Here is a 72,089-nt window from a genome sequence, read left to right on the forward strand (position 1 = left end):
CTATCCCTCCACTGTGTTTTATTTTTATTTTATTTTATTGTATATTTTATAAAGGGACTGTTTTAAAGAAGAATTTGTTAGAATGGTGAATTTTATTATTATTATTGTATTATGGTCAGCTTCACTTTGGTTGGATTCTTTCATTTTTATTTAAATGAAAGACTGTGGCTTGTTCTTTGCTATGTTTGCAAATGTATCCCTCAAACAACCTTGTCTAAAGCCTAGAACAATACCCTACAGCCTGCACGCATAGTCCATAATGTCAGACAATAAGATAATTAAGAAGATGGCCAAGTAACAGATGCCCTAGCACTGCTAATGACTAAAAGCCGTCTCTAGACTCTGGGTCAACGCGAAGCGACGCATTGTGTGCTTGTAGACCATTCACAAGTTTGGATCCCGGGCAAAAGTCTAATCTCTCTTTTGGGTCTCGACCTGAAAGGTTTGGGAACCAGTGGTCTAGACTAGAGACTGCAGCAGGGACGTGCTGGGCCCCTGATTCAGCCCGGGAATAAGAGTTGGAGAGGCCCTCATTGCGCGCTATAGAGAGTGATCTCTCTCCATAGCGCTGCTGCTACTCAAAGATTTGCCATTTCAGATCATGACAAGTGACAAGCCAGTGGGCCAATTACATGATTTATATTTCGTCGTTGTCGGGTGGAAACCTTGTATGTCCAAAACCGTTTGTTTTGTATTTATCATTTAAAAAATGAGTTAAAGTAGTGAAAACAGCTGTTTTCACTACTTTTGTGCGACGGCCATGTATGATGAAGCAGGGCTTTGCTTTGAGAAAAAATGTACACATTTGAAACTTGGAGATACAAGGTTTCTGCCAGACAGTGATGATTTACTTTGTTGGCCGCCCAGCCCCCAAAATGTAACGAAGGCCGTCATTTTATTTTAAATCTTTTCCTAATGGCCGGCCTGGACCGGCCGGGAATGAACCGGCCGTTCAGGAGTTGGCCCGCTTTTCCCAAATGGCCAGCACGTCCCTGGACTGCAGCACCTCAAGGCTCTGGTCAGTGACTCCCTGCCTTTACCTCTTATGCATAGTCTACAGCAAAAAAAACTAAGAAAAAACAATAAAAATGTGTTGTGGATGATGCCATCATATACTGTACCTGCTCCACAGAGCCTTGAAAGGCTGAGCAGGGCAAAGCAAGGCTAGGCTAGTCTACAAGTATTATATTTCAACAACAAAGGTAATTCAAAGTGATTTAAATAAAACAATAAGCATTATGACAGAGCAATAAGAAAAAACTAACAAAAAAAATACAGCATTGAGAGTCATGTCCTCCAGTGCCAATAAAACCATCCATGCACACCAGGCTTGTATATTGTTTGTGGCCGATATGACTAGGCCTACAATCTGGGAACACAAACAACATTACTTCTTCATTCAGTGCAAGAGAACAGAGCAGGACAAGTATCAGTTGTATAATAGATACATGTTCTGTGTTTGATCATTATGTTTCTAACACAGAAATTCCAATAGGCCTAGGTTCAGAATCCCCCCAGTAATGTTTATTTTTGCCTGTCTCTACCCCTAGAGGTCACTACTTGCTTACCATAAATATCTCCAACACAATTAGCAAGTGAATGAGTTCTCAGTACCATGCTCAAAATGTATGTTTGGCAACTTCTCATAACTCTCACATCGCATCATACTGTAAGTTTACGATGGTGTTTAATTTACTGCGCAGGTTCCTGACTTTAGGCTGCATTTGGAAACTGTTTGACTCCGCGTGAGTGATGAAGACCACCGTAGGAAGCAACTCTTTCTACACCTACATGTTTACCTTTCCTGTCAGCTTGTCTTCACAAACGCAGGCGTCGCTGGGTAAAGACCCCGGCTGTTCTGTTGACCTTTTGAGAAACCTCAGCTGGGGGAGGTGTTGATCTGTGGAATGGGAAGGGAAGGGACGAGCCCTCCCTTCATTCTTACCTCAACACCTCCCTCTGTGAAGTGTGAGGCGACCAGGGGTGGAAGAGTCAGGGGGGGGGGGGGGGGTTCTGCAAGGACATCCAGCAGCTGCATTCAACCCCCCCCCCCCCCCCCCCCCATTCATTGTGGAAAAGAGAGAGACACCTTGAGACACCTCTTCTTTGTAAGGAAATTAAAAAGTTAATCTATCTTCTCATTTGCAGGAGTTTCTTTTTTCCCCCCGGCTCAGAGAAAGGAGACATTGGCCAGGTATCTCATGCATGCTTGCACCCCCCACCCCCCCCGAACACAGAGCACAAGCTCACAGAGGCCATGCATCACTGGTTACCAAACAATGGGTCCGGATGGAGGAATGGGAGAGGTAAGAAGAGGAGGGCAAGGTAGCAAAGGGAGTTTTTGGTGGAAAAATGGCAAAGCGGAGTGCGGGGCACCACCAGGGCCCCTGGGGTTGTTCTCTCGGTCGGTGCTGTGAATCTACCCCCTGCTTTCCACACATAAAACACTGAGGAGATCTTTTGTCTGTCACCCACCCTGCCCCCATTCCAGAGAGCCCCCCCCCCTTTATTCTCACTTTATATACTTTTCACCAATGTGAACAAGAGAAGGGAAAGCTGATGCTTAAATAGCATGTTTATGTATTTGGGAGTGCTGGATAGTGATACCAGGGAGTCCAATTCTCCATGACAAGATTGATAACACATTTTCTGATGCTATCTCCTTTCCTTTCAAGGCCTGCTCACAAGCCATTGTATCCACTTTGTTAACTTCCCCTTGTGAATTCTAAATGAGTCACCTATTAACGGTACATTGTTTTCAGCAATCACCTCTTAGCACAAAACTTACCCGGGTGTTATGTGGCTTAATGTTTGCCTTAAGTGTTCTTTGAAATGCTAATATAATGACCCTGTACAGTTTGTAATTACACAGGCAGACGCAGTGGTTTAACTGCAGTTGTATCAATGGTAGTAGAAATATCTCCCCTGACATTAATGGATTTGCACTCTCATAATATTCATTAACTAAGGTCAGTAACTAAAGATTCTAAAGCTAACCTCTTTACCTTTTTGCATTTTCAACGGTGATCACCTTGTTCTGTTTCTAGTCGTAATATGAATAAAAATCACACCTAGTGTGAAGTGAGTGGTGCTATTTTCATTAAGCACCCCGCAAAGCTTGACCAATATGACCCTAGCCTGGGCGTACAACAAACTTTGAGGGCTTTGTGCAAAGATGTAGGCCAGATGTAGGCCAAGCTTCGCGTGCCGCGATGTGACGCTGGGTGTACAAACGGACAAAGACAGATGTAGGAGCTTGGCTCCTTCCTCCAGGAGCACCACTCAGAAATTGAGGAATCCCATCAAATTATATATAGAGGTACATTGTTTTTGAAATCTTAAAATATATTGTCCTTTATACAAAAAATCGCACCAGTGCGAAGTGAGCGGTGCAAACTAATTCCTGCGCAAATCAGTGTTGATAGGCATGCATGGCAATATTCTTTTTGTTGTGTATGATGTCAGTCTAGAGGTCTGCTCAGACTATATAAGTCTTTATCGTCATTTCTCATCAGTTAGTTGACCAAGCTACGGATTGTAGCTTGTAAGAGTGTCATAGTGTAATGATAAGTGACCTTATTTACCTCCAGAGAGGCCTCCAGAGAGGCGAGAAGAGGCCAGAAGATGAATATTTTAGTTTTTCAAAGTCTGTTCATTTGTATTTTAAACTTGTATTACCTGCCTATCATTTATAACCTGTAAGATTATATACATTATAATTGTCCTATATCGCTTATAAGTGATATTCATCTAATATAATTTTGAAATTCAAGGTTAGCACCGCTCAATAACTTTTTATGACGTATTTTACGCGGCCTAAACGCGTTATGACGTATTTTACGCAGCCTAAACGCATTCTAAATCAGGGTGAACCAATCGAGTGCCTCTGTGACTATGACATCATGGACAGATCAACAGAATCGAAGTGCTTCATTGGTCTAGCGAACTCATGTCATCATCATTTGTGACATCATAGTTTTGGTAAAAAAGCGGTCTATAGGAGCGGTTAGCACCGCTCAAAAAATCACACCTGTGTGATGTGAGAGGTGCTGATGATGACAGACCCACATGACGTCACATGTGGGGGGTCGAATATCAGTATTTGGTGCAACAGAAAAACACATGTAGGGGGGGGTCAAATATCACTATTTTGTACAATGGAAAACCACTTGGATATGTGACGATTGATACCATGGAAAAACACTTTGGAAAAACACATGGCAATGATGGTCATATACACACTAAGCCACACATTGGAGTGGTTAGCAACACTCACAAATGTAGTTGTTTTAGTTACACAGGTATTTCTGATTTATTGCAGAGTGTAGAGAGAGACAGGACTTTAGATTGGGTTTAGGTTTTAGAAGTTACATTATATCCATGGCCTGCCATGGAAAAGCCATCTGCTACTAACTGAAGTGTCCTTAAGCATGATACCGAACCCCTACCTGCTCAGTCATTGGGTGTGAATGTCATCTAAATGCTTAAATTAGTCCTGCTCAACTCGGCATCAAGAGAACAAGTGAATAGTCAAGTCTGACACAGCAACACAGTGGTGGAGGTGATGGAAGGTGGAGGTGATGGAACCTTGGCGTTGATGAATTAAACATGCTGATTTTTACACATTCAACCACCCCCGCTGTAGGTTGAACTGGGGGTGGGGGGCTCAAATTGTTGAAACAGCTGGTGTTTCTTTATCACTGTTTGTGGGTGCACCGCTGATTCCTAGCGAGGGTGGGTTCCTGATGTTGCAAGCTTTCTGTTTCTGCAGGGAGGTCATCCAACTTGACTTTCAGAGGCTGCCTTGTGTGGCAAAGCACAGCAGGAGAAATGTTATCCACATACCACCACAGATCCTCTTGGTCGAATCCTTTAGGTTAATGTGTTTCTTTTTCTCATAAAAGGAATAATTCCTCACAAATGTTTAATGTCTCTTCTGTAGAAGTTCAGAAGAGACATCTCGGGTCCGAATGTTGTACTTTTACTCCACTGCAGTTATTTGAGAGCTTTAGTTATTAGTTACTTTGCAGCTAAAAAGGCCGTAACTCGGCCACCAAGCGTATACATGTGACCTGACAGTCGCTTATCTCCCGATTAGGGAGTCTTACTGGTAATATTATAAAACACACATAAACAACTTTAGCCCTATTTTATACATTGGCTATTTGATAATAGACGATCTACAAGCTCACAACGTGTCGCATCGCAACACGACGTGAGCTTGTAGATCTTCTATTTTCAAACATTTTGTACTTTTACTTTTGGTACCTTAAGTACATTTTGATGCCAACACTTTCGTACTTTTACTCAAGTACATTTTGAATTCCAGACATTTACTTCTATTTCTATATTGCAGTATTGATACTTTTACGTTTAAGTAAAACATTTCATTACTTTTTCCATAACTGATCTTAGACCTTGCTCCTGTTATTCATGTTGACCATCTAGAAAAAAATCACACTTGTGTGAACTGAGCGGTGGAGGCTGCGCGTGTGTGTGCGTGCGTGTGTGTGTGTGTGTGTGTGTGTGTGTGTGTGTGTGTGTGTGTGTGTGTGTGTGTGTGTGTGTGTGTGTGTGTGTGTGTGTGTGTGCCTGGCCTGGCCTGAACAACAGCGCCCCTCCCTTAACATGTGTGGTCAGAGAAGGTACTGCAGGCTACATACAGACAGACAGACACGCACGCACGCACGCATGCACGCATACACACACGGCCACGTATAGGAGACGGTGTAACCCCCGCTCAAAAATACTGCCAATCGAATAAATGCAGCCGCGCATGGGGAAATATAAAATGCATGCAATGCATACCCTAACAGGAGTCAGTGAACGTCAATGTATTGTGAGGATAATTAAGCAGAACACCTAAGTATGTCACTCAAGCAGAATGGGTTAATGGAAAGGGATAATTAGTGATTGAAATTGGAGTATTTAATTTGATTCGGCGTACAGGAAGGGCCTGTCCTGGCTGCGTAATGAACATGCTTTGTCTCTCCAACATAATGACACATCACGTGTGCTGGACAATTGGGTGGCAAATTAACTGCTATTCCGCTCCAGCATGAACGATGATTACATTTAGTATGTGCTGTCAATACTACCCTGAGGCAAAGACCTGTCCTAGAGTATGACATTAAAATACATTTAATTAAATTGGCTATTCCAATATCAGTAGCAGTGACAGTAGTTTCCTCATTAACAAGGTATTTCATTTTAGGCCTGCGTGCATGCATCTTCTGCAGACAATTTTAGCCGTACATTAATCTTAAACATTATTGAAACTGGGAAACACCTCATGGCTCACTGATACATGGATGACCCTGCCTGCTGTAGTCTGCAAATAGACAGTGGGAGAAAACGGCCCTGTGTGTGATTAGCCTGATTCTCTTCTGTTGACAAATCACAAGGTGATCGGTGGGCCACCGCACTGCACGCCACCGTCTGCCGTCTCATTAATTATAAGAGGCAGGCATCCTTAACCGTGAAGTATGTGTCCACACACTGCTTCTTTTATGTGACGTCCCAGTTAACGGAGCGTATATTTTGTTTGGGGGTCTCGGGCCTGTAACTGGCGGGGAGGCCACACAACTCATGCTTTAACACAGACCACTTTGGGCCCACTCTGACACCCGTCAACATCAACCTCACACGGGCATGGCCTGGACAACGGCCACTCTGTTGCAGCACATGCCCGTGGCAACAGTCTACTTGGGCGGAGAGTCTGGAAGAGTTACTTTGTTTATGTGTTTGGTCGTCAAAACGTATGGCTTCTTGGTGTCCTCATAAACCTAGAACAGACCCTTAAGGCAGCATGTTTCACTCATCTGTCCTTCCTAACCCATAATGCACAGGTTCTTTATTTTACATTCAAAACGTGACTGCAGTTGATGCATCATAGTGCAACCTGTCACACAGTTTATACTTAGATGCAGTTTTGTACATCTGTTCTACTGTACTGCATCAACGTTTATAGGCAAAATCCCCTTTTCTAGCACACATGCACGCACAGTCGCACACACACACATTCACTCACTTGTGCACGCACAGGCACACACCACCCTGTCCCTCTCTCCCTATGTTGTTACTGGCAGCAAGTGATACCTGGAGCTAAGCATGCTGGGTAGACATTTTTTAAAGCTGTTACTATTCTGAGTATAATGACTGGCACCTGGCCACTTGAAGCATTAGCAACTTGGCAAATTCGTCCCACTGCCAACATCTGTACTGTATGTGCTCCAGTCCAGAGGACTTCACTGGGCCTTTATAAGCTTTCTGACATTCCAGACACGTATTATTAAACTGATGGACCTGGAGTGTGATGTACCTCGAAGCTACCCTGTGTATGTAGGGGTGCAGCTGATGTTTTGCAGCCAGAAAAACATCTATCATCCCGGCGCCGTTGTGACCAAACAAATCAGCGGCGGCTAGAAAATATGATTTCACCATGTGAGGAATGTGAAAGCTGAGGCACGCTGTGTATACTTTAGCAGAAGGAATCCGTTCCTATACTGCATAGCAAAAGGTGTTTATTATTTTTAAGGTGGGATACTTTCCCATACTTCACACAGGGAATGTTTTATGGAGAATATGAAGAATATTTTTCTTTTTAATTTTTTAAATCCATTGCTTTATTTACAAAGTCATGAATAACATTTATCTCTTGACTCTTTTCATGATATTGATGAAGCATTGACCCATAGTGAAAGCTTGGATTTGTGCTGTCTGGTCTGTTGGCCCAAAGTCTAAAGACCAATGCAGAGACGAACATGAGGAAGCAATCAAACTCACTTCAAGACAGAGCTCCCTGGGCCTGGATGGGATTCCTTACACCATCCTAGTGAGGCTGGGATGTGCAACACACGCATACGCACGCACGCACCAACACACACACACACACACACACACACACACACACACACACACACACACACACACACACACACACACACGCACACACACGCGCGCGCGCGCACACACACACACGCACAAACACCACCATCACCACCCACCCCCCTTTCTGTCTCCTTAATCCAACAAGGGTCCCCAGAGACCTAATCAATCGCCACATGGATGATGGAAATGCTCTGGCATGCCATACATGCTCCAAGTTCCATCTATTACCACAGTTTGATTTGTCCAATGTGAAACTTCAGACAACGCTATTGTTTCTAGAATGAAAAGAGAGAGAGATGTTTTGTGTTGGATGAGTTAATCCCCAAAATTTCTAAATTCTTCAGTGGAAGCAACCACCCCATCTGGGTGAATCAAGGAAGCAATTAAACAGCAAACGTATATATTTTGCTGTTACCAGTTTTGTTCTCTGTTGATACCAAGGTGTGAAATCATGCTTTGTATAAGTGGATGAGATGGCAACACTGACAACAATTATTTCATGCAGAAGGATGGTCCTGCTTGGCCTTGGGCCCGTCGCACCTTCAATGGTGCTCATGGTGGACTATGCATGGCAGGGGCGTCCTCTTCCCTGAGCCAGGCCTAAACCTGACCGCATACCAAATGTTGGGCTGCAGGGTCTTCAGCTGGGGACCACCATTCATGGATGTTTCGCCCAGGGACGTCTCCCTGACACCAAACATGAACAGGGACGTCCAGGGGCGTCACAAGGGGTAGGAAAGTGGGACTGAGTTACCAGGGCCCAAGGTGGAGGGGCCCTAGTAACTTTCGCTATTGAAAAATAGCAGATCTACAAGCTCACAGCGCGGCACCGAGTGCCGCGCTGTGAGCTTGTAGATCTGCTATTTTTGAAAAGTCGTGAAAATGTGCGCAAATCTTTGAATATATGTATTTTTTAAGCGAACATTTGTAACTCTGGGGGGTCCCTGGAACTAAATATTTTGAGATGGGGGTCCGTGGCCAAATTCATATCATTTTGGGGGTCCTTCACATGAAAAAGTTTGAGCACCACTGACATGGGAAGCATGGGTTCCTTGCACACATTTTCACAATTTTTCAAAAATAGCAGATCTACAAGCTTGCAGCGCGGCACTCGGGGGCCGCGCTGTGAGCTTGTATATCTGCTATTTTTCAATAGTTAACATTCATGGGGGGCCCGCAGTGAATCCTTGTACCCAGGGCCCAGAATTTGGTGTGACGCCCCTGGGGACGTCTCCCTGACACGCAGGTCAACTTATTTTTATGTCCTCTAATAGGGCATAGCAGTAGGCGTGGTTTACTGGTGCCACTAAAAAAATGGCGATTAATTTCCCCCGTAGACTTTTACAAACATATTTATATCAATTATTTTAAGCCTAGAATGAAGCCATCCAGGATCCTAGTTAATCATGATTCATGACCATAAAATGAAGACTGACCGTTTAAGTTCTAGACCAGGTTTGGTTCTGCGGAAGACCTAACAGTTGAATTCTATCAATTCTATGACGAAGTGATTTGATTTGTACAACAGGAATCATATCATATACATACTACTTCTTCCCTAAAGGGTAACAGAATATTGTTGTGCCGGTGAGATAAGAAACCCTATAGGGCTTATTAGAGAACCTCACAGTTTACATTGCATTATATTACAATTACATGATATTACAATGTATTAGTTTGAAATCATAAAGACAGTGCAAAAGGGCATGGAGTGTTTGGTTGTGTAATTTACAAACAAATCAGTCTGTGTATCATAATAAGCAACAGAAGGCAAAGACCAATTACCAAGTAAGATGTATGAAGTGTAAAAGTATGAAATCATAGTAACTTGTAAAGTGCTGCAGTCACTGTAAAAGCTCAAACAATGATTTTGCATTGAGCCCAAACGTCCTCATGTTAAGGTGCACAGCAGCACTCTGATTGAGGGAATACTATTTGTTTTCCCTTTTTTCCCTACCCTTTACAATACATAGTGGTTTTATGCGCGCAAGTAGGGTGATGATCGCTGTCTGTGGGTATGTATGCTGGCATGTATGTGGCCATAACCTTAGCCAATGAGGGAGCAGTGTTCTCGGTGAAATCACCACCAGCTATCATCACCCTACTTGCGCGCTCTGCTGGTGTGAAATACCAGACATAATTTGGGCACAAGGCGCAGCTTGGCACCTCAGTTGTAAGCATTCTCTTACTTACAGTACATACTCTTAAGTATTTTGTTTTTCTCCTGTTTTTTACCTTTACCTTTATTATTAGTATACTGCTGCATTGTCTGAAGGAAGAGGAACACAAATAAGTTGTTCACAATAAGATGTAACAATAATGTACAACCTTGACCCTTGACCTTTTCAGTAGCCTAGGGCCCTAGGCTGCGTGTATCTATTCTGCATCTAGCATGAGGCAAGACCCAAATTCAGAATGAACATTTTTAACTCAACCCCGGGACAAAATACTTTGAGATGGGGGTCCGCGGCCAAATACATATCATTTTGGGGGTCCTTGACATGACAAAGTTTGAGAACCACTGATTCTACAAATGTCTTCTAAATCCTAACAGTTTTCTGAAAAACTTATGTTGCTATATCAGTGGTCAAGGACCCCCAAAATGATATGTATTTGGCCGCGGACCCACATCTCAAAATATTTTGTTCCAGAGACCCCCAAAAGAAATATTTGAGTAAAAAATTTGAATTTGGGTCTTGTCTCATGCTATATAGATGCAGAATAGATACACGCCCCTATAGGCTTGGCCTGTGATAAAGTTTGTTTGTATCATACTTACTTATGTACCTTTGTTCAATTATACTGTATGTATATTGTTGTTCATGTTTGTAAGATTATTAGTGGCAACTATGACCACCCTTCGCTGTCTGTGGAGCATAGCATATAGGGCCTATGCACATAGGCTTATGAGGAATTTGCTAATGGTAAGTCACAGACATGTGTTGTATTTGCATTTTTGCACTATTAAAATAACTTGATTGTATCGGTGCATGTGTGCCGTTCTGTGCAGCTCTCTTGTTGACTTTTATCAATGTGGAACTTTGAGTTGAGATGCAGTGTTTACTAGACATGATTAAAGTACCTTGATTTTACGCACTCTCCTCTGTAATAGAATCATAGTGCCCTCCCCTCAGACGCAGCACAAGGTGGAGGGTGGACTCCTTTTGGATATTATAGTCGACAGGGTACGGCCATCTTCCAGTTGTTTGCCAGCAAAGATCAGCATCTGCTGGTCAGGGGGGATGCCTTCCTTGTCTTGGATTTTGGCCTTGAAGTTCTCAAAGTTATCACTCAACCTCCAGGGTAATGGTTGCCAGTAAGCCTTGAGTAAGGGTCTTCACAAAAATATGCAATTTTGCACAATATCGGTATATACCAGGGCCAAGGACCCCTTAGTTGAGAGAGAGATGAAGCAGGGACCCCACAACCTTGTCATAGATTCCATATTGTTTCATTCATTGTTTGACAGTGTTGATCAGTGTATTTTGGATTCATGACAATTTGTGTTTTCAGAAATGTAACCACATGAACTGTCAATACTTCTCCCCTCTACACCAAACCTCTTTGCCGAAAATAGCCGATCTACAAACTCACAACGCCTCGCAGCGCTAAAGTTCTCAGAATCTGGTTAAGAATCTGTCTAAAAAGAGATTTTTTTTCCTATCACACAAAGATTTGGAGGAGCCCCTGTAGTAACACTGAGGACCTCCTAGGGGTCCCGGACCCCCTGTTGAAGACCCCTGGTATATACAATGAGGAAAAACGTAGTATTGACTCAGAAATGTACTCTGCAAACTGTGAAGCTTCTCTTTTATGTTGGGGCTTTCCGGTGACATCACAGTTCTGAACTCATATTGTGAATTTGTGACTATAAAGAGGCATTGTCTCCAAAATGAGTAATTCAAGTGCACTTGCAGTCAGAGTGAATTATCATCATCATAACTGTGATCATCAGATAGTGAACAAATTGTCAACTTGTATATCACCTCTGTGTGCACATTTGGCAACTCGTTGGGAGAGGGCAGACCCCTGTGCAGGGACATGCATGCTGGGCCCCTGATTCAGCCCGGGAAAAAGAGTTGGAGAGGCCCTCATTGCGCGCTATAGAGAGAGATCTCTCTCTATAGCGCTGCTGCTACTCAAAGATTTGCCATTTCAGATCATGACAAGTGACAAGCCAGTGGGCCAATTACATGAGTTATATTTCGTCGCTGTCGGGTGGAAACCTTGTATGTCCAAAACCGTTTGTTTTGTATTTATCAATTTAAAAATATTTTAAACTAGTGAAAACAGCCGATCTACAAGCACACAACGCCTCGCACCGCGAGGTGTTGTGTTCTGCTGTTTTCACTACTTTTGTGCGACGGCCTTGTATGATGAAGCAGGGCTTTGCTTTGCGAAAAAATGTACAAATTTGAAACTTGGAAATACAAGGTTTTTGGCCGCCCAGCCCCCAAAATGGAACGAGATTTTATTTATTTATTTTTTCCTAATGACCGGCCGGGAATGAACCGGCCGTTCGGGAGTTGTCCCGCTTTTCCCAATGGCCAGCACGTCCCTGATCACCTCTGTGTACACGTTTGGCAACTCGTTGGGAGAGGGCAGACCCCTGTGGGACTCAGGTCAAGAGTAGGGTTTAAGGGGTCCTAGAATTCGTTAAATTAAGATGTGACCTACTTACTGTATAGTGAAAAGGGAATAGCTTGCGTGAGCTTCAGAGATCTTTAACATTCGCTGGCACACCATCTCAATGTATGAATAACACATGATGGGTCTTTCACATGGTAATGATAGAAAAGAGATAACACTCTAACGCAAATTAAAACATACCCATTATCTATCAGATGTCCCGCAGCTTCTCTTTTACTTCTGTCTTTCTAAAGTGTTGAGAAATAAACAGTGAATCATGAGTTATAAGTGAGTTTAAGATTAAACTATACAGCAGGGGTCTTCAACAGGGGGTCCGGGACCCCTAGGGGGTCCTCAGAGTTACTACAGGGGGGCCGCCAAATCTCTGTGATAGGATCGGTCTTTTAAATCAACAACTTGAACCCTCGCATCCCTATTCTGAGGAGAACTTAAGCCAAAAATAGCTTGTAGATCGGCTATTTTCGGCAAATAGGTTTGGTGTAAAGGGTTAGGGTTAGTTAGGTAAAGTTTTTTGAGAAAAAAATGTTTTGGAAAAAAAAACGCGTGCGCACACACACACACACACACACACACACACACACACACACACACACACACACACACACACACACACACACACACACACACACACACACACACACACACACACACACACACACACACACACACACACACACACACACACACACACACACACACACACACACACACACACACACCCCTCTGTTGTAATTCGATACTCTACTCTGCTCAGCTCCTAGGGGGTCCCTGCTTCATCTCTCTCTCAGCTAAGGGGTCTTTGGCCTGAAAACGAAAAAGACCCCTGGTATACAGTATGCAGTCAATTCTGCCCAGTTACATTTTGGCTAAAATGTGTGTTTTATCAGAGTCGTATGAAACATTGCACATGCTAATGTCAGAATCTTCAGAATGACCCAAATGCAGAAAACAACAGGCAGGAGGCAGGATGAATGTAACTTAGTCTTTTACTCAGGTTAGCCAAAACCAATAACAAAAGTCAATACCAGAGGTATATCAAAACTAGCAAACAAGGCAGGCAGGGGCTAGGCAAAGGGGTAATCCGTAAACAGGCAGGCAAGGTCTCAATCCAGGAATAATCAGGTAAGGCTCGGGCTGGAACAGGAGAAGGCAGAGGTTAAGACGACAAACTGACAAATGGATAAGCCGAACCTGACAGAGAATATATACCCCCCCAACTAGTAGAGTAACAGACTGCAGGTGAGTAAATCAGGTGAGGAGTAGGTGATAGGCTGATACTGATTCCTAGGAATGCAGGGGAGTGAACAGGTGAGGCAGACCTAGCCTAGCTGAGCTAGACATCCCAGCCATGTTAAAACAAGGTAGGGATGGTAGGGTAGATACTGCAGTTAGTTAGCTAGCTGCATTATCTAGGCTGGTTATACCAGGCTAAGGCAGACCTAGAGAGGATTCCTGACAGCTAAAGCATTCATAAACAGTCATTGGCATTTAAAAGTATTAGATTTGAATGCCAATCAGAGCAATGGTCACCACGTTAGGCCTTTTGAAGAGAAACGCTGCTGTAACAATGCTGGACCAGCCTGTGGCCCCTGGGGCCCTTGGTGGTCCAGATGTTACGTTTGTGATGGCTGCGGTCCACTGATCCACCCTCTACGCAATTTTAATATAGGATGGTCTAATAAGGAGACTATTTGCTCTTAATGCAACAGGACATAACTTGATGGAGTCAGTACTCCCTATACCAGAGTTCCCCAATAGGCGGCCCGCGAGCCATTTGCGGCCCGCGGGGGGCTACTGTCTGGCCCCCACGAAGGCCAGTAATAATGGTGGTATAAGAGCAGCAACAACACTAGTATATCATCATTGTCGGGTGGAAACCTCGTATCTCCAAATTTGTACATTCTTTCGCAAAGTAAAACCCTGCTTCTTCATACAAGGCCGTCGCACAAAAGTAGTGTGAAAACAGCAGATCTACAAGCACACAACGCCTCGCGTAAAATGATACCGTAAATGCAAAACGAACGGTTTTGGACATACAAGATTTTCACCCGACAACAACGATATCTGAACTGTCGCTGGAGTAGCAGGAACACCACCGTCGCCCCCTGCAATGTTGTGGCCCTCGGCTTGGTACCCTAGACATAATTCGGCCCTTGGGGAAAACTAATTGGGGAACCCTGCTCTATACAGTCTGATGGGCAGTCATGATGAGGAAAGTCATGATGCATTTATGGTTCCAAACCCTGGTTAAGATTAATGAAGTCGTCGGTCAGACAGTTCTCGAGATATGCGGGGGACGCTGCGACGCATGAGTGGGGGACATGCACGTGGAGTTTCCGTGCATTAGATAGATTACAAACACGCAGTGAACTATAACTATTGATTTCGCAGACAGACACACGTGCGCATGCGCAGTTGCACACACACACACACACACACACACACACACACACACACACACACACACACACACACACACACACACACACACAAACACAATGGCAATGTCAATGTCAATGAGAATGACATGTATATTGAGGAGCCAAGTCAGGGTAGGGGGATACTAGTCAGGGTGGTGGAATAATGGTAGAAATGGCACCCTATACGGCTCTTTAGAATAGAATACAACTTTTACATTTATAGGGGGCACCCCCCACTCCACCGCACTAGACCTACACGCCAACCCCAATCCATTTGTTTTGCACAGAGGGGCCACGACAGCTGGTATTGTTTTAGCAACCTACCCTGTGAACAAATGTATCTGCAACAGGCTGTCATTAGACCAATAATCTTGTCAATATTATTCATAATCATGATAGAACTTTTCTTGTTTGAAAATTATTGTTAATGGCAATGTGATCCTGATATTATCTGACTACTGCAGGGCTAGCTGCAGAGTTACTCACAATTAAGTTGACTACATTTCCCAAGCACCCCTCTGGTCACCCCCTCCGCATACCTTTGGTGAGCTGCGAGTCCCTAGCAGCCAATGGAAGGACGCGCGCTGTGGGAGCCTTGAAGTACTTGCGGCAACAGCGAGGCGAAAAGAGCAGGCGGGCAGAAAGTTTCACGGAGACATGGATAAGTTTGGGTCGACCGTTTTTCTTTTGCACTTTAAAACCTTCGGAGGCGAACGACCCAGGAATCGGATATAATAAAGGATTGACTGTATTTATAGGAAAAACAAAATCACGCATTTTCTTGGATTTGGGGGATTCTCAGTCACGGTTTGGATTCGTTGTGTTTTTCTTGTAAAACCAAAGGGGCTCTTGAGTTAAAGCAAAAAAATGTCCCCCCCTTTGCAGCCTCGCAGCCTTGTTGCGAGGTATGCTGTCCTTTTGCTCGTGTTGCTGAAGATGGATCGTTCGTTTGGATATGATGAGGACAGGAGAACCTGTCCCCCTCCCTGTACGTGTTTCGGAGACCTTTTGGACTGCAGTCGACTGAAAAGGGGACAAATCCCAGAGACCTTTCCGCAGTGGGCAGTTCAGCTGTAAGTCAATTTAAAGAGCCTTTGTCAGCGCTTATCCTGACAATCAGTACTTAGGGGATACTTATCTAAACTGCCTTTCACACCTTTCTACAGTGGTCATCATCAGTGGTGTAAAGTAACTAAGTACATTTACTTAAGTACAATGTTGAGGTATTTGTACTTTACTTGAGTATTTCCAATTTTCAATACTTTTACTTCTACTCTACTGTACATCTCGGATCCAAATATTGTACTTTTACTTTATTTGACAACTTTAGTTACTAGTTACTTTTCATATTTAGATTATTACCACAAAACATACATTAACAACTTCAACCTTGTATATTTGCCCATTTGAAAATAGCAGATCTACAAGCTCACAATGATTATTTTATACATTCTGCACAATGAGTTTTGGTACTTCATTATATTTTGATGCCAATACCTTTGTACTTATTAAGTAAATGTTGAATTCCGGACTTTTATAGTATTTCTACATTGCAGTATTGATACATTTACTCAAGTAAGAGTGAGTAGGCCTACTTTTGCCACCACTGGTCATATAAAAGCTTTAGTAGTCTATAATGTAGCCCTACCATCATATGGCTGCATGGTGTTTTGGCCTACATCCCTGATTAGTCTAGCAGTTGTTGTGAAAATGTTGTGATTTTTTCCCCCTTTAAAAAAAAACAACAGTTATTCTCAGTTTAGAACATTGTATAAAGCTTATAACTTAGTCAGAAACATGTATTTTTGTATCTTTAAACTTGCTTCTGTTCTTGTTGTGCACTCCCCTCACTGAGAATGTGAAATAATAGACAACATGACTTCTTCAAGAGTCGCAGGATTAGCCAGGCATGTGGTGTTTTGCACATCAATGTGCCATTGTCAGTCTGCTCTCCTTAATAGTAAATCTTCAACTAGATGATAGCCATTGTCTCTGTTGTTATTTGAGTGATTCTTTACAAATGCAAATGTCTGTATTTGTGTTTCTGTTATTTTTGCATTATTAGAACAACTTACTTATTATGTTATTACTATGATAACTTATTAGATTGTTAGCCTAGGCTGACAAATATACAACTTTTTTAAATTAAATGACAAATATTGACATTGGCCATATAGATACTTATGTAGCGCATACATTTTTGGGCCCCAGTTGTGAGACTTTATTTCTAAAGTATTTATTGTTTCTATTTTCTAACATACCACCTTGAGTCCATTAAATTAATAATGGACTTCATCATTTCCATAAGGTACCACCTTTCTATATCCTCAGTTACTGCAGTGTTCAAATTGGGACAGCCTTCTTTACATCAGAAAGCCAGGTCAAAAGCCTGTTAGAATGTTGAAACATTGCTTTGCCAAACATAACAGTAATCCTTATTTTGGGAATGTCATTGGACAAAATGTTTGTAGATTGGCTATTCTTCTGGTTAACACATGTAGGCTATGTTAACCACTTAATTCATGTAGATAGATATTTGTTACGTAAAGTAGCCTATTAGGCGATCTCAAATCACAGCATTGTCTGAGCTATTAGCCTTCTGTGTGTAGAATATCGTCACTGTCGAGAAGAAACCTCGTATCTCCAAGTTTCAAATGTGTACATTTTTTCCCAAAGTAATGCACTGCTTCATCATACAAGGCCATCGCACAAAAGTAGTGAAAACAGCTGATCTGAACGGCTGTTTTCACTAGTTTAAATCATTTTTAAAATGACAAATGCAAAACGAAAGGTTTTGGACATACAAGCGTTTCACCCGACAACGACGATATACTTCTTCTCTGTCTAAAATGTTCAGCTCTGGAAAGTTAATGCTGCCAGAGAAAACAGGCCCAGCCTGAGCCTCATAACCAAGGCAGGCAGGCCTTCCAAGGAAAATGGGGAAAAAAAAGGTCCACATGGGGGGAAAATTCTTAGCACTCTGGCATGCTAATTTACGAGTGGCTCTCCAGCACGTCTGAAACCCCTTAAACCGCTCGGCCCTTTGTTTTCCAGCACCCCATTATTTCTGCTGAATTAGCAACTCCAGAGCCACCAGTGGTACTGATTAAGAAGCTGCTATTGGATTAGTACGAAGCAAATTCTCATAGACAAGAGAAGGGAGGGAGAAAAAGCGAGTTTGTAGGAGGGTATTAAGCCCGTAGCAGAGTGTACGGTGGAGAGCTATCCACCGCAAATTTGAGGTGGAAAGCTTTCCACCTCAAGTCAGAAAATAAGTGCAGGCCATCATAGTGCCACGGTGGAGACCTATTCACCGTGACTGACTAGTCTAGATTGACCAATCAGTGAACGGGGTGTAGAGCCTGTCTGTCTGATAGTAAAAACAGAGAGATGTGTTGGGACTCACGGTGTAAAGCTCTCCACCGCGAGGAATGACGTAACGTTGTAGTTTCATGACTCAAAAAGACTCGAAAAGACTACACCGCGGTGTAAAGCCTTCCACCGCCCAGGCGACTATGATGCCGGCTTAAAGAGGCAAGGAGGAGCGTTTGGTTTCAGCCATGAATATGTGGGAACTAGTTGGGGGATACAAATTTAGACCAAGGTTTGCTCGTTTTTTTCCCCCGGTTTGTGGGATTGAGGCACTATGGCTTTAGTTAGACAACTTGAAAACAAAGTATGCCCCCCAAATTCCGATACTGCAGCAATAATGGTACCCATTTGGTAGAAAGTTAAAGAACTTTTAAAGTTCAGGAACGCTTGTGTCACTTTAAAGATGAAGTGACGGAAAGAAACTCAGTTTAAAATAATAAAATAAAGGATTGAGATATCTGATAGCCTATAGATAACAAATAGCTGCCCACGTTGGGTCCCATGTGACCAAAAGATAACGTGGGCACTTGTTTGTGAAATATAATTTATAAAGGTGTTGTGAACGCAACCTTTCACAACTTGGCAGTGGAAGAATCCTAAATGCAGCAGCGGGTATTATCATGTACCCCTCAGAGCAAGGTTAGTGAAAGCTCAACGCATCAGCATGCATTATCTTGCAGCCCTCAGAAGGAGGTTTGTGAGGGAAGTAGAAGTGTTATACCCACTCCAGGCTTATCTGGTTTTGTCGGGTGGTGGGGGGGGGAGAGGAGGGTTTGATACAACACCTCTCCCATATGGCTCCCAGCACAGAAAACAACAACACACAGCTGAGTGTTCGGAAAGAAAAACAGGGGGTAGTAAAAAGTCTACTCTCTATGAGAAGTAAAACCGTAGTTGAGGGGTTCGTGAAACACAAAGGACAAAAACAGACCCCAGAAAATTCAATGGGGGTGTTTCAGACGAATCAAAGGCATCCCTCTCGCTTTCCCGGCATTGTGAATAGATTACCAGTTGTTAGCCCCCCTCTCCTCCCAGATCCCCCTTGATGGATTCCAGATGAGGGAGGTAGTGTAGGGAGGAGAGAGAGTGTGTGTGTGTGTGTGTGTGTGTGTGTGTGTGTGTGTGTGTGTGTGTGTGTGCGTGCGTGCGTGCGTGCGTGCGTGCGTGCGTGCGTGCGTGCGTGCGTGCGTGCGTGCGTGCGTGCGTGCGTGCGCACACGCATGCAAGAAAGTGTCTGGCACCACAGCGTTGATCGTGCGCAACAGCGTCAATAACTCCACAGCTTTATAGCTGGCAGGGCTGCAGCTCGCCAGGCTCCTCAGGCCTGCTTTCAGCCTCCTTTCAAAACAGACTGCAAGGAAGAATCTCACCCTCCTATAATAACGTATATCTGGCTGATGAAAGCGTGATCTGTTTGGGAGCAGAGGGTCTGTCCGTGTGAGACAGATAAAAATGGGCTAGTCCCAGTTGTCCTACGCCCAGTTGTCCTACGTCCCAGTTGTCCTACGTCCCAGTTGTCCTACTGTGTCCCAGTTGTCCTACTGTAGCCTGGCTGTATGGGCTAGTCCGCGAACAGACTGTAAAGCAAGCGATCTTCATCCCATTTATGCGTTTATCGTGCGCTTGCCCAGGCCTTAAATATAACGATTGCATTCACCACGGCTTCGTAACTCGCGCGGCGCTCCGCCGGCTGCGCGGCCCTGGCCCGCTCTTCGCGGGCACTCGCGCCTGCGGCGCTCGGGCGCGAAGAGCAGGACCAAGGTCCGCTGGCCTTCGCGCCGCTTGCAATGTCGTGGACAATAATAATTACAGCAGTAGGACGGCGAATTTTCGGCGAGAGCTGTACACTACTTGAGTAGCTGTACGAATGCTGAGGTGGGGGTAGGCTACATGTAGCTACTGGCTACAGTAGGACAACTGGGACACAGTAGGACAACTGGGACGTAGGACAACTGGGCGTAGGACAACTGGGACTTTCCCATAAAAATGACCAAGTGCAGGCCAGGGACTACACGTAAGCCTTTGGCGTGACAATGCAGCAGCTTGTATCGGAGACAACTATGCTGCTTTTTAAGACTCACTCAGGACAGGTCATGTCTGCTTTGTTGAAGAACCTGGTAAAAGTTCTGCCTTCATTTTAACATGTCACATTCATACAGTTGTCTCAAATTGCCCCGTAACGTCCCACACAATGTGTGTAATTAATATAGGTTAGGTGTTGATTATTCTTGGCATATTACAACTACTGGATTATTACAACTAGAGTTTTCTTAAACAAAATATTCGTTCTCTGTTCTCTCATGCACAAATACACTCTGCATGTGTGTGTAATTTCTATCAGTATACAATCAAATGGATGAAAGTTAAATGGAAATTGGAATTCGCTGTGTACACGTCTTTGACTTTATGCTTATCTTTTATTTACAGGGATCTGAGCCATAACAAATTGCAGGTGTTTGACAGCACTTTGTTTCTCAGTCTGCATCGTCTCAGTGAAATGTAAGTATATGTCTCTCTACTTTCTCTGATAAATGTGAGTAATTCCAAAAGATCTTCTTTGCCCTAACCCTTTCTGCTTTCCTTGTGTGTGCGCGTGCGTGCGTGCGTGTGCGTGTGCGTGTGTGTGCGTGTGCGTGCGTGTGTGTGTGTGTGTGTGTGTGTGCGTGCGTGTTTGATTTACAGAAAGCTAAACAACAACGAATTGGAGACAATACCTGATTTGGGTCCTTATGCTGCAAACATCACCACACTCATTTTGTAAGTACAAACTCCCAAGCTCCAGCGTTTTTTCTAGTGGTGGAAAGGAACATTTACCCAATGTGGTATTGCTAGTTTTACTTCAGCAAAAATCTGGTGTACTTATTATTCCACTACTCAACATTTCTACGTAGGGGTGTTGACTAGCGAGTCATGAGAGTCTTGGCCTAGCGTGGAGGCTAATCCTCCGCCAGGGTTGTCATTGCTGGTTAAAGTAGTGAGCTGGGAAGCTACACCCCCTCACCTTCTCTCTCTCTCTCTCTCTCTCTCTGTCTCTCTCTCTCTCTCTCTCTCTCTCTCTCTCTCTCTCTCTCTCTCTCTGTCTCTCTCTCTCTCTCTCTCTCTCTCTCTCTCTCTCTCTCTCTCTCTCTCTCTGGAGACTAACCCATTTGGCTGAGTTTGTTCCCAGACAGGGCAGTCTGAGACATGGCAGCTAGCCCCAGACATGTCACATGGTTATAAAACAAATGGCTTCGACATAAATGGAATTGTTTTGTTTGGTACTAGTAGCTGTCGGGACGGCAAATCTGTGATTAATGGCATTTTTGATTTTTTTCCCCCTCCTGCTGATGTGATTGTTAATTAATTGTATGCTGACAAATGACACGAGAAAAGATTTGCCCTCTCGTTTATCTTATTTGTTATTGGCTCAGAAGTGTATTGTGCAATCTGCTTTCAAATCAAACTAAATGTCAATGTCAGGAGTCTGAACTTTTTTATTTGCTTTTCTCTTGTGGTGCGGCGTCTCTCCCATAAAACAATTGATGTAAAGTTATTGTAGAAGAATGCATCTGTCTACCAACGAGATGAGGCACACTCCCCAATCAAGCCTGAACTTGACAGCCTGTAACACTAGAGAATGCATCAGCGATAGGGCAATCAGCCCGTCGGCTATTGTCAATTTGTTTTCACACTTGGTGGAGAAGCCTCCAGAGAAGCCTCCCCTTCTGTTAGATATTTCTTACCAGCAGAGGAAATGTATGGTGTTTTTGTAATTTAACAAGTTAATCCCTATATACTTTGTTGACCCGGTTCCCCCAGGGTTCTGTTCTGGGTCCCTTCCTTTTCCCTTCCACACCAAATCTCTTTGCCAAACGTTTGCCTCTTTTCACTGAACGTCTATTATGTCATGTCTAGAATAGGGACACTAGAGTTCATGTGGTTAAAATGAGCTTGTCCATGCAATAGAAAAGCTTAGGCAAAAGGCACGACTTTTGATTTGATTGTCTTGCAGATTTGCGTCTTTAGAAATCTAGTGTTTGCACTGGGTTTAATATGAACCATGATGTGTGGAGTGTGGGCCACACATGAAGCACTCACACTACTATTCAGCCTCTCGATGCCAGTATTATGGAATAGGCAGAGACAGTTATTTTTGGAGCGGTGAAAGTGCTCCCAATAGACAGGTATGTCCGTGGGTATGTCAGTCCGTGGGTGGGTGGCTGGCTGGCCGTTTCCGTAGCCTGGCAATACCTTGAGTGGCCACACACAACACACTAGTTAAAGGAGGGGCGCTGTTTTGTGCAGGCCAGGCACACTCACCACTCACTCACAGACACAGTTTACAGTTTACAGTTTAGGCATTTAGCAACACAACTCAGATTCACCGCTCCACTTCGAACCGAGGTTTGATTTTTCATAGATGTACAGCACATGAGCTTTTAATTCACTTGTGATCTTTCATTTGTGCTCAGTTAGACTTTAGTTACACCTGGATGAATCAGTAAATGACGAGGCAAATGGAGTTGAAGACACTTATTTGAAGTTGGTGGTTGGTTGTGCTGTAATACAGTGGTTCTCAAACTTTTTAGATCAAGACCCAAAAGAGAAATTAGACTTTTGCCCGTTCTATGACTAGTGAAAATGGCAGATCTACAAGCTCAGTCACAACGCTGTTTGGGAAACAGTGCTTTAATACATGATATCTTGGGAAGAAGCACATCACACACAGGTCAGTTGTAAAGTAGTTCTGTGTCAAATACAGTGATCAGACCATAGTTCTATTCAAGATAAGAGAGAAGCTGCTTTTTGTTGCAAGGACCAATCTGTAGAGATAGAGATGCACCATGTTATCTTGACTCATCTAATATGCAGAATGTCTTTGACGTTTTATAATTATGCAGCATGTCAGAACATATCAAAAGCTGAACAACATGATAACAATGTAGGATGTAATTCTTTAACATGATTCCTCCGCGTCAGACCAGATGGACAGAAAGGTCACCGGAGTTTGTGGACATGACTGTGCCTTTTTCACAGTGTCTCACCTCATGTTCTTTAATCTGTGATTATGCCTTCTAGGAATGTCACATAAAAATAGCTCCAACAGTGAGATACTTCCGGGGCTCCAATGCTTCAAGCCTGTTTTCTTGTTGGCTTATTATACCACACAAGTTCATATGTGGGTTTCAGAGTAGTGCACTCTCATACACATAGCCTACATTCCAGCCTTCTCAACGTGGGTATTTTTGTCTCCCAACCCGATCAAAGTTTCACATCTCAGATACATGCTATAAAGTTTTTCTGGCTTTTTGAAGATCAGAAGCCTCTTCTTCATGAGCATTTTGCAATTGCCTTGTGTTTTGCCCATGAGTACTGCCTGCTCAGCAAGTCATGCAACTCTCGAATGGGGGAATTTAAACGTGGAGTCACTTTTTCTGGTGGTGCTCTTTTGGTTGAGCACAGCATTTGCGTGTATGTGTGTGGTATTTCCTATTGGAAAAAGAACAGAGTTTTGAGAAGACATCTGATGACTCGTTTTTCTACTGCGGCGCCTGTAATGAAAACCAGGGCTGCGTTTGCTGTGCACACAACGACGCCATATATAAAAACAATTGCACACATTTCACTCAAATGGCTGATCATCTTAACACATTGTGCACATTTTACTGTAAACTCTTTAGCTCATGAAGCTGTTGCAAACAATATGAAATATCAACTTAGCAGGCAAAAGTGCCACATACCAAGCAATGCAAAGTCAGTGGAGAGGCTGTAGAATGACAGGGTAAGTTGTAAAACAAACATTGCTTTCAAAAAGACATCCCGTGTTCTTTGTGTTGCTACTTTCATCGGTACAAAACAAGAAACAACGCATTAAATGAAGCATGTTAGTGTCTGCCCCTGAGAGACATTATGTTTAAATTCACAAAGGCTGTTTTGGTCAGCTTAAAGTGATTACAGGCGGTATCTTGGAAGCCACATTTGCCACTGTGTTGGCAAAGGGATCGTACTTGAGGTTCCCGTCCGTCTCCGTAGAGAGACGTACACAGAGATTCAGCTCCTCCGAATTTCTAATCAGTGCTGAAATCTCCGGATCATTTGTTAAAGACCCTCCCCCTCCCCTGAACACAGTGCAAGGGATTTCATGGCGAGAGGGGTTAACCCCCTTCATAAATTCCTGGGAAATTGTTCAATTAATTAAGATGATCACGACTCAATTACTACCAGCTGCAGGGTTATTGCCGTTTGTTTTTACTCCGAGCCGTGAGGTCAAAGGAGTCGGCAAGAGCTGCCGCTATGTCTGACTGGCTGTTTGAATAAGTGGTATTCGATACCCAAAGGCCCTTTTCTTCCCTCTTCTCCCTCCAGCCCAGAGAAACTGAAGGAGGGAGAGAAATCCTGGAATACGTTCAACTGGATGGAAAAATGTGACTGCACCACCTAATCTAAAAAAGGGGGGTGGCTGGCTGGCAACGCGTGTATGTGCGCCCGGCCGCGCACGCCGGTGCGTGCGTGCACTTGACTCATGCTCGTTTACCTCAAAATGATTTCCCCCTAATCTGAAGAATTGTGTTTATATCAACATTGGTCATATTTCTCTAGAGAAGGCTATAATTATCACAGCAGAAAATAGATTTATTTGTGATTTGGCTTTTTCTTCTTCTTTTTTTTATGTGTAGAGACTTTCAAACCGGCAACATCATGGACTGGGGTGCCTTATATCAGTGGTTCGCAAACCTTTTAGCTCGAGACCTAAAAGAGAAATTAGATGTTTGCCCAGGACCCAAACTATTGAAAACAGCAGATCCACAAGTTCACTACGCTCACGACGCGTCGCTTCGTGAGCTTGTAGATCGGCTATTTTCTTAGATTCTTCTTTTATTTATTCGTGAAATTACTTGAATTGAAAAATTGATTTTTTTTTATAATTCATGAAAGATGTTGCCTTTTTGGAATGTTTTTGGAAAATGTTTTGAAATAAATAATAATATAGCAAAAACATTAGACCGTAAATGTGTCCACGACCCACAAATGGATGCCGACCTAGTGTTTGGGAAACAGTGCTTTATACTACCTGCCTCTATTTTAAAGAATGCCACCTGTTAAGTTGTTAATACATGTTAAGATGCCTTAGCTATATTTCTGATGTATGTTTGACCTGAAACTAGGAGAACCGTCAGCATGACTGACAGGCAAGCCCTGAAACCATTATAGTAATGAGTGCATAATCACCTTATCTGAGGGAAAATTGGTTGAACAAATTTGAAGTGTGTGCACAGTCAAAAGTGGACAATACCTCACTTGTTTGTTTGCGGAGATGGCCTGGCCTGCCAACATTCAAGATAAACAGATTATCACTTGGAAAGTCTCGGTGTTCCAGAAAGCACTGCTGTGCAGTGACAGCAGTGCTTTCTTTTGAGAAAGTAGCAAGTACTCAAACTTGATTTGGCTGCAGATGTTAAAGTGTTAGTTCACCTATTTTTGACATAAAGCTGTGTGAAATACTTGCCATTAAAACAGTGGTTAAAAATGTATTAATTGATTACCAGAGTCCCGTGGTCAGAGTTCTGGTCAGTTTTAGATGAATATTAAGTAGTTCCAATGGGGTGGGGGCCATTTGGCGTGGCCCAATCATTGAAAATAGATTAAGCCACAAAACTAGCGTCATTTGTATTGTTGGCCTATTTCTACCATATAGAGCGAGGTTTCGTTCTGATCAGCTGACTGCAAAGCACCTTGTTTTGGTGAAATACGTTGCAGCGGCGTAGTGATACTGGACACAAAAAATAGTACCATGTGACAGAGGGGTCAAAGTTGAACGAAAGTTGGTCTATTTGGTAGAAATAGGTCAACAATACAAATGACGCTAGTTTTGTGGATTCATCTATTTTTAATGATTGGGCCATGAGCCCCTGCCAAATCACCGGAACTACTTTATATTCATCTAAAACTGACCAGAACTCTGACCACGGGACTCTGGTAATGGATTAATACATTTGTAACCACTATTTTAATGGAAAGTATTTCACACAGCTTCATGTCAAAAATAGGTGAACTATCACTTTAACTAGAAAAGTGCACTCCTCTGAGTGCTCAGTGCTGATCACTGCCAGGCAGGGTTGCCTACCCAGGGCTACGGCTGTCACGATTATGGCATTTTACATGACGATACATTTTCTCTCAAATAATTGCGATTAACGATTTAATTGTGTTTTTGTCGTTGACAATTACATTTCCGTTTGGCTTTTAGGCTTTGAATTACACATGGTAGATATGACACATATTAAGCTAAATATACAAAGAAATTACTGACATATTTGACAACTTTATACTTAAAAAAAGAACATTGATAGTGGAAATAGCCGATCTACAAGCTCACAACGCGTCGCATCGCGACGCGTTGTGAGCTTGTAGATCTGCTATTTCCACTATTTTTGACATGGAAACGATTATGACGATTATGAAAAATAATCACGATTATGTCAAATAATCACGATTTCCACGATTATGTAATAATTGTGACAGCCCTACCCAGGGCCCGCAACATTTGGAAAGAAGCCAATTGGAATGGAATCTGCTCAACTGACTGATACATCTTGATCATATGTACCGATTTGTGTGTGTTTTGCACAAAATGTTGAAGTAGTAGCAAAAAGTGTGTTTTGAAGAAAACGTGAAATGGTGGAAAGAATGTCCGGGGCCTATATGTGGAGTTGCATCACGATCCAAGGAATCTATTATTATAATATTTTGATTGTACGACCGTTATAGAACCACCATGAGACCATTTGGAAAGATTTCGGGCAGAGGTACTTTCTTTGCCTATACCGAGAATATGCGTGTAAAAGTTTCACGCCGATAGGTTCAGCGATGCCGGAGATTAGTTGTTCACAGACAGACGGGAGCGAGAACATAATCCCTCGCCTTCGGCCGTTCCAGCCTCCTGGCGGAAGGTGATTTCAGAGTTTCAGTCGATGATGGGCATTATGTTATCTTCTGAAGATACAGTAGCTCTACATGCTATCAACAGCCACTCGCTTTCCCGTTGGTCTAGTAGTGGACCATAATCCTGTTCACTGTCCTCCGTTCTTATCTGTCTGGTGGAGTTTCCCCCTGCTGACTAGTGTGAGCCATGTTTTTCCAGATGGCCTTGACCACAGTCTACTAAGGGTCCTCCGGGGGGTTTAAAAGGCGCTGACATGTGCGGTCTGTCTATGTGTTCACATGGCCCAGGTTTTTGAGTAATTATGAAATATGAAGTTCACTTGAGGTATGGCCGTGTTGGTTTGTGGAATGGTTTTACATTAAGAGAGAATCTTATATTATGTCTGCTCCATTGTGTTGGAAATTCTTCTCACTCATCCTTTCATATAAGATTCATGAACGAATAATGTGTTTAGTGCAACATGAATAATGTCCTTTGGCCTCACAGAATATGTAGCGGCCTGGTCTTGGCCTCATGCCCAGAGGGTTGGTCTCACACAGCTGGCCAGATGTTAGCGGGGGAGGGAATGGGTAATGGCTGTAGAAGAAGCATGGATATCCCAGCATCTCGCCACAACCCACCATATCACACCTCTTGACTGGATCTAGTCTTCTTGTGGGAGGGGGAATGGACATCAAGCCAGCACATCGTGCTGCTGACAGTTGCTCTCCAGCGGGCCCCCTTCCTCTCTGGTGGGGCTCCCCTCAGAGAAACTGGAAAGACAGGTTCTTTTTTTTCTCACCAGAGAGCCCTCTTTCTCTCAGCGACCAGTCAGGGGAACATGAAAGCTGAGATCCAGGTGGTGTGCGCCCCTTTTGTTTGGGACCACAGAGGCTGTGGTGCGTGGAAAGCCTTTTGCAAATCTCCAAACAAAAGAGCTGCTTGTACCAGTTTTACTGTAGATATTTTGCCCGCGTTTTTAAGGCTAATTCATCGTTTATCTCACCACCCTTTTGACAAGTGTCGCTTGACATAAAATAAAAAAAAAGAAATCAAACCTCGGTTCGAAGTGAAGCGGTGAATCTGAGTAAAAAATTGTCTGGAGAGCCAAATTGTCATGTGAAGCTCGACTATATTAGGACTACTGAATATAGCTATGAACTCTGTATATACATTCGGTTCGAAGTGAAGTGGTGAACTTTTATTCTCTGTGTTCTAGAGCTTCAGAATTCAGAATTCTGAATGATTGGACATTTTTAATCATCCAATCATCAGACCGGGATGGACACTACACACATATTCTGGACGTACGGGACAGATAAAACCTGTTCATTCTGGACTGAAATGACCATATATGGACATGAGGGGACACACATGGGAGGGACACACATTTACGGACAGATAAAACCTGTTCATTCTGGACTGAAATGACCATATATGGACATGGGGGGGACACACATGGGACACACATTTACGGACAGATAAAACCTGTTCATTCTGGACTGAAATGACCATATATGGACATGAACGGGACACATAAAGCCACTCCTTGGAAGCGGCTTTCACCGCTTCAAAAAACATCATAAAAGCTGTAGCCTTTACTGTAGTAATTGAATTAGAAAACATATAGAGGAATGAAGAACACACATGTTCAGCCATATGGATTAACCCATTTAGGCCTGAACACATTATGACGCAATATTTTATGCTTTAACTATTGAAAAATAGCAGATATACAAGCTCTCAGCGCGGCACCGAGTGCCGCGCTGCGAGCTTGTAGATCTGCTATTTTTGAAAAATCATGAAAATTAGATTTTTGACCCGATTACATAAGTGTCTTTTGAATCCTTCTAAGATTTTTTGAAAAACCGATGTTTGTATATGTCAACAATCTGGTTTGCCATCGTCAAAGAAAAGGTCCTTTTCACTTAACTGGAGCTCAGTTAATCTGTTCTTGAGAGACTACTATGTCAGTGGTGCTCAAACCTTTTCACGTGAAGGACCCCCAAAATGATATGTATTTGGCCACGGACCCCCATTTCAAAATATCTAGTTCCAGGGACCACCCAGAAGCAAAATTTGAGTTACAAACGTTCGCTTTGAAAATACATTATATTCAAAGATTTGCACACATTTTCACAACTTTAAAAAAAATAGTAGATCTACAAGCTCGCAGCGCGGCACTCGGTGCCGCGCTGTGAGCTTGTATAGCTGCTATTTTTTAATAGTTAAAGCATCCACTAATTTTAGGCCTAAATGGGTTAAAGTCTGTGGGTTATAGCCTGGGAACCCTTACCCGTATTGTCTTCCACTGGCATAGAACCAAGCTTGACTCAAGGCTTTGCCAGGGGCAAGGCAGAAAAAGGCATGCTCTGGCAGGTTTTATCCTTATGCTACCCAAACACCCTGTCAGACTCTCCAGCCTTCCTTCCATCCATCCATCCATCCATTCATCCATCCATACACCCCATCCATCCATCTGTTTTTTTTTTTTTTTTTTTTGCTCCCAGGTTGAGCTGACGGATGCATCTTACCCATGTTTGTTTGAATGTTAAGGGTGCCAAAGGGTGTAGCTAGATGGTGAGCCCTGACTCAAAGGAAGTATGCATGGCTCAAGGAACTGAGTCATGTGGAAAATAAGTCAAAGTTACCTCTGTATTGCCACCCTCTTAAATGGGCGAGATAGTGTTTCACTGATGTGTTTAGCCAGAGATAAAGTGATGCATTGAATAGATATAGAATGTATTGGGCCTGGAGCCTGGGGACTGGGCGATTATTAGCCAATGTTGTTACACTTCCTCGTTTTTATAACCTGTAAGCTGATGTGTGAATGTTGTTCATATAGTCATTTACTTTACACTACAGTTTATCATCGAGCGGAAACCTTGTATGTCCATGTCCATTGTCCTAAACCGTTACTTTTGGAATGGAAGAAAGAACCAGTGTAGTTATTATTTACTCACTGGCTCTTGTTAATTATTTTCATTGTTTACTAATGGATGTTTAGAATGTTTAGAATTATTAATAGGCTAACTAGTGATGGGAGTGAGTGGGAGCCAGGACGGAGGAAGAGAGAGAGAGATGAGAGAGGGAAGGAGGGACTTCATAGATTTTGCTGCAGCAATATCGTCACTCGTTTCCACACTACAGGAACACTGCTAGTTCTCTACCCCGCTGTGCGCTGATTTTCAAGCAAGTTTGATATTTTCTCCTGTCGGGTGGGTTGTAAAAAAGGTCGTAAAAAAGCTAATTAACATATCGGCGGGCACTTCCACACGACACGAGAAAAACTGTGCCTCGTGAGCGATATTGGGCTGTTTCTCGTCACAGTCATAAATTCCTCAAATGCCACAACATTGCGTACGAATTCTGTTATTCTGTGGGGGCCCTAAGCTACTCTTTGCTTCTTTTGCCCAACACTGTCATACGATGAAGTATAGTGCACAACAGGGCATTAATTTATGAAAAAAAAACATAAAAAGAGGAAAGAAATACGGACAGAATTTCTGCCCGACAGCAATGTTATTCAACCTGCTCCTAAACCCCCCAACGGTACTCGTTTTGTCAGTAGAGTCATTGTTTTTTAATTAAAAGCATGCTTCTTTACTTAGACCCAAAGTACAAAGTAGATTCCCACCCCCACCCCTCTTTGTCCCAATTGTTCTTTTTAACCAGGAAGACAAAATATGAAATGAGAGTCAAGTGGAGCTTGAGTGCTTATTATGTTATCAAAATGATACTCCTGTTGAGGATTAGACGACTGGGAAATCGGATAAGGTGCCTTTGTTGAACCATTATGGACAACACCGCATTAATAAATATAATTAACCCATTTAGAACGGGTACACATTATTTTATGCTTTAACTATTGAAAAATAGCAGATATACAAGCTCACAGCGCGGCACCGAGTGCCGCGCTGCGAGCTTGTAGATCTGCTATTTTTGAAAAATCGTGAAAATTAGAATTTTGACCCGATTCTATAAGTGTCTTTTGAATCCTTCTAAGATTTTTTGAAAAACCTATTTTTTCTATGTCAGCAATCTGGCTAGCCATCGTCAAAGAAAAGGTCCTTTTCACTTAAATGGAGCTCAGTTAGTCTGTTCTTGAGAGACTACTGTGTCAGTGGTTCTCAAATGTTTTCATGTGAAGGAAGGACCCCCAAACTGATATTCATTTGGCCACGGACCCCCATCTCAAAATATCTAGTTCCAGTGACCACTCCCAGAAGCAAAATCTGAGTTACAAACGTTCGCTTTGAAAATACATAATATTCAAAGATTTGCACACATTTTTACGACTTTTTCAAAAATAGCAGATCTACAAGCTTGCAGCGCGGCACTCGGTGCCGCGCTGTGAGCTTGTATATCTGCTATTTTTCAATAGTTAAAGCATAAAATAATGATACACAATAATGTGTACCCGTTCTAAATGGGTTAATATCCTAAACAACCCTCTGGGTGAACACAGAGAAACCTGTAAAACTGTATCTGGGGTGGAGAGGGGACAACTACAGCTCATTCTGGTTAGCTAGGTGTAGGGGTTCAGGGGTGTCGCACCAAATTCTGGGCCCTGCCTGGGTACAAGGATTCACTTCAACTATTTTGTGCTTTAAAGGAGCTATAGTCAACTTTTTCTTGAAAAACGGATGCTAAAATAAAAATAATGTTTCGAAACATATTTTATAAAAAAATAAGCTTCATATATGTGTTTCTATTCAAAAGAATGCCCACAAAAAGTGTAAAATAATGATAAAATAATCATTTTGGCCATTGTCAGACCGACACTTTGTTTACATTCTAGTCAATAGACTAGGATGTAAACAAAGTGTCGGCCCTACAATGAAAAAGTTGACTATAGCTCCTTTAACTATTGAAAAACGCAAGCTTGTAGATCAGCTATTTTTTTGAATCTTTGAATATTTCAAATCCTTCTAAGGTTTTTTGAAAAACCTATGTTTCTATGTATGTCAGTGGTGCTCAAACCTTTTCATATGAAGGACCCCCAAAATGATATGTATTTGGCCACGGACCCCCATCTCAAAATATGTAGTTCCAGGGACCCCCCCCAGAAGCAAAATTTGAGTTACAAATGTTCACTTAAAAAATACATACATTCAAGGATTTGCACACATTTTCATGACTTTTCAGATCTACAAGCTCGCAGCACGGCACTTGGTGCCACGCTGTGACCTTGTATATCTGTTATTTCTCTATAGCTAAAGTATAAAACAATTAAGGCCCCTCCACCTTGAGCCCTAGTAACTCAGTCCCCCCCCCCCCCCCCCCTTGTGACGCCCCTGGGTGGGTTGTCAGGGGGCAGTAACCATTGCAATGAATACTGAAAACGAGGCCTGTAGTCTGGTGCACTGGAGGGAATTCCTGCCCCCCTCCTCCTTCTTTCTCTCTCTCCTCTCTCTCTCTCTTGCTCTCACTCTCTCCCTCGCTCTCTCTCTCTACCAGTCTCTCTCATACACAAAGAGGGCACTGTACAGGCACTGTTTATAACCGAGCAGTCCCTGCACTGCAATTTAGGAGGCGTGCAGCTCAGGAAATTGCTGGCCTCTGCCGAGGCATGCTTTCACTGAGGGAATGGTATTCATCAGCCGAGTAATTGGCAGGTTATTTTTTTTAAATACCTTGTTAGTAATTACCTTATAAACAAAATAACACGTCCCTAAAGCCAAACGGCTGTTTTGACCTGTTGCAAAGAAGAACAGTGACATTGATAATGGTTAGCTGTGTGCCACTGCTGCGCCCCCCCGACCCTACCCCACCCCCCCACCCCCACATGACATTGACATTCAGACGCTGTCGCTTTTAAGAGAGAGCGTCTCGCCGTCTTAACGTTTGAGGAGAAACACGTTACAACGTTCAACAACAACGACGGCAAAAATACTGAAGCGGCTTCTTTCACACTGGGTGGTACGCTGCATTAGCTTAGCACGCGTGTGAGATTTTTCTAATTTTTGTTAATACCACGAGCTAATTGACTGGCTTGGCTGTTGTTTGTGTGTCTGGGAACATAAAACTGCTGTCCTTGCGCTAGTCAAATACACACTGTTTTTGGTCATTCATTGGAGCGATGGTGTCTGTATTTTCAGAGCAAACAACAGGATCACCAAGATTTCTCCCGAGCGGCTGAGGCCTCTGCTGGCGCTGGAAACGCTAGACCTCAGCAATAACAACATTGTGGACATAAAGGCCGACTCCTTCCCAGCTCTACCTCTCAAGAACCTGTGAGTTTCACCGCTTTTCTTTTTTTTTTCTACCTAAATGTATACAACAATTATAAATTGTGGTGAATTTAATTAAAACTAAAAACATGGAGGGGGGCCTCATCTGGGCTCACACTGAGATACTGCTGCGTGCTACATTACAACCACCAACAATAGCTCTTGCATCCTTTACTTGTCTCGTCCTCACTGCTTTTATCTCTTTAAAGTATTAAACTTGCGGCGGCAGTGGCTCAGGGGTAGAGTTGCCGTCTTAGAACAGGGAGGGTTCCCGAAGGGTTCCCAGTTCGATTCCAGGCTCCCCCAGAGTTAGCGTCGAAGAGTCCTTGAGCAAGACTCTGAACCCCTAGTTGCTCCCGATGAGCTGGTTGGTGCCTTGCATGGTTTCCTCCGCCATCGGTGTATGAATGTGTGTGTGAATGGATGAACGTAATGCACAATCTCTGCAAAGCGCCAAAGGCGCTATATAAATTCACCATTTACCATTTAAATGCACCATTTAACTCATACCCCGCCATTTGCAAATACCTTCGTACTTTCATATGCCTCTGTCTCCATAGACTTCCATGCAATTCATAGTGCACTGATAATGTCATGTCCATGCCTAGATCATGCACCACGTGTGTGTACATTGCTCACAGCTTTCAAACAAAAAAATCCGAATGGAAATCCGTTCAGGCATTCATGAACTAGCAGCCATTATGTTTTCCTAAAATGTAAACAAAGATGGCTGCCATGTTTGAAAGATGGGGTTGCTATGGGGGTTAAACATGCAATTTCGCGATTGCTATCATGCCTACTACATTTTTTGGGGTCCAAATTTTTTTTTTTTTTTCAAAAACTGGAAATTCTCTGGACTATCGGGCCTAGCAGGGAATGAGTTAAAGTTGTTTTTCTCTATTTTCTCTCCATTCAGCTTCCTCAACAACAACCGCGTTTCGGCGCTGGAGACGGGCTGCTTCGTCAACCTGTCCAACAGCCTGCAGGTGCTCAGGCTTAACCGGAACCGCCTCTCCACCATACCGGCCAAGATCTTCCAGTTGCCCAACCTCCAGCACCTGTAAGTAGGGCTGTCACGATTATTACATAATCGTCTAATCGCAATTATTTGACATAATTGCGATTATTTTTCATAATCGTCATAATCGTGAATGTTGAAAATGTTTCATATATATATTATTTTAAGTGAAAAATAGTGGAAATAGCAGATCTACAAGCTCACAACGCGTCGCATCGCGGCGCGTTGTGAGCTTGTAGATCGGCTATTTCCTATCAATGTTTTAAGTAGAAAGTTGTTAAATATGTCCATAATTTCTTTGTATATTTATTTAGGTTATGTGTCATATCTACCATGTGCAACTTCAAAGCCTAAAAGCCAAACAGAAATGTAATTATCAACGACAAAAACACAATTAAATCGTTAATCGCAATTATTTGAGTGACAATTAATCGTCATGTAAAATGTCATATCGTGACAGCCCCACCTGTAAGCCACCGTTTTGCATCTGAACAACTTGCGTCGTCCACGTCTCTGTTTCCCTGTAAACAAGGCTTCGAATTCATAGCGGCCACAGCTGAGTGGGTGGATAGGCTATCTGGGAATCGAAAGGCAGCTCGCCCTGTTGCTGACAGTGGTGGGAAAAGTACTCAAATGGTTTCCTTAGGTAAAAGTATCAATACAACAGTATATAAACAACAATATAGAAATACCCTGCTACACAGAAAAGTCTGGAATTCTAAATGTACTTAAAGGGTAAAAATATTATTTAATTATTTTTTGTCAAACGATGATGTCACCGGTAGGAAGGATTTGACAGCTCTCCTATGAGACCCAGACTGAATAGAAAAAAATTGTGCTATTTTATCATGAACATTAGTGAGGACCTATTATATGAAGACAGGTTGAAAAGTGGTGAACTACTCCTTTAAGTAAAAGAATGTACTTAAAGTACCAAAAGTAGAAAGTACTCCTTATGCAGAATGTCCCATTTCATGTTTTCAAATGTATAAAAATCTATTCAACATAGCAGATCTGCAGGCTGACAAGGCGTCTCGATGCGACGTATTGTGCGCTTGTAGATCGTCTATTTTCAAATGCCCGAAATGTATATACTTTAGGTCTGAAGTGGTTAATGTATGTTTAGTAATAATAATTGTTTTGTAATAATAATCTAAAACTACAAAGTAACTAGTAACTAAAGTGTTCAAATAATTGTAGTGGAGTAAAATGACAATATTTGCCTCTGAGATGTAGTGGAGTAGAAGTAAAAGTATTGGAAATACTCAAGTAAAGTACAAATACCTCAAACATTTACCTTCCACTACTGGTTACTGATTTTCCCTCTTGGGATAATAAAGGTATCTAGGCTATGTGTGCGCTCATCAGAGACGTCTGAGCAGCCATCTGTTGGGTGAAGCTGTTTTCTGGTCCCAGAAAATACTGCCTTTCACTGATGCTCAGTGATTGTACTTTTGGCAGAGCCCACTGTCTTTGCTGTCTTTTGCTTACAGTGGTCAGTTTTGCTCTCCTCCGTACTCATTGACTTGGCTATAGTATTGACTTCCGAGTCTCTCTTTGACGTCTCGCTGGCCACCCTTATAAGTAGAACGTACTGGCTGATCGCTATCATGGTGAAAAAAAAACACTTTAGGGCAGGGGTCTTCAACGTTTTCAGGCCAAGGACCCCTTGGTCGAGAGAGAGATGAAGCAGGGACCCCCATAACCTGTTCATAGATTCCATATAGTTTCATTGTTTGACAGCACAATCATCAGTGTATTTTGGATTCATGTCAATTTGTGTTTGCAGATATTTAACCACTTGTTGTTTGCAGATATTTAACCACTTGAACTGTCAATACAATAGCAGATCTACAAGCTCACAACGCCTCGCGCTGCGAGGCGTTGTGAGCTTGTAGATCGGCTATTTTTGGCTAAAGTTCTCCTAATATGGACGCTAGTGGTTAATATAAAAAAGGAGAAAAAACGTTCTATCACACAAAGATTTGGAGGATCCCCTGTAGTATCTCTGAGGACCCCCTAGGGGTCCCGGACCCCCTGTTGAAGACCCCTGCTTTAGGGTTTTTCTTTAGAAGTTATGATGGATGTGAATGTGTCTTGTCTTCCAGAGAGCTGAGCAGGAACCGGGTGCGAAGGGTAGAGGGCTTGACGTTCCACGGTCTGCATGCTCTTCGCTCCCTGAAAATGCAGAGAAACGGCCTTAGTCGTCTGATGGACGGAGCCTTCTGGGGTCTGAGCAACATGGAGATTCTGTAAGAAATGCATAATACACACATGTATACATACCCATTTGTGTCACTCCTATCCTCACTGTGAAGAAATCACTTTTAAAAATCACGTAAGCTCTAGTAGTAGTATATACTTTGTCGTACCAAGAATTGCGAACATGGCTACTCTACAAGCTCACGATGCATTGCATTCTCCCTGAGGTGAATTAACACCCAGGATTTTTCCCGTCTCTTCATAGAGGACGCATTTGAAAAGGTTCAAGTTTGAATTTATTGTGCACAAGCAGGGACGTACAGAGAATGTTAGAGAGGCAGGGGCTGAAATTTCAGCCCTTGCACGCCTTCTCTGCACGTCTAAAAGGGCCATTTTGGTGAAAATATAAAAAATAGCCGACCTCCAAGCTCACGACGCGTTGGAGGTTGGCTATTTTCAATGCTTGGCTTCTATGCAGAGAGGACAATTCTTTCAACATAAAATCAAGTTCAGGAGAGTTTGGACAAGGCAATTCTCTTGAATGCTGCCTTCAGCTATGGCATGGAAATAGGACATTTGCCAAACTGCATTCATGGTCTGGAGAGGGCACTTTTTTACACATGGATAAAAGGGCAGGGGCTCAAGCTCCCTTTGATGTCTATGTGTGCGCATGCCTGTGCACAAGTACATAAGAGTAAAACATATTCTTTTTTGTTCAGCTTCCTTCAGACAAGGTAGCAGCATAGGTAATAACAATTCACCCTTTGTCAAGTCCCGCCCGTTGTCCCGCCCCTCTTCGCACCCATTGGTTGCTGTGTCTTTGTGGGACACTCGGTGGGACACTCCATCCATTACCATTGTAATTCAGTTGCTTCGTATTGTTATTCTGTGTGTTCAATTCTCATTTCAAACTTGGTTTCAGTAAAATGGAGCTGCTCAGTGGCAGTGTAGTGACTCAGCATGTTTTTAAATATTTGTATTTCTCCAAGAATTATGTTTTAGCAAATTCAACATAAAAAAGGCGGAACCAGGGTGGGACAAGGCAGATAGAGCTTGCTGGTTGGTCAGTCAGGGACCAACCAGAAGGCTAACAAAGGGTGAATTGTGTGCGCGTGTGTGTGCTTTCAGGCAGCTGGACTACAACAACCTGACGGAGGTGAGTAAAGGCTGGCTGTATGGCTTGCTGACGCTGCAGCAGCTCCACCTGGCTCACAACGGCATCAGCAGGATTCGACCCGACGCCTGGGAGTGCTGCCAGAAGCTCAGTGAGCTGTGAGTGGCCTTTCTCTCTCTCTCTCTCTCTCTCTCTCTCTGTCTCTCTCTCTCTGTCTCTCTCTCTCTCTCTCTGTCTCTCTCTACCCCCACACCAGGGACGTGCTGGCCATTGGGAAAAGCAGGACAACTCCCGAGCGGCCCGTTCATTCCCGGCCGGTCCAGGCCGCGGCCATTAGTTAAGAAATAAAAATAAAATTTCGGCCTTCGTTCCATTTTGGGGGCTGGGCGGCCAACAAAGTAAATCGTCGCTGTCTGGCAGAAACCTCGTATCTCCAAATTTCAAATTTGTACATTTCTTTCGCAAAGCAAAGCCATGCTTCATCATACAAGGCCGTCGCACAAAAGTAGTGAAAACAGCAGATCTACAAGCACACAACGCCTCGCGGTGCGAGGCGTTGTGTGCTTGTAGATCGGCTGTTTTCACTAGTTTAAATCATTTTTAAAATGATAAATACAAAACAAACGGTTTTGGACATACAAGGTTTCCACCCGAGAACGACAAAATATAACTCATGTACAGTAATTGGCCCACTGGCTTGTCACTTGTCATGATCTGAAATGGCAAATCTTTGAGTAGCAGCAGCGCTATAGAGAGAGATCTCTCTCTCTATAGCGCGCAATGAGGGCCTCTCCAACTCTTTTTCCCGGGCTGAATCAGGGGCCCAGCGCGTCCCTGCCCCACACACACTCTTTTTTTTTTCTTGTCTTCCCCGCTCTAATTTTTTCCTCTTTCATGTTCCATTTACACTCTGAACCCCCGACACTTCTCTCTGTCACCCGCTTGCACCCTCTCCCGCCCTTCCTCGCGCGGTACACACGCACACCCGCGCGTGCGCACACACACACACACACAGTGCTTTCTGTTATCCAACGGCAAGAGTCTGTGCCCAAGTCTGTGTGCCTGCCAAAAATGTTTTGCACACAAACATTTTTTGCTGCCCTCTTTTTTTCCATGCACATGCATGGGGTGGCATGGAGCGAGGGTTATGTTTGTTTGCCTGCGTGCGCGAGGTGAGGTCCGTCTTTCACAGCTAGAGCGGGTCTCCAGCAACAAGTAAAGTGGCAGCAGTAACTGATGAGATTCCCTTTGTTGTTTCCGTTGTTTATGGCAATGCTCAGATAGTCAGTCAGCCATGTTCGCTTGTTTTTCCGAAAGGGGGAGGGGTCGTTGTGTGTTTTTCTCCACCTCTGCCCTTATCGCATGAACCTGAGCGTAAACAAAAAATGCCTTTTTTTCCTCTGGGTGCATGCCCTGCTGTCTTAACCCATTTAGAACAGGTACACATATTGTGTATCATTATTTTATGCTTTAACTGTTGAAAAATAGCAGATATACAAGCTCACAGCGCGGCACCGAGTGCCGCGCTGCAAGCTTGTAGATCTGCTATTTTTGAAAAATCTTGAACATTAGAATTTTGACCCGATTCTATAAGTGTCTTTTGAATCCTTCTAAGGTTTTTGGGGGAAAAAGAACTATGTTTCTATGTCAGAAATCTGGCCAGCCATCGTCAAAGAAAAGGTCCTTTTCACTTAACTGGAGCTCAGTTAGTCTGTTCTTGAGAGACTACTATGTTAGTGGTTCTCAAATCTTTTCATGTGAAGGACCCCCAAAATGATATGTATTTGGCCACGGACCCCCATCTCAAAATATTTAGTTCCAGGGACCACCCAGAAGCAAAATTTGAGTTACAAACGTTCGCTTTGAAAATACATACAGTATATTCAAAGATTAGCACACATTTTGACGACTTTTTCAAAAATAGCAGATCTACAAGCTCGCAGCGCGGCACTCGGTGCCGCGCTGTGAGCTTGTATATCTGCTATTTTTCAATAGCTAAAGCATTCAATAATTCTAGGCCTAAATGGGTTTAATGTTTTGCATGTTTTCAACTAAAGTTTACTTTGCGACGATATTCAGTACAGTAAGGCCACTGATCGAAGCAGTTTTCTTAATGGTTTTGTTTTGTTTTCTTGTTTTGTGCAGCTTTAAAGGACCTACACCATGAATTTTCACTTTTTCTATTTTAAAACCTTTTTTTGGGGTCCCACTGGCACCTTCTATCCTCACAAAGTCCTATTTCTGACCGTTGTGTCTTTCTCTGGTTTTGGGCAGACAGAGATGAAAAGCTTTCCACGGGTTCTCAGAACAGTGCTGTTCTGAGAGTTGACGAGAGTGACGTCACTCTCGGATTAAAAAAAAAAAAAATTCAAAAAAATTTTTTTTTTCAAAACTTTTTTTTTTCAAAACTTTAAAAAAAAAAAAATGCAATGCAGCCAAAAAAACATTTTTTTTCAAAAACATTTTTTTTTCAATTTTTTTTTTCAAAACTTTTCAAAAAAAATTCTTTTTCAACTTTTTTTTTCAAAAAACTTTTTTTTCAAAAACTTTTTTTTTTCAAAAAACTTTTTTTTTTTCAAAAAACTTTTTTTTTTCTGGAAAAACCCCACTAGATGCGCCCCTGAGCAAACAGAGGCCGTTTTGGTATTGCAGCTGGAGAGCCTCATTATAGTAGAGCTAGAAGAACAAACAAAAAGAATGGTCAGAGTGTTTTTTGAGGGTTAAAACCTGTCTAAGACTCAATTTTGAGCATATATTTATACAAAAAATATAGTTTTAAAAGCATGGTGTAGGCCCTTTAAGAGATTTGTGGTCATTATTTCTCTCATCCTAACATCTTTCCTGTAAAAAGAAGTTTCAGTGTTTTGATTTGTAGCTTTTGTGTCTTGTGCCTTAGAATGTGATTTCTTACAGTCCTATTCTCTCTCTCTGTGTCTCTTGGCACTCTACAGGGATCTGTCTTCAAACCATCTGTCCAGACTTGAGGAATCTAGCTTCATGGGCCTCAGCATGCTGGATGAGCTTCTTATAGGGAACAACCGTGTTAGCTTCATCGCAGACGGAGCTTTCCGAGGCCTCTCCCATCTACAGACGCTGTGAGTCACATTAAAAATCAAACCTGGTTCGAAGTGGAGCGGTGAATTTAAGCAGTTCCAGGTCTATGTTTTAGATTCAATCAATCCACTTGTGTTTCACGTAACTGTGACTGCTCCTCCACTCCACTTCTGCTGCGGTGAACAGTAGTCTATGTTAGAGATGGGACGTTCGCGAACGAATTGAGTCCTTTGAGCGGCTCTTTGAAATGAACGATGGGATCCGGTTCGCACTATAGGGAGCCGTTCCGAACGGCTCTTTGAAAGGAACAGATCCCAGAGAACCGGCTCACTTCAAAGAGACATAAATCCCATCAGCCTCCATGCATCCGGGCGGAGGGGAACTCAATTCGATAGGTACCGAAATGTTGTGTAACTGCTGTGCGCACGTGTGTGTGTGTGGTAAAATCGCGCATGCGCAGATCCTCTTCAAACTTGACTGGACAGACTTGTACTAGTGAGGACAGACTAGTGAGGACAGACACACATTACTGCCTATAGCGGAGCTGCTGTGTTTCACACACCGCTCCAAAAAAAACACAATGGTACTCTCATTTGAAAATAAGCAATTGTAAAATAGCAATTCCAACAATTCTAGCACTTATAAAACCATATATAAAAGTGTTGTCAAACACAAGCACCATTTTCCAGTTTAACATATAACGTGGAGCGTAAAACGCATGTGCACGGGGCCTCACTAAACAGTTAGCACACCATAAATGCTGGTGCCTCTCACATATCCCCCACCATCAATCCTCTGCTCCAGTGGAAATATTCTGCCTGATTTGTTGTTGGTATGTGAAAGAGATTAACGTGTTGTGGTCTCTCTCCACACATTAAAAAAAAAGGGGAAAAAAAAAAAGAAAACTCTTAGAAGCACGACTCTGACCTCAACAAGCCAGAGTCCCCCCCTCCCTCCCCCACCCATCCCCCAGCCCTTCTTCCCACAGAGAGGCTCCGTAACATTTCCCCTGGTTGGGGCTCTTAAATGGAACCAAATGTGAGCTCTGCTAGTGAGGTCACCAGAGGGCAGGTGTGTAGCTGGGTGGACGGGGATAGCTTGAGGCCTTCAGCACCGCTTTCTGTTCCCACTCCCAGCCCTCCTCAACCGCAATCAGTTATACCAGGGGTCTTCAACGTTTTCAGGCCAAGGACCCCTTAGCTGAGAGAGAGTTGAAGCAGAGACCCCCCCCCCCCCCCCCCCCTCTACATGTTGTATAAATGTGTGACGCGGATTTTCAGCGATTTCATAGATAGATTCATAGCCGATCTACAAGCTCTCAACGCCTCGCAGCACGAGGCGTTGAGAGCTTGTTGATCTGCTATTTTTGTCTCGGAATATGGATGCGAGGGTTCAAGTTGTTAATTTAAAAGAATTATCCTATCACACAAGGATTTGGCGGCCCCCCCCTATAGTAACTCTGAGGACCCCCTAGGGGTCCCGGACCCCTTGTTGAAGACCCCTGAGTTATACTCATGTGGGAGGGGGCGTAGAAATGTGAAAGTATTAGGATAACTACAATGTAAACCCCCCTATTTTTTCTTTCTTTTAAAGATTTGGTCTGATTTCTTTTTTGTTATGGCCTGAAATACGTTTTGGCTTTTTAGTTGCCTCTGTCTAGATGTGGAAATGTGTTGGCTAACGGCTCCTTTGAAGGATGGAATGCATACCCAAGTACCAATCAGACTATGTTTATATACTCTCTCAGATTAAGTTATGACAGGAAGTAGCACACATGTTGTGTTGCAGCGCTTCCTTATAAAACGTTGTGCATGTGAAGGCCTTTTTATTTGTTTTTGCTGTGACACGCGGAAAAACTATTACAGACATGCGAAGTCCCTAAAAAAAATAAAAAATAAAAATAAAGAGAAAACGAGAAAAAACTTCCCCAGTGATGGGGGCCCATTCTGAATTTAGTCTCAAGACTTTTTCCCCCTTCACACGAAATGCAAAGCCACATAAGTTTTATTAACATCGCAAACGCAGTTGTTTTCTGGGTGTGGATTTTTACGATGCGGTCTGTCTTTGTTTCTGTGCAAAAGGGATCTCCAAAATAATGAAATCAGCTGGACCATTGAAGACATGAACGGACCCTTTTCTGCTTTGGACAAGCTGAGAAAACTGTGAGTTGGCGTGCTCTTTTCCAACCCCTTGGTGATGGGATGAACCTCGATAATCTGTGTATAATAGACTCTATTAAATAGAGGAATCTGAAACTGCAGAGATGCTAACATAAGTACACCGTTCGTTCCCAGGTTTCTGCAAGGGAACCAGATCCGCTCCGTGACCAAGAAGTCCTTCTCCGGTCTGGACACACTGGAGCACCTGTAAGTGACCCGACATGTGTTGCGTTCTCATCGATTGTTTTCTAAAATACATAGCTGTAAACTAAGCAGGGTGAATCTCAGACGCCTTAGCAGAGCTTGTTTGTGAGCACTGCATGCCCAACCTGTTTTCTACCACTCTTCCCGCTTTGAAGGGGAACTAAAGCTTCCATAAGTATCTTTATATGTCTGCCAGGCTATATTGATCACTGGGGCAACTGGAGAGAAGAGAAGTGAGAAGTGTGTGTGTGTGTGTGTGTGTGTGTGTGTGTGTGCGTGTGCGTGTGCGTGTGCGTGCGTGTGTGTGTGTGTGTGTGTGTGTGTGTGTGTGTGTGTGTGTGTGTGTGTGTGCAGGGGCGTCACACCAAATTCTGGGCCCTGGGTACAAGGATTCACTGCGGGCCCCCCATGAATGTTAACTATTGAAAATGCCACTCGGTGCCGCGCTGTGAGCTTGTATATCTGCTATTTTTGATTTTTTTTTGAAAATGTGTGCAAGAAACCTATGTTTCCATGTCAGTGATGCTCAAACTTTTTCATGTGAAGGACCCTCAAAATGATATTTATTTAGCCACGGACCCCCATCTCAAAATATTTAGTTCCAGGGACCCCCCAGAAGCTAAATTTGAGTTACAAATGTTCGCTTAAAAAATATTCAAAGATTTGCACACATTTTCACAACTTTTCAAAAATAGCAGATCTACAAGCTCGCAGCGCGGCACTCGGTGCCGCGCTGTGAGCTTGTATATCTGCTATTTTTCAATAGCTAAAGTTACTAGGGCCCCTCCACCTTGGGCCCTGGTAACTCAGTCCCACTTTCCTACCCCTTGTGACACCCCTGTGTGTGTGTGTGTGTGTGTGTGTGTGTGTGTGTGTGTGTGTGTGTGTGTGCGCGTGCGCGCGTGCGCGTGTGCGTGTGCGCGTGCAGTGTGCATGTGCACGCATACTTGCTTTTGCACATATGTGCCAGAGTGTGCTTGTGGTAGTCATGCAACAGCTGCATTTGATTCTAATTAACGTCTTTTTCCCAGCCTTGTCGGAGCTCAAAGGAGCCAAAGTAAAGCCTCTCCTGATGAACACAGCGCAGCGCTGCCCAGATGGCGCATTGTTCTCCAGCCCAGAACCTTTTCTTCTCTCCGATTGTTGACGTGTTGTTTGCAGCTTTGGAGTCTACCAAATATGCCCTTGCTCGGAAATATAGTTTACCCGTTTCTCCTTCTGGGCTCTCTCTCTCACAAGGTTTCTCATCAACCCTTTGTTTCTTCTCTCTCCTCAGAGATTTGAGTCACAACGCGATCATGTCTGTCCAAGGGAACGCCTTCTCCCAGATGAAGAAGCTGGAGGAGCTGTAAGTCACTACCTTAAAAGTCTCAGTCCTGAAACCTTCTCATTTTTAGTTAGTACACCTAATACCAAAGCTGTTCCTATGAATATTCTTTTTATGTTTATTTGACAGGGACAATACAAAACATAATGTATCAAGTTATAAAAACATGGAACTGTTGATGTGGGGTTTCTTCTAGCCAAGGCTAATTTGCGACCCCTGTCCCTAGCAACATTCCCAAAATTATAGTCATGAAAGCTATGACGTTAACACTGTAAAACGTACATAACATATTACTGTTCGCAGCTTTGGTTTGATTTGAACCAAAACGTTGCATTTCTTCTCTTCAATTCTTTAAATTCTTTAGCGCTCAGGATCATGTCTTGTGCCACCCACTAAGTCTAGTTCAACCTCACTAAAGTCATTCCAGTTCTGAGCGTTACTGAGGTATCGTCTTACCTTGCTCTCCTTCCAGGCACCTGAACACTTCCAGCCTGCTCTGTGACTGCCAGATTAAATGGTTACCTTTGTGGGTGGCAGAGCAGGCCTTCCTGCCCTACGTCAATGCCAGCTGTGCCCATCCCCAGATGCTGAAGGGCAAGAGTGTGTTCAACGTCAGCCAAGAAGAGTTTGTGTGTGGTGAGTGATACGCACGCACGCGCACACTTGTGTGTGTATATACGTGCGTGTGCGTGCGCACACGCACACGCACGCACACACACACACACACACACACACACACACACACACACACACACACACACACACACACACACACACACACACACACACACACACACACACACACATTCACACTAGCTAGCCTTAAACTGCTGCTTGTTAAAAACAGCCATTTATCCGTGACAGGTTTTCCATTTATGAACTGACCCAGATTGTTCAGTATTTCCCCCCCCCAAACTCCTGGACATCCTAATGAGCCCACATCACGAGGGGAACATTATGGAAACTAGCTCATGAAATTTTAAGTTTTGCTGTCAGATAAAACTACCTAACGATATAATTCAGTGGCGTTTTTCCCCTTAAATTCCATTTCATGAGCCATATTGGCCCATTTGCTGTAGATGTCCGCAACTTATTTCTGTTTTCAATAACTGAAATGCATTACTAACTCATTCTATTGTTATATTACATTATATAGCATATTACAGGGGTCTTCAACAGGAGGTCCGGGACCCCTAGGGGGTCCTCAGAGTTACTACAGGGGGTCCTCCAAATCTTTGTGTGATAGAAACTTTTTTTTTCTCCTTTTTTATATTAACCACTTGAACCCTAGCGTCCATATTCGGAGAACTTTAGCCAGAAATAGCAGATCTACAAGCTCACAACGCCTCGCAGCGGCTATTTTTGGCAAAGAGGTTTGGTGTAGAGGGGTAAAAAGAGCACACTATAAAGATTGAAAGGTGTATTAAGTATTGATTGTTCAAGTGGTTAAATATCTGGAACCACAAATTTACATGAACCCAAAATACACTGATGATTGTGCTGTCAAACGATGAAACTATATGGTATCTATGGGTTGAGGGGGTCCCTGCTTCGTCTCTCACTCAACTAAGGGGTCCTTGGCATGAAAACGTTGAAGACCCCCGGCATATTATATAATCTTTGTATAGTTAGAATGTCGCCAAATACCAGTTCTAGCGCATTAAAAATACCGTCTCCTTTTCAGACGACTTCCCGAAGCCTCAGATCACGGTTCAGCCCGAGACCCAGTCGGCCATCAAGGGCACCAACGTCACCTTCGTGTGCTCGGCGGCCAGCTCCAGCGACTCGCCCATGACCTTCGCCTGGAAGAAGGACAACGAGGCGCTGAACGACGCCGAGATCCACAACCAGGCCCACCTGCGGGCCCAGGCGGGGGGCGGCGGGGAGGCGGAGGTGACGGAGTACACCACCACCCTGCAGCTGCGCCACGTGGAGTTCTCCAGCGAGGGCAAATACCAGTGCGTCATCTCCAACCACTTCGGCTCCTCCTACTCCACCAAGGCCAAGCTCACTGTCAACAGTAGGTGGAGAATCTGTCTTCTCTAATATTATAAATCACCTCTTTCAAAAGATTTTCAACTCCCCCGAAAAAATCTATATATACAGGGTTCCCACGGTCATGACATTCCTGGAAATATTTTGAAATTAGAAAAATACTTTTCCAGTACTGGAAAAGTTTTGGAATTGATCAAGGGTCCTGGAAGGTCCTGGAAAAAATAGCTATGCATTGTCTTTGGTTATTGATTTTGTTAATACCTCTGAAATGACAAATTAAACATTGGCCAAATTGTCCAATATTAGAGGCAGAAATTGTGAAAATGGCCGATCTACATGCTCACAACGCCTCGCAACGCGAGGCGTTGTGAGCATGTAGATCTGCTATTTTCACAATAGAACAGTGTTATACAAAATTCCTCAACTCTTAGTGCTCGTCAGTCGTCAGGGTGCCGGGGTCCCCAGTTAAAACATGATTATTTCGGGGGTCACGGCCTGAAAAGGTTGAGAACCACTGGCATACACTACCTGTCTTTGGGCATTTCTAATAGGAGTAAGCCACCTGTTATTGAGCTGAATTATTGTTATATAGTCCTGGAAATTGGGTTAAATATTCTGGAAAGGTTTTGGAAATTAATTGGTAAAAATGTGTGGGAACCCTGTACATATACTAGTCCTTGCCCGTTCGAACATATGTGCTCCGAACCATGGGTTATGGGGTGTGCACAGTGTATGAGGGATTGAATGTAGGAGTCTCAGAAGCAATGTTGAAGAATCCAGACGTATCAGCTACCGGTATGTCAGCCATCTCCAAATTTGGGCACTGTTTCAGCATGCAGCTGTTACCATGACGGGGACTCATGCACAGTACAGGCGGCGGTATCACTGATGTCAGTCATCTCCATATTTGGGCACTGTTTAGTATCAGTGATGTCAGCATGCGTGTATATCAGACAGACATCAGACAAATTCCATAAATGAAAATTAATAATAATCAAGAATTCCCGCCGCGTTGTGAGCTTGCAGATCGGCTATTTTCACTATTTTTGGTCCCGGGAAAACGTCCGATTTTTTTTGGGGGGGGGGGATAATAGCAACGTTAATAGCAATGTTAGAATAATAGCTTTACCATAACCATTTAAGCCCTATTTATGTAGAATAGCAAAGATCGCAGCTATTCTTTATTTTATTTTTTTTACTTTTTTACCTATAATGACGCGCCTAAAGTAGGAACGCCAGGTTGAAAGTGGGGACCGTGAAGGTGGTCTGTTGTATTCAGCCCACTGACTATGACTCATGGTGTACTTGGCATTACTGACGACCATTTTCCAAAGCACAGAGCGGTTTGTTTGATTTTCGAGTAAGCCTTTGGGATTCCACAGTGCGGTAGTAGAATCAACTAGAAGAGGCTTTAAACTTACTTGGGATGGTTAATTCAGCACAATGGAAGTCCTGTATGCATTTAAAAAAAAAATCTAATGTTCATGATGACTTGTTAACAGCAACAGAATTATCAGCCAGAAAGGTTTATAACAACGTTTGAATTTAAAAGATATAATTCAATTAGCCCAATTCACGGCCCGCCCACTAAGCATCCCAAGGGTGCTGAAGTCACATTTTGAAGGGGTAAATCCTACCATAGCCTATGGAGTTAGGACAGAAATCGCAAATTTAATGCAATTTCCGAATAGTAAAGTATAAAATACGGCTAGCATGATCAAGAACACAAGATACTAAACGGCACAAAGCACTATAATTTACTTTACTGTTAGAAATAATGATTTGTTGGCTTTAAGTCCAGTATAGTTTCCCCTTCTAAATTGAAGTCAGCACCCGGGGAAAACTGAGAAACGGAAGTAGGTGGGCGGGCCGTGAATAAGGCTAATTCAAAAGCAAAAATAGTCGGCCGCAACCGTGAGTTGTAATCAATAGGCTATACGTGCTAACTTTGTATAACTTACATAGTGATTGACATTACATACAGCGAGTATAGTAACGATCGGTTAAATGCAGACAACACGTACATGTGAAAATATAGTGTGACAAAAAATATCCCCAAAGTATTGGTGTCCATATCAAACATATAATTTACCGAATGTCTGAGTGAGTGAGTGAGTGAGTGAGTGTCTCTGTGACGACACAGTATCGAAACGGGTTTCTTACATTGATGCTCCTACATCATGCAAGCACCAGTTAAAGTTACTTTCCATCCCTCATATACTATATGCACAGTGCACATCCCATAACCCACCCACTGCACATCATTTCGGAGCTCATATCTTTGAACGGGTAAGGGCTAGTATTATGTATTTATTCATTTATTTTAACTCCTCATGTATTTCTTTTTTTCTTCTTCCAGTCCTGCCATCCTTCACCAAGATGCCCATGGACCTGAGCATTCGTGCTGGAGCCACAGCCAGGCTTGAGTGTGCGGCTGTGGGACACCCTTCTCCTCAGATCGCTTGGCAGAAAGACGGAGGCACCGACTTTCCCGCTGCCCGCGAACGGCGCATGCACGTCATGCCCGAGGACGACGTCTTCTTCATCGTCGACGTGACGACGGAAGACATCGGCGTTTACAGCTGCACCGCACAGAACACAGCCGGAGCGATATCGGCTAACGCTACGCTAACTGTTCTAGGTGAGAACGTGCAGTGTGTGCTGTTGAAATCACAAACGATAATTGTCCAAGTCATGACCATCATTTCAGTTGAAACAGCCACTAATGTGAACAACGAATAACACTTGTTACGGTTGGTTTTTAACCACTTATGAACGAGTACCAAAAATGTGACATATCAGCTATTTTTGTACAATTTAAGATTTTTATTTATTTCACCTATGAAGACATGCCCAAAACAGGGACTCCAGATTGAAAGTAATTAAAGACAGGTGCCATGACTTTTTACCCCCTAAAACATGATCATCAGGTATTATGATTATTCTTGGAGGAAGATGTTTTTCAAAAAAGTGTACAGAAAGTGTTAAAATTATGTTTTATGTGGCCACACCCACCTGTTCATTAAGTATACCTGGTTGTCAGGTAAGTGTTGACAACAGCTGAAGCCTCACCCACGACTGTTGTTGTATGGTAAAAAGGGGAGGGGATGATTTTATTGTGTCAGGGGTGTATTTCGATTGGGCCTTTTGACTCAGAGGCTTCCAGCTTTCAGGAAGAAACCAAAAATACACAGGGAAGACATATTTGCATATTATAACCACACCTGGGGGTCTATTAGAGTAATGTTAACTCCATAGTAGACAGGTCTTATCCTACAATCTTTTGATAAAAGGGTGTACCAAACTTTTCTCAGTTGATTCTAATGTATTTTTTCCTGTAGAATCCATTTCTGCCATGTACATGTGCATATTTAACGAGATAATTAGCATATTGACTCCAATATGCAAATTATCTCATTAACGATGCATGATACAAAAATGTACATGGCAGAAATGGATTCTACAGGAAAAAATACATTAGAATCAACTGAGAAAGGTTTGGTACACCCTTTTATCAAAAGATTGTAGGATAAGACCTGTCTATAGACACATGTATACAAAACAGAAAAGGCACAATGGCACCACCTCTTTAACCAAACCTCTTACCCCTACTGGATCACTGCTCGTCACAGAAACGCCCTCCTTCCTGCGCCCTCTCATGGACCGCACCGTGGCCAAGGGCGAGACGGCCGTCCTCCAGTGCATCGCCGGCGGCAGCCCCCCGCCACGGCTCAACTGGACCAAGGACGACAGCCCGCTGGTGGTGACCGAGCGCCACTTCTTCGCCGCCGCCAACCAGCTCCTCATCGTGGTGGACGCGGCGGAGGCGGACGCCGGGAAGTACACCTGCGAGATGTCCAACGCGCTCGGCACGGAGCGGGGCAACATCCGGCTGACGGTGCTGTCCAACCCCAACTGCGACTCCGGGTCGCAGGGCGGCATAGGGGTCGGCGGGGCGGCGAGCGGCGGGGGCTCGGACGAGGACGGCTGGACCACGGTGGGCATCGTCATCATCGCGGTGGTGTGCTGCGTGGTGGGCACCTCGCTGGTGTGGGTGGTCATCATTTACCACACCCGCCGGCGCAGCGAGGACTGCAGCGTCACCAACACGGGTGAGATTTGCTATTGAAAAAGAATATTGACAAATATTGAAATAACTGACTCTTTACAACAGGGGTTCCCAGCCTTTTTGTCACCACAAACGGGCTCGCAGTTCATGAAATGGTCGTTAATAGGTGGAGTCGTTTGTCGCGACGCATCTGTTTTTAACCCAAACTCAACAGTACCAAAATAGTAGTTGACTGCTATTTATTTAGATATTATTATACTGTATATATCATTATATCATGTTATATCATTGAGCTATGGAGTTGGTCTTTATCCACAAGAGGACGATTACGAAAGGTAATGTTAACCAATATTTCATGTCACTGTCTCAGAAATGAGTTTGGACCGGTGGAAACCTATAGCTAAACTTAGAGTGACGCCTTATTTGACCTGGGTTAGGCTACACCTTTTTGGTTGAAAAGACTAGGATAAGGATTCATCAGTGATGTCACTGTTTAGCGACAGTGAGATCGAACATGGATGTACACCATTATGCTCGAGGTTGGTTTTAAAGACACCAAGGATTCGTCAGTGATATCACTGTCATGCGACAGAATTGTTCAGACTCGAAGTTGCCTGCCCATATTTCTACAAGAGTCAACACCAGGCTAACAGTTAGCTAAACAAATGATGTACTCACGTTTGCATAGTCAATAGCACTACTGTCCACATTCCAGTACATTCCATCACTTAGGCACGAGTCCCGATCACATTAACATAATCTTCATGTATGTACATCCCATTACAGCAACGTAACGTTACTCTTTTTAATTTGCGGAGTTCTTCACCGGAAGTGCGTCCGGCCGTCAAATATGTCCGACCGGAAACGTGCTGCGGCACAATAGTTCCACAATAGTTAGTTTTTTCAAAAAACTTTTTTTTAGCGCCGCGAACCTCTAGTATTTCTACAATCTCCAAACTAGGCACCTGTCCGGGGACCGGCGGGTGGGAACCTCTGCTTTACAATATATTGACATGCCAAAGATATGTTTTAGAATTGATGAACAAAATGAATATATTGTATATATATATATATCCATTTTTTTAAGTGGTTGCATCACATGAGCTTATGATTGTGCTTCTGATTGTGCTACAGATGAGACCAACCTGCCCGCAGACATTCCCAGCTACCTTTCATCTCAGGGGACGTTGGCTGACAGACAGGATGGCTATGTTCCGTCTGAGACTGGCAGCAACCATCAGTACATGGCTTCCTCAATAAGTGGCTTCTACCTGCAGCCTAAAGACATGAATGGTATGACGTTCATTTTGACGTTGTGATGTCCATTATGTCCATATATTTAAGAAGAGCAAACGGAATATTATCTTGGAGCAAAAGCATCTAATTGCATCAAATGTCTTTATGGCGTGGCTCTGCAAGAGGCTATTCGTTTGTGACACGTTGTGTATGTGTCTGAAGCTAATCTCTTAATCAATCAGTGCCAAACTTTGTATGGTTTGTATAATTTTAACGGAAGTCAGTTTGGCTGTATGCAGAAAACCTTGCCCAGATTCAGTCATACGTCATAGATGGTCGTAGATAACCAATGTCTCAGACTGGTCAGTCAGAGGTCCACATCGGAGCCTACAGTATGTGGATTCTGAGATCCACATAATGTCCTAACTCAAACCTGAAGCATCATTACATTCTTTTTTTCTGTTTTTGTTTACCCTCACAGGTCTGTGTCAGCTGGATACAGGAAGTGAGACCGACATGGAGGCATCTATTGATCCACTGATCTGCCACTATCAAGGACCCGTTGGCTCCCTGCTTCGCAGGGACAACATGTACACAACAGAGCCATCTGACACCTTCACAGCTTTAGGCTGTGCCATCGATCCCAGGCCCATGTGCATTGACTCCTACAGTGGCAGCCTGAACAGGAGAAGGGACTACTATCCATGCAGCGGCTCCCTGGCGGACCCCTTTGACCACGGCTCCTCCAGTGTCCTGATGCAGCTCCCAAACGGCAGCCTCCACCACGGTGGCCTCCACCAGCTGGTTGACGGGCCCTCGCCCACGGACGAGGTGGATGGGAACGACTATGGACGCGCTCACGAGAGGATCTCCCCCTCCAGTACCTTCATGGGTAGGTGTAGACCTGGAACACACACACACCTACACACACACTCACACACACACACACACACACACTAGGGCATTCACCAAATATTCGAATATCAAAGTCACTATTCGACGTTGTTCACCGAAGTCAAATATTTGCCTTTTTTTTCTCTCTCTTTAAAAATATATATAATTTATAAAGCTTGGCTAGATAGGAAGTCATAAGAATGAGTTGTCAATGGTTCTCAAACCTTTTTAGGCAGTGACCCCCAAAATAAACATATTTGAACTGGGGACCCCCACCCTGACAAGCACTTGGAATTGTAGGTATTACATTTAATGTGACTCGGTTCCGCAGATAAATATTGTGAAAATAGCAGATCTACATGCTCACAACGCCTCGCAACGCGAGGCGTTGTGAGCATGTAGATCGGCTATTTTCACAATGCTCGCCTCTTGCTTACTTAATATTTGACAGTTTGACCAGTCCTGTCGAATATTCGACTATTCGAATACTTTGAGGTCGAATAATTCGAATACTAAAAATCACTATTCGTGAATGCCCTAACACACACGCACAAACGTACGCACGCGCGCGCACACACACACACACACACACACACACACACACACACACAGGCAGGTACTTTACCCCTGTGCCACCTGAGCGCCCCAACCTAGATTTTGTAACCAGTAGAATCGCGTCATAATGGGCAAACATCCTGCAAATAGCGAAGAGAGATTAAGAGAACGAGAGTATAGACCACTGGGGACACCGATCAACATAGTGCAGGTGTCTTCAACAGGGGGTCCGGGACCCCTAGGGGGGTCCTCAGAGTTACTACGCGGGGTCCTTCAAATCTTAGTGTGATAGAAACCTTTTTTCTCCTTTTTTCTATTAACCACTTGAACCATAGTGTCCATATTCTGAGAACTTTAGCCAAAAATAATAGAGCTTGTAGATCGGCAAAGATAGGGTGACCATATTCTGAAAATCCAAAAAGAGGACACTCTACCCGGCATATATATATATATATATATATATATATATATATATATATATATATATATATATATATATATATATATATAATTTTTCCCCCAATTTTTTTTTCTATTACTAGTTTACCGCTCAATTATGCCCTATACCACTAATAGCCTATTATGTATTCAATTTTGAGGGGGTTCCAATTGGACCCTTTACAAATCTAGACATCCACTGATAAAGTATGCCTTTTGGCTCCTGTATGAACGTTCAGCTTTGTAACTAAATAAAAGAGAGGTAGCCCATTATTCAAACCGCCGTATCTTCTGCTTTACAAGGTTGTAGAAAAGATTCTGTCAATTTAGTTAGCAGAAGAGCTCTCACCTCGCACAGACTGTCTTGTAAGCTACTTTGCAGTGTTATGGGCTTGAAGCAGAACTTTTATAATTGTAAATGCCTAAATGGACACAGAAGACTACCAGCTTTGCTGACAGAACGCTCTGCTTCTCAATGTTGGTCACTCGCACTTTTTGTGCATTTCATCAGTGATTGAAAGCCGCGGTCGTCGCGAGCACCTTCGCCTCGCCGATACGCATCCGTAGAGCCGTCTCCCGTCATTTTTAGACCAGGATTGAGGGAATAGCAGGCAAGATTCCTTCACCAATGTAAACACAGTTGCTGAGGGAGTGAGCATTAATAGCGTTTGCAGTTCGTTTGGCTCTGCGCTGCGCGATCTGCTGCAGAGCTCTGCTCTGCTCTGCCTCTGATCTGAAAGCGATACAGGCTGAGGGAGGGAGGGATCGCAGGCAGTTCCGGGGTTAGCGCCTCTCACAGTGTGTTTCCAAAAGAACCATTGAACGTGCATTGTAAATGTCCGTGCTTAAACTGTGATATGCGCGAAACCCCGGACATTTGAAGGAATTTATAAAACCCCCCCGGACCGGCCGGACAGCCCCCTAAAAGAGGACATGTCCGGGCAAAAGAGGACGTATGGTCACCCTAGGCAAAGAGGCGTTATGAGCTTGTATTTCGGCAAAGATCTTTGGTGTAGAAGGGAAAAAGAGCAGTAGAGAAAGGTCAAGTTTATCAAGTATTGACGGTTCAAGTGGTTCAATATCTGAAAACACAAATTGACATGAAGCCAAAATACACTGACGATTGTGCTGTCAAGCAATGAAACCATATGGAATCTATGAACAGGGTGTGGGGGTCCCTGCTTCATCTCTCTCTCTCAACTAAGGGGTCCTTGGCCTGAAAATGTTGAAGACCCCTGTTCTAAAGAGATATTATAGATGGTTGATAAATGAGTGTGAACTTCTCTGAACTTATGGATTGTTATGTTCTCCCCCAGGAACATTTGGTAAATCTCCCTGGAGGCCTCAGCAGGAACTCAACGCTGGGTTTGGGCCACCTCCCCTGGCCCTGCACAACGGCATGACTCTCCACGAGAACCCATATGCAGCGCTAGACACGGACTCGGACCACGAGGATACCGTTCACACTAAGGACTCCAGGTCGGAGACCAATGGCAATTTTTACCAACAGCCATTTCATGGGAGCAGGACTGACCCCATACATCATGGCAGCACAAGCACATAGCTTAGTATGGTGCCCAACAAAGGAAAAGAAGAAGTGAGCTTCTTTTGACCCCAAAACAAACAAAAAAACTTCTACCTCAGTGAATGGACACTTTTTTTGTCGTACGTCGAGACGTACCGGGCAATAGCCCTTATTTCAGTAAAAAGACTCTGCGAATATGCAACGAGTGAATGTAAAGGACAGTGCATGCACTGTTCCCAGAAAATGCAGAAAGCGATGTGAGGAGAATATTACCGGCAAAGACTGTTCCCGTGTGGGAAAGAAAATGTTAGTTAAAGAAGATAATGAATATATGCCTTTTTTATACAAAGTTTATTATATTTTGTAAATTAAATGTGTACAAACAGATTCAATTATTTTTGCTTACCTTCATTGTACAAGTGTTTTGTGTCATGCAATCCTGCCTGTTCAGTTATTCCAGCCTAAGCTTTTGTTTTTGTTTTGTTGCTTTGAACGAAGCAACTTTTTGCACATACCCAAACATAATAAAAACCCCTAAACATGTGCTGCTACATAAACTGAAGTTCTGTGAGTCCCCGACCTTTGTTGCTGTCTTTTAGGGGTAAGACAACAAACAAATTGATTATTTTTAAAAGATAATCGATTGTAAGGACATTTCTGTCTTAAAAGAAATGCAGAAAAACGTACAAAATGCACATGCTTTTCAGTTATATAACCCATTTAGGCCTGAACACATTATTACGCAATATTTTATGCTTTAAATATATAAAAAAAAGCAGATATACAAGCTCACAGCACGGCACCGAGTGCCGCGCTGCGAGCTTGTAGATCTGCTATTTTTGAAAAATCTTGAAAATTTGTGCAAATCTTTGAATATTTTGACCCGTGTCTTCTAAATCCTTCTAAGGTTTTTTTTTTTTTTTTTTTTTAACTATGTTTCTGCCAGTGGTTCTCAAAATGTTTCATGCCAAGGACCCCCAAAACTACATGTATTTGGCCACGGACCCCCATCTCAAAATATGTTGTTCCAGGGACCCCCCCCATCTCAAAATATTGTATCAGGGACCCCCCAGAAGCAAATATTTCACTTTCAAAAAGATATATTCAAAGACTTGCCAAAAAACAATATATATATATATATATATATATATATATATACTGTATATATATATATATATATATATATATATATCACGGTTTTTCAAAAATAGCAGATCTACAGCTGTGAGCTTGTATATCTGCTATTTTTCAATAGCTAAAGCATTCAATAATTCTAGGCCTAAAGGCCATTGATAGAATAATCACTACGGAAATAATCTAATACTCGCAGCCCTATACTGTCTTTATCGTTGACACATCATGGTGCTGTGGTGGGAGGATATGAAACAGCTTGCTGGGAGGAGGAGGAGGAGGAGGGGGGGGGGGGGGGGGGGGGGTGTTGATACTGGCATTTCGAAGAAGAACCACAGACCGCCAAGGACGGCATGTGCCTGTCATCAGCCCCCCCACGACGAGAGAGAGGTAAAGAGAGAGAGAGAGAAAGATGTTATGCATGGCTGTTTGGTTGTGCATATTAATGTATGTGTGTGGCATTTCAGGACCGTCGGTCTGGCGGCGTACAGACGCTTCTCTGGGTAGAGTTTGTGATGAAGGGCTTCCTTTGGGCTAAAAACGGAAGTTCCAAGTTAGGATAGCTGGTAGTGAAAGACCTTGAGCGTTAATGGTGGTCCAGTAGAATAATAGCAATCGTCATTGTTTAGAACTTTTCATAAGAAAGTCACTTTAATAAAAAAGCACAATACAGCTGGTTCCAATCGGCGTCAGTGAGCTGAAAGTCAAAGACCAACCCTTCTTTCCTTCTCTGATGTCTTCCTCTCTGTTTCTCACTTTTATTCACTGTCTGAAGCTCTGTTTAAAACCATGCAGGATGGTGGTTGCTAGCCTAGCTGCAGCCATACCATCATCCACCCATGTTAAAACAAGGAGGGAATGATACTGCGGTTAGTTAGCTAGATGCCTTAGTATCTAGGCTGGTTATACCAGGCTAGGTGGTTGGTTGCTGCTTTGGGTGAATTCAGCACATGGAGGCTTCAGGCTCCTCGGTTCATGACTCATTCCCCGATCCCAAACCCCCCTGCCTGCCCCTCCCCTCCAGCTTATTCACATGTAGGTTTGTTTTTTCAGGCCTCTCCTTTTCAACATGGGGGGAAAAAGGTGTGCTTGTGCACTCGGCTAGCTGTTGAAACTTGCACTTGGAAAGCATCTTGTGGGCTCCCCGACTGCCACAGTGAAGCCGTGTTTATGAAATGGCAGATTCACTGCAGGGCCGTGGCGGTGCCAGGGCTTTGGAGGGGATTTAGTCAGAAACCCTATTCAAGGACATAATGTTTGAGTCTAAAACTCAATCTGCCAGAGTGGAAAGTATTTAGACTGAAAGGCAGTAAAACATCTTTGATTTGTAATAATTATCTGCCTCCAAGAGGTCTGTGTTTTGACTCATGGTGCTGGTTTGTATTTGGAAATGATGACAAAAGGTTTGTTTTCACAGGGTATGTTGTTTCAGTTCTCATCGTTTTCGCCTGAGCAGTGTTTAAGTACACCTGGCTGTTGGCTGTGCTGTCCTGCCTGGTTTGTGCGAATTTACCCCACTGTAAAGGAATGAAGGGGTTTGTTGGAAGTCTTGCCAGTTCTTTGAGGAGCTTGCGATTAAGACAAGATGGTGGAGCCACACACGTCCAAACACCTGGGAGACAGCTGCTGCTGCTGCGAGTGCTGCTGAGGCAATTTTCAAGGACTGCTCGACTTCCTGCGAATCACGTTATCTCAGCCTGGTGTTGCACTGGTTTGGAGTCAGGGACGTGCTGGCCATTGGGAAAAGCGGGACAACTCCCGAACGGCCGGTTCATTCCAGGCCGGCCATTAGGAAAGAAATAAAAAATAAAATGTCTGCCTTCGTTCCATTTTGGGGGCTGGGCGGCCAACAAAGTAAATCGTCACTGTCGGGCAGAAACCTTGTATCTCCAAGTTTCAAATTTGTAATTTTTTTTCGCAAAGCCCTGCTTCATCATACAAGGCCGTCGCACAAAAGTAGTGAAAACAGCAGATCTACAAGCACACAACGCCTCGCGGTGCGAGGTGTTGTGTGCTTGTAGATCGGCTGTTTTCACTCGTTTAAATCATTTTTAAAATGATAAATACAAAACAAACGGTTTTGGACATACAAGGTTTCCACCCGACAACGACAAAATTTAACTCATGTAATTGGCCCACTGGCTTGTCACTTGTCATGATCTGAAATGGGAAAATGTTTGAGTAGCAGCAGCGCTATAGAGAGAGATCTCTCTCTATAGCGCGCAATGAGGGCCTCTACAACTCTTTTTCCCGGGCTGAATCAGGGGCCCAGCACGTCCCTGACCGTCATCATAATGTAGCCTATAAGAGCTAAATGATGATCTACGTATAGTGGGTTAACAACAGATCCTTGTCACAAGAAGTTTTAAATTACCGGTGATCCTCATATTTTAAAGGGTGTCTTGTATGATATTTGGGGAAAAGCATTCAGGCCTTTCTGAGGTTACAGTGTGATGTTTGGTTTGCTTGTAATGCATGTAAAGGTGTTGGGAAGCATATTTCAACCCAATTGTCCCTCAGGAAGTCCAGTATGAATGTGACTTTGTATTTCCTGTTTATTTTATCGCTTGTTTTTTGTTGTTGACAGAAATATGTCATTAGAAAGCAAGGTTGTACACTCCGCTAAACTATGCAAGTCTTAATTATGAGTGTGGCTGTAATTCACCTACAAATATGTTGGTCAGACCAAAATGGTTTATTTATTCCTCTGGGAAAGTCTTTGAAACTGCTTGCAATAGAGAAACAATTTGTCCTGTAACAAGGAGGATGAAGGGTGGGGAGGTTTCAGAACCAGGAGTCTCCTGCGAAGACTGCAGCCAGCTAGAACCTTAGCATTTCCAGCCGGGGGGAAAAAGAAAACACTGGCCAGATTGCAGAATAATTTCCCCTCTTTGATTTTGGCTCCAGAGAAACGAGACAGGAAGTTGACTATTCCTCCAGACCACCAATGACTGGCAGCAGGGATGACTGAGTCCTGTATATCCCCTGGTCTCAGATCAGCCTCAGATCTCGGTTCGGTGACCCTCTGACGTTTATGAACAGCAATCGGACACTGATCTTAGATCGGCTCCCTAGGCCAGCTCAGGTCCCCCCACCCCCACCCCGCTGACTAAGCCCAGAAAATGAATTTAGCATGCCAGGGCCTTATCTCATTGCCAGACACTCTGAATTTTGTAGCTAATTTGCCTTCATTGTTGCCAGATGTGTCGACGTGGAGACAGATGTATATTATATTAAATAGCTAAAAGGCAGCTCACAAGGATTGTTATTCTTTTGTTGTGAAGCTCAAGAAATCTGTTGGGTTCTTTAGTATGCCTGTGTTATTTCCAACATTAGTAACACTTTCTCAAAACTAATGCTCAGACGTTAAAATACACAAGTAAAAAATAAAAGGAGCTGATCCCTTTTCACCATGTGAGGTCCTTCTCTCTCTGGGTCAGAAATCCCTTACCGCTGACAACCTGTTGAAAATGGATCCACCAAGATTTGTGTTGTGCCGAGTTTATAAACCATTTCCCACTATTGATGATTCTCGTGTGTGATCTGAGTTTGCTGGCGAGTTTGCACAATCACAGTTTACTTTCATGGAACGATTCAAAACTACAGCTGTTTTATTTATTCGAGAAGGATGTTTGTCCTTTATGGCCTACCGCTAGAAATCCCTGGCATGATTCAGTATAGTGCATCACAGATTATCAGCAAGGAGTAAGTACAGTTATTGTAGCTTGAAGAGAGGCTTACACCATACTAACCACTTAAGCCCTGTGTACTTCATCATATGACGAATAGCGAAAATACACAATTAAGCTCACAACACGTTGCAATGCAATGCGCTCTGAGCTTGTAGATCAGCTATTTCCATAACAAAAGTGCCTATACTGATGTGCCCAAAATAGGGGCGCCAGGTTTAAAGTGGTATTCATAGCCGTACCAGTAGGTTAAACCTCATAATAGACGGCCTTAGAACACAGAAATCCCACGGTCAATGTTCACACGAGTAACCGTTGCTACAAATCCCACAGCTGACCCACCGTCGGTTCCCATCAGACCATATCAGTCCCCAACCCTCATAAAATTCTCTATTGTCTCTCCATGGGTCCTCTGTGATTAAAAGCACATAGCCTACAAGAGTTTTGCATCTTGCAGATGTTGCAATAAATCACTAGTTGGCCCTGCCTCTGCAACTGGCTGTCTGACAAATGTTCCACAATAACTCGGGCCCCTACCCCACCCTCCCGTAAAAAAAGAAACTTGGAATTTCTACCCGGCTGCTTGTAACTCTTTCGGGACAATTGTAAACCCTCAGCCATGTCAGCACAGGTGGAAACCTGAGGGGTCGTAAATGAAAGCATAAAAAAAAGAAGAAAAAAAGAAAAGAAAACGCCCACTCAAGGTTTCTCTTTCTCTCATTCTCCCATCAATGTCTTTAAACTAGCTGCTTTCTTGGCCAAGACCTCCACTGTGACTAATTCCACACAAAACGAGGGTTAAATCAGCCAGACTGCCTGAGTGCCTGTGGATGGTGGTAAGTGACACCCCCATGTCTGTAAAAAAGACACAACCATAATGGCTGAGACGAAGACCAAGGCCATGAATCAGACTATAGACACTGTCTGAACACAGTTTCAAAGCCAAACTCTTTCTCTTTCTGCAGACTTTCACACCATCACAAGAGACAGTCATGAATGGCTTGCTCTAGTATCTCAGAACATTGGAATACTACATTGTCATAAATTACACCTCATGGTTTATGTGACACATATGTAACTAGAAAATGGCGCTTCTCGAAGCACAGATCTCTGCCAGACCGGGTTGGCTACCCAGGGCCGACAAACTCTGAAAGTCAATCATAACCAATCGGGATGGAATATGAAAGATCTGACTGATACATCTTAATCATAGACTGCAGAGATAATGTGCGTGTATTTTGCACAAAATCTGTAGGAGTAGAAGCAGAACCTTTTGAATAAAACGTGAGATGGTGGAAAATCTAGTCTGGCACAAATAGGCAGGGCCTATATGGGAGGTGCGTCATGATGCAATGAATCCAGAGGAAAACATGTTTGATTGTACGACCTACGGCTCAAGTGTTATAGGCAGGGTTCCCACACATCTTTACCAATTAATTTCCAAAACTGTTCCAGAATATTTAACCCGATTTCCAGGACTATATAACAATAATTCTGCTCAATAACGAGTCGCTTAGTCCTATGCGCAATGCCCAAAGACAAGTAGTGTATGCCGTTGTTCTCAACCTTTTCAGTCCGTGACCCCCGAAATAATCATATTTGAACTGGGGACCCTGAGTTGAGGAATTTTGTATAACACGGTTTTATTGTGAAAATAGCAGATCTACATGCTCTCCTCGCAACGCCTCGCAAGGCGGTGTGAGCATGTAGATCTGCTATTTTCACAATTTCTGTCTCTAATATTTGACAATTTGGCCAATGTTTAATTTGTCATTTCAGAGTTGTTAACAAAATCAATAAACAAAGACAATGCATTGCATAGCTATTTTTTCCAGGACCTTCAAGGACCCTTGATCAATTCCAAAACCTTTCCAGTACTGGAAAAATATTTTTCTAATTTCAAAATATTTCCAGGAATTTCATGACCGTGGGAACCCTGTATCGGCCAACATGTGAAGCCTGTTGTTGTATGTTTGCCATTGTGTGGATTTTGAAGGATAGAAGTGACAAAGGTATAAGAGTCCATACAGCTGAGAGGTGAGATTTATGAGGGAGATGGTGACAGCAACCTGCCAGAGGCTACAGTGGTCCACTGCACCTGGGAGATCTGAAGATTCCTTGTACAGTTTTCAATACTCCTTTATGCTTAACCACATTCTGGGCGATTCTGTGAAAGCAGCAGTGGTGCTTTACTGGAGTATTTCCAAATATTGTGTTCCTCTACAATTATTGGAAACCTTGAGTTACTTACAAGTAACTTTGTATATTCTGATTATTAGCCTAATACAAAACACACATTAACCACTTCCGCCCAATATAGCCTACATTTTCACAAAATCACAATGCGATATTTTGAAAATTGTACATTTGAAAATTGTACATTCTGCATGAGTACTTTCTATACTTTTACTTTTGGTATTTGAAATACATTTTGATACCAATACTTTTGTACTTTTAGGGTATTCTTTTTTTATTCCTGACTTTTACTTGTAAGGTTGCCCACACCAAAGTACCTATGAGAGTGGAATCCACGTTCCGCCAATGCATTTCAATGAGAGTGAAGCGGTTTCATGCCAGCAGAGGATTTCTGCAAAAAACGCTCCCTTATCATTGAAATGCATTGGCGGAACGCGGATTCCACTCTCATAGGTATTTTGGTCTGAGGGCACCCTCACACCAAAATACCTAGAGTGGAATCCGCCAATGCATTTCAATGAGAATGGAGTGTATTTTGCCAGTAGAGGATTTCTGCAAAATACGCTCCATTCTCATTGAAAGCCTATTTGTCAAATTAAACATTTGATATCACAATAAAGATGGTGGATGTTTTATGGGGTTTTAGTCGATCAACCTTTTGTATCTGTTCAAAAGCTTACCCAAAATGTGTTCTGTACTTTTATGGGCAACATGCAACTATGAGATGTATAATCAAACAAGCTACAAGGCTATATGTCTGCTCTCCTACAGTAGGTGTCAAACACCTCAGAAATAATCCTAAACAAATTACCAATAAAGAGGTAATTGTTGTCTGCGTTTAGCCTGACTCAAATTATAGCCCTGGACAAATCCAGACTGGTTACGTCTATGACTTGGGGGCATCTTTTGCGAGCCACAGGAGGAGAATGACCTTGCCAGTTTAGTTTAACTCCAGGTGGTTTCCGCTCATCCTGTCAACACAATTGATGTTCCAGCCCCTTTGCATTCCTTTACTGTATGCAAAGAGCCACCGCAAAGAGAGACAACACTGTGTTTTGTGACTGCAAGCTTTTGTTATACTGCAGACTATAATTATTATCATCTTCATTTGTTTTGCACCCATTTGATCCCCATGGAAGTGTGTGTTCAGGAGAAGTTCAGGATAGATAGATAGATAGATAGATAGATAGATAGATAGATAGATAGATAGATAGATAGATCATATCTTATATTATAATAAAAAAGAAATAGATGTAAAACAACACAATCTGTTGCAGCTCCTTATTGAACTGAATCAATTTTCAGAGTCAACAATCAGCCATAAAAGCCACAAAATAAAGCAGCAATCTCTCTTGACCTTTTAAACAAAAAAGAAAACCAAAAAAACAACAACAAAAAGGCAGCCAACAAAACCTTAACCTTGTGTGTGTGTGTGTGCGTGCGTGTGTGTGTGTGTGTGTGTGTGTGTGTGTGTGTGTGTGTGTGTGTGTGTGTGTACACAAGTGTAAAGGCCTATGACACACACATAGACACACAAAATAATAAAAAGTTATTAAATGTTAATACTAATATTGGAAAAGTTTTATCTTTATATATAATTTTATAGGATATAAAAAAATGAAGAGCTCCACCACCCATATAATTGTATATTATTTGTGGGCCTACAGTATGTTTTTAAATTCGTAATTAATCACAATGGAAATAAGCACAAGCCAATTGCAAACCTTTAATATGCCTACCTCTGAAATCTTGCAAATAATAGGCCTATTCAACCAATCAATCAATTAAAAAAATCAACATATAATTTATAGAACGCAGCTCCTGCTTTAGTGATTTCCCCATACAAGTGCACCTTTCACCTGTTTGACGCTGATGCACTACCACGCACCTGTCCTGTATCAAAGTGTGATTCAGGGGCAGCACGTGCATTGCCAGCTAGCTCAATGCTTAATTGCTGACTTGCTGGAATGTGATGTCTACTCCTAAATCAGTCTCACTCAGCTTAAGTTTAAATTGGGGGGAAAACGCGTTTTGAATTGTTTGTTATTAAACCCACTTCCAACTCACCTGGCTCCCCTTGAAGCATGGGAACTGTTTTCCCACCAAGAATCCATCTGTCATTTGAGTCTGAGAGAACTGACTGAGAGAATTGACTTCAAATCACGGGACGACGGGACGCCCTTCCCTTCAACCTGCTTTCTTGCTGCCAATGCCCCCATGCCTCATCCTCACAGCAGGACAGGTAGGGTGATAAGATAATGAGTATTGCCTTTATCTTGATAGAGGATGTGAATCTAGCCTGTTGCTAACCAACTGCCAATTGAATAACTCATTATGGCACTGCTTGATGTTTGTCTGATGCTGTCCTTAGATACTGCCATTTTGTGACAGCCTTTTACAATGACATATGACAACAAAGACGTAGGCCTATACTATAGGCATAAAAGATGAGTTACACAGAGATGCTAGAGCTTCCAGATATGATGCTATAGACTGGTGCTTCCAGATATGAAAAGCAACATTTCTCTCAGTTCATTTAGAGACATATCACACACCTATCAGTTCCCCACCTGACATTTTGACCTTTCTGTAGCACCAGCACTTCAGACACTCCTAGATGAAACACACTAACTGAATGTCTGCTTGACCCAGGTCCCTCCCACACACGCACGCATGCACGCACGCACACACACACACACACGCACGCACGCACGCACGCACACACACACACACACACACGCGCGCGCGCGCACAAGAGCAGCATGCTCATGCACACACACACACACACACACACACACACACACACACACACACACACACACACACACACACACACACACACACACATGCAGTATTTTAATTAAACTTTACCATAACCACTTAGGCCTATACAACTTTGTTGTAGGCAACAAGCTCAAAACACTGTCCTGTTACAACGAATGTTCTTCCATTTTTAGCTGAATGTCTTTCTATGACCAATGTTCACCTCTTATGACATGCTCAGAAAAGAGATGCTATAGGGGTCATGTGGTTGTGTGAGTGAGGGGAGCTACAATACTAATTGTTTTACCATTTGACCCATGTGATGTATGTTTTTTCCCTTCTTCCAGCATGCCAACAACCTCTCTGCCCACCTACCACGTTGAGATGCAATTGTTGGAGGGCCGTTTGCTTTTTTCCAAAAGATGTGAGCGATGCTCTCCATGAGAATAATGCCAAAAGCCTTGTGTTGACAAAGAGCAAACAAAACACCAAAGGGTTGTAATCTGAGGCCAAGTCTCCTGTCGACAGCTTAAACAACTGAATGCGAGGAAGGAAGGTCGGGGGCTCGGCTCGGTGGGGCTGAGAGGGGGAGACTTTAAACAGGGTAAACTGCAGATCGGTCCTCTGTGAAAAAGAGAAAAGATCTCACCTTCCCTGCTTCTAAATGCTCTTTGTAGAGAGAGGTCTGATAACAGAAAACAAATGTGGCAGACTGAGGTTGTTTTAGAAATTCACTGATCTGCTGTTTACTGAAACCCATATAGCTGGATAAGGGCAGCTGTTTTGAGATGGTCCAGAAGTCATGAAAAGCTGCAATCCATAACTTTCATGTCCAACCTGGGATTTGAACACTGCCATATGCACGCTAAAGTTTCTACTGCTGAGCTACAGCCTGTTTGTGTGGAGGATATATTGTGTTTTGAGCTTCATGAAATGTCACTTTAAACCAGTAGTGGTCCTACTCCCGACCACAGCTGTATCTTATACAATTGAGCAAAAGCCGCATCCCACTTCCAAGCCCATTCACGCCCACTTTGCATCCACTTCAATTCAACTTCAACTCAACGGTAGGGAGTTGGGACGTAGGGAATACCGCCCATAACTCTATCATTGGCCCCCCGTTGCCATGGTGACCGCCGTCCATTGGCTCGTATTCCCAGCTATGGGACCGGCGGATCCAATTTCAACCGAGGGGGGCGTAGCCAGAACACACACACACACACACACACACACACACACACACACACACACACACACACACACACACACACAAATAGCTAATAGTTAGCTCACAACTTTCCACTTTTCTCTTTCACCTCAATCGCAGTAACATCCGTATACACCACTTGGCTAGGACTGATCACGTGGCACACAGAGTTCTTAACCGGAAGTGCGTCCGGCGGTCAAATATGTCCGACCGGAAACGTGCGCTGCGCCACAATAGTTCCGCCACAATAGTTCCCCCCCAAAACTTTTTTTTTTTTTTTTTACTTTTTTTTTTAATTTTCTTTTTTTTTTTTACTTTTTTTTTTTTCAATAAACTTTTTTTTTTTTTTTTAAATAGTTTTTTAGTAAAGAAGCGGGCGTGGACTCTAGATGTGAGCGGCCCGAAGGGCCGCGAACCTCTAGTTGTATGTACATTTCTCAATAGAAGAGCAGGTAGACAAACCGCAGAAGTGTTAGTTACATTGTATGATTGAACATACTCAAAGTATCAAAATATACTTTTTTCACATACAGAAAGTTACAGTTTGGAGCTTTAAAAGAAACCTGCTGTGCCATACTGGATTCCATGAGTAATGCCTGCTACCGCTGCCTTGGACAATGCTTCCAGAGAAAAGTTTCATCTCTCACTGTTCATCTGTCTCCGTTTCAGCTTGAGTTTCAATAGTTTCACTGGGAAGGAACATTTTGAGGGCTGCCCGTTGTATGTTGGCTGGAACGTCACAGCAATTAACTCATACTTTCTCTGTGTTTGCCAATGATTAATGAGTCCAACATGCAAGGACACTGCTCCTCCCGATGCAATGATGGCTGATGTGTGGGGTTTGTGCGGCTCTTTTTGGACTTGGGAGAGCACACTAGATCAACTGTCCAAAAAAACAAGCACGTTTCTATGCTAAATTACATATGCGGCGAGGTACAATAATCACAGTCATGTTCATCAGCCACCACAAGCACCCAATGTAGATCTCAGCCATCAGAGATCTACATTGGTTAGGCCTACTTGTAGTACAGATAATATACTCAGCCCTCACTGCACTGTACTGTATATTAACCCAGTGTTTCTCAACCACTGTGCCTGGGGACCTTTGGTGTGCCCCTGAGAAGGGTCAAGTGTGCCCCTTGAAACTGCTTGAAAGCCAGTATTGTATTTATCATATTAAAAATGATTTAAACTAGTGAAAGCAGCCGATCTACAAGCACACAAGCACACAAGCACACAACTCCTCGCGGTGCGAGGCGTTGTGTGCTTGTAGGCGTTGTGTGCTTGTAGGCGTTGTGTGCTTGTAGATCTGCTGTTTTCACTACTGTTGTGCGACAGCCTTGTATGATGAAGCAGGGCTTTACTTTGCGAAGAAACGTATACATTTGAAACTTGGAGATACATGGTTTCTCACCGACAGCGACGATATTTCCACCCCCGTATTATGTTGGTGTGCCCATGGATTCTTGGGACATGAAAAGTGTGCCCATGCAGAAAAAAGGTTGAGAAACACTGTGTTAACCCATGGAAAATATTGTAACTACCTTACTCAATGAGTGGCCTATAATATGAATAATTCTGCAAGTAGCCTACTTAATGAAAAGTGCAAAAAAAAAAATAGGAAGTAGTAAACATTTTCTTGTACCATCCATGTACCAACACAGTATTAAGCGTTAACCAGGGTACATGAGGCCCTCAGCAGACAGGAGTGCACAATAGAGACAGCCTTCATCGTCACACACCATGAGCACCGAGAGCGTGTTCTGGCTCGCACTGTTGTGCAAACACTGCTTCTTTTAAAACAACTGAACTGTCTAATATTTATTGTTTGGTTTAGGTTACACTGCTTAAATCACTGCATTGGCGGGCGTTAATGGAACGACTCTGGGTCGGGGGATTTCCCAGTCTCAGCCTGCATGTGAGCTTGTGTGAGCTCTGGTTAGATACAATACAGCTGATCAATGTACCGTTTCCATAGCACATCTGTCCAAGAGGGGCTCTACTAGCTGGTGGTGATGGATTGATATGCCCTCTTTGACTGATTTCTTTTTGAAGTAAAAAAGGCACACACACACAAAAAAAAAAGGAACAACACTCAGAAAAATAAAGAAGAAATACTGTTAATCCCCCGCAGGCAGGCTTAATATGAGATGTACATCTGATTCTGAGCCCACCCAGAAGAGTGATTGCAATCAATTTTTCATAAGACATACAGCCATCTTCTGCACTTCAGCTTTGAAAATGTATACACTTTCTCCCTGTACACCCCCCCCCCCCCCCTTCCTCCCACATCAACACAGTGGGGCTCCAAATGGAAACTAAGATATCTTTCCCTGACATGAGGATTGAGGCAGAGGAGCGTCAATGTGGCTGAGCATCGCGCTCTTTTCATAACAAAGATTTTCTAATGTTTTCCAGACTGGAGGGCAGCAGCAGCAGGCGCTGACTGTGGCGAATCCGTCGGCGTGTTGGATAAATGTCTTGGCACCGTGACTCGGTTCTCGTGAAACGTAAATAAGACTGTCATGAAAGAAATGGTGCTGCTTGGTAGCGAGAGAGAGAGAGGCATGCCTAGCAGGCAGAGCTCCCCACATTGCACAGTCCTCTGCCGTTACATTGTGCCCCCTGCTGGTGCAGTGCGGTCACATTCACATTCATCCTCATTCTGGTGAACTCAACTCTTCTTATACAGAACTATAATTGATCATATAGTTTCCCAAACAATGTCTCGGGACCCATTTGTGGGTCGCAGACAGATTTTTATGGGAACTCCCTAAGCGGGGGTCTGGGAGTCCTCCCCCCTAATTATTTTTTTTAACAGAGTGGATGTATTTTGTGTTTAGTTGAAGTTTGCGTGTTTGATACTTTTATCAGGCTTGCTTTATTAGCGTGGAAAATGATGGGCACAATTTAAGCCATAAAAACGCAAAAAGTAGGCGTAGAGAAATTGATTTGATGACTGAAGCAATGTAAGACCCATCTTTAATAATAACCTGTTATTAAATGAATATCTCTGTATGTTTCATGCACTGCCACGAGATGTAATTTCCAGTGTTCTGGTGAATTTTGGGAGTTTGATACCAATTGGTATATATACTTCATGTATACTTTAAGTAAACTTAGAGTTTACTCGAGTATACTCAAAAGTGGGCCAAAACAGGTTACTTTTAGTACTGTAGGTATACTGTAAGTATACTAACTAGTACACTAACTAGTACATTTGTTAGTATACTACTTGTACATAAATATCAGTATACTTGTACTTAAAGTATACTTAAGAAATATACTCAAAGTTGACTTAAGTATACTTAGAAAAGTAAACTTGAAGTTTACTACTTTTTGGTAAGGGAAATCCAGGAGACATTCAGGAGAAATGACAATTCAGGAGCACCCTAGGAGATGTGGTCAAAATTCAGGAGACTCCTGCTGGATTCAGGAGGGTTGGCAGCCCTGCCTTGTGTCTCTATTTTAGGTACTACAGAAATGTATAAAAATACCAGTTCAGCTATTTCTTTGCTATTTATGAAAGTCTAAAATAAAAACAGGCCCATATCACACTGAAGAGAGGTTTTATTTATAAACTATGGCATCTTTGAGATCCCCTGTCTGTCTGCCAAAGGTCACTTGTAGTGTAGCTAACATTTCAACTGTGTCCAGCTTAACCCTCTAAGGCCCGCATTAAGAAATACTTGAAATAAAAAATTGAAAAAAATCAGATGGTGTTGTAGGAGTCCTATTAAGAGGAAAATGTAATGTTTTTTTCAAAAAAATGTTTTTGTAAGATTTTATAGCCATAAATCAAAAATCATAAATCATGCTCTAATTTACATATGGGGGATATTTTTCACAATAATAACATATGTACATGTTCTAGACATTCTAATGATCACCAAAACAAATAGTACAGGCATTTTACTTATGTTTTTGTGAGGTATAGCTTCCATGAAAAAGTGAGATGTTGTTCGTCAAAACTCTGGAATTTCAGCGGGTGTGGCGGGTGTGAATGTCAGCCCCTGTGGGGGGTATTTATATGCAAATATTGTGGCCAATGGCATTGTAATACTAAACAATAGAATCCAATGGTGGTGTTTAGGTGGTAGGGGGAGCTAAAATAAAATGATTTAAACCTTTTTTTGGATAAAATACAAACGTTGTAATATTACAACCGTGGGCCTTAGAGGCTGTTCCTCAACCACAGTTGATTACTTTCCACCTTTTCACTTTTTGGCAATACCACGAGTGCTAATGAGAAAGATGAGAAAGGGACGCATGGAAGTGGTAATGACACAACAGTTTAAAATAAGTCTGGGGAGGAGGGAGTGGGGTGCAAAAAATTACGAAAGAAAGAAAGAAAGAGGGAGAGAAAAAAGGGGGGTGAGAGGGAGAGAGAGAGAGAGAGAGAGAGAGAGAGAGAGAGAGAGAAAAAAAGAAAGAGCGAGCCTGCAGAGGCTACATCAATCCTGGCCTGAATTACTATCATTATTGTAATGGGTCTGTAATGTTTTCTTTCCTGGACCAGTAATTGTTACCTAGCCTGGTGTTCTGAGGTGCAGGTGGACAAATTACTCCCACCAGTGAAACAAGTATTACTTTCCATGATAGCGAGTGGAGTGGAACTTGTTTAGCTACACTTAAACTAATCACATCAACAACGCGCAGGCCAGACATGAGTGCATACCCCTGACGTTTTTCCTTTACCACAATCAAACAATTGACTTATGCAACCATTTTATTTGTTTCTGATCCTCTTCTGGGAGATTATATACATAACCCTTCAGGAGGTGTACTAATGTAATAACATTTCACATTCTGTGTGTGTGTAACCAACAAAAACAAAATGAAGAACATAGTTGGATGAAGTATTGATCAGATTGAGTAAAAGCAGTTTACAAGCAAATAAATATGATAAATCTTTTCTGTGGCTAGAGGCCATTTTCCCTTATTGTGACTTCCTACTGCACCTTGAGCCGCTCCCATGTAGGCCTACCCGCTCCCATGTAGGCCTACTCGTGCTGTATTAGCCCATGTCTGCCTTTGCTGACCCCTTTAAACTCCCATGGTTCATATAACTCATATGAACCTCCCACTGTCCGCTTCAAAATACCCATGAGTCTTAAAACGGACCATATGGTTCTTTAAGTCATGTAAATACACTGGACACATGTCATAGCTTCATCTAGGGTCAAGACGGGAAAAAACACACACTGGGGGCTCTTCAAAGAACTTGTTGCGTTACATTTTCAGACGTGAGTGTCCCAGAGAAGCCGTCTTATCCCTCTTTATGCATCAACGTCTTTCTGTTCGATCCCAGATGGTCCTTAGCTGGGGCTCTTCAAAGTCGCTGCAAACGAACATACATCAAAAGGCAAATTCCACGGCTTTGAAAGTGTTGTAATTACCAGTACACAAGCAGCACATATGTGAAACATATTGCATCAATCATACACAGAACACCTGATTTTAATCACTTTGCCACCACTGCAGTCATCGTCTTGACACCCACGAGAAAACATCATCTCGTATTTGTGGAGAACAGTCATAGTGACAGCCAGTGGTTCTCGTTGTTTTTGTGTGTAACTGGATCACACCCTCCTATAAACTTAAGACATGTGCCCCTAATGTCACGAAGACACATGGCCATTCTGCATTGCTGCACGCTGCACATTTAGAAAAACATATTATGGTTGGATAGAAAACATGGCCTTGGGGGGAGATGCGCTGCATTCTCAGACCTAACCACAGGAAAATGTTTTTCAGCAAATCATCACAATTTGAGCCCCATAATCTGTAGTTAACTGTTAAAGAGATTGTTTTAAGGCCCCATTTATATATATATATATATATAT

General features: G+C 43.1%; 1 protein-coding gene across 1 annotated transcript; it reads left to right on the plus strand.

Annotated features, from left to right (window-relative positions):
* Positions 1-15,896: 15,896 nt before the first annotated feature.
* Positions 15,897-56,895, plus strand: lrig3 (leucine-rich repeats and immunoglobulin-like domains 3; the record flags this gene model as incomplete). The annotated part of the gene is made up of 19 exons (XM_080754399.1): positions 15,897-16,033; positions 20,760-20,831; positions 21,015-21,089; positions 33,336-33,470; positions 34,384-34,527; positions 36,594-36,737; positions 37,816-37,959; positions 40,753-40,896; positions 42,937-43,017; positions 43,150-43,221; positions 44,495-44,566; positions 45,018-45,181; positions 46,230-46,565; positions 48,900-49,181; positions 50,173-50,652; positions 51,744-51,902; positions 52,327-52,737; positions 55,049-55,211; positions 56,856-56,895. The coding sequence occupies 19 exons, from the start codon at positions 15,897-15,899 to the stop codon at positions 56,893-56,895; spliced, it is 3,255 nt and encodes a 1,084-aa protein (XP_080610525.1).
* Between the last annotated feature and the right edge of the window lie 15,194 nt (positions 56,896-72,089).

This window comes from Nannobrachium achirus, assembly GCF_963921795.1.
Source record: "Nannobrachium achirus genome assembly, chromosome: 23".
NCBI classification, from domain to species: Eukaryota; Metazoa; Chordata; class Actinopteri; order Myctophiformes; family Myctophidae; genus Nannobrachium; species Nannobrachium achirus.